We start from the raw sequence: 71,165 nt of genomic DNA, 5'->3' as shown, positions 1-71,165 counted from the left end.
AGTTTCAAGCTTGATGTATTTATTGCGTGCAAGGAATATGGTACCAAAACACTAAATGTTTGACCACTTTAATACACTATACATGAATTTGTCCAAATGCTTGTGACTTCTTCAAATGGGGGGACTATATACATAAAATGCTTTTATTTCTAAATGGTAAAACATACACTGTCTTCAGAAAGTATTCACAGTCCTTTACTTTTTCCACATTTTGTTGTGTTATAGCCTGAAATTAAAATGGATTAAATTGAGATGTTTTGTCACTGGCCTCCACACAATACCCCATAATGTCAAAGTGGAATTATGTAAAAAATAAATAAAAGAGTCAATAAGTATTCAACCCCTTTGTTATGGAAAGCCTAAATATGTTCAGGAGTAAAAATGTGCTTAACAAGTCACGTAATAAGTTGCATGGACTCTGTGTGCAAAAATAGTGTTTAACATGATATTTTAATGACCTGATCTCTGTACCCCACACATTCAATTATCTGTAAGGTCGGTCTGTCGAGCAGTGAATTTCAAACACAGATTCAACCACAAAGACCAGGGAGGTTGTCTAATGCCTCATAAAGAAGGACACTTGTCAGCAGATGGGTAAAAAAAGAAGAAGCATTCTGAATATCCCTTTGAGCATGGTGAAGTTATTAATTACACTTTGGATACTGGCATCATTCATAACTTAGTTGCCGGAGAGGAAGAAACCCGCTCAGAGATTTCACCATGAGCCCAATCATGACTTTAAAACAGTTACAGAGTTAAATGGCTGTGATAGGAGAAAACTGAGGATAGATCAAGAAGAAATAGCAAAAGAAAAATGGGCAAATGTTGCACAATCCAGGTGTGGAAAGCTCTTAGAGACTTAGAGACCCAGAAAGACTCACAGCTGTAATCTCTGCCAAATGTGCTTCTTCAATGTCACAACGTCTACAGAAGGTGGCGCCTCTCCCCGTTCGGGCGGCGCTCGGCGGTCGTCGTCGCCGGCCTACTAGCTGCCACCAATCTCCTTTTCATTTTCATTTGGTGATGTCTGTTTTATGTAAGCACCTGTTTTGAGTTAGTTCGTTAGTGGGGGTATTTAGTCTGTCTGTTTAGGTTTGGGATTGTGCGGGATTATTTGTGTCTACTATTGTAAGGTTGGGGATTGGGTTTTTCTCTGCCGTTCATTTATTTTGGCATACGGGTTTCCTGGGCTGTGTTCCGACTCGGTTTGGGGGTTCTTGCCTATTGCTGGATTTATTGTTCCCTGCCTTGTATTCGGCATTTTGGACTGGTGTCTATTAAACGTGTTTTCACGTGCCTTGGTCTCCTGCGCCTGACTTCACCCCTCCTGCATGTATGGAGTTCCTTGACATACAAAGTATTGACTCAGGGGTGTAAGTACTTATCTAAATGAGATATTTCTGTATTTTATTTTCAATAAATTAGCAAAAATTACAAAAAATATGTTTTCAGTTTGTCATAATGGGGTATTGTGTGTAGATGGGTGAGTCATGTTTTTTTTTTAAATACATTTTGAATTCAGGCTGTAACACAATAATAATAATAATTATAATAATAAGTCAAGGGGAATGAGAACTTTATGAAAGTATCCTAAAATAAAGGGGAAATTCTGTACTGTCACCTTATACGAAACATTCTATCTCAAATCTAAAATACTGGAGTAAAGCGTCAAATATATATTTTTGGTTTCACTGTCCAAATGCACATGGAGGAGAGTGTATGACCAATAAATTATTCTGATTATTCAGATACCCTTACTTCTGCAACATTAGCTCACACTTGCTGTATGAGTCTGGTGTTTAGGTTTCTGCTCTCTGTGGTTTTGCTGTGAACAAGCTCCACATCTGCTTCTCTATTCAAACAATCCTCGGACTCAGTCACACACCTTACTGTGAAGTCAGACTAACAGTATGTAGCTGTCTGACAAATGGCATTGTTCATCCCTGATATGGCTGGTCATCTGTTCTTGGTCATCCTCCTTTTTGGTGAGTTATTTCTACATTTCTACAGTTTCATCATCTGTTTGTGCTACAGGATATTCCTCTTCTTCTCTCCCCTCTTTTAGTCTTACTTTTTACTATTTTACTTTAGGAACTCTTGATATTTCTGAATCTCATGGCTATGATTAGTGTCTTGTATCTTATTCCATTCGTCATCATATTTATTTCTCTCTATCATTATTTTACATTTTGTTCAGATAAGAATGACCATTGCTTGATCACCATTAATGCATTACAGTAGGTTATGCTACTTTACCAACTTGTGTGAAGTGTTCAGGTATCTCATGTAGAATTTATTTTTTAGAATGTCAGACGATAACCTATTTTATAATTTCTAGATACCTTCCAATCCATCAAAGCCCAAGGTCAGTATCATTATTCTGAGTTTTTAGTTACCCAGTAAAAATATAATAATAATCATGGTATTTATTCTTATCATTCAAACATAACATTAGCTGATAACGTATCCACCTGACACTATGAATTCAAAAGGAATTACGGATAAATTTTTAATACAATACAGTGTTGAAGGTTGGCAGTTTAAATCCATATACAGTGAACCTACAGAAGTATGTTCACTGTATATGTCCAAATTCAGGGTAAAAACAAATGTCTATAGCTGTAAACACTGCAAACACTCTACTGCTCAATTGGTCCTCTAGAAATACGTTATTATTGTCTTTTGGAAAGAGCCGTTGCATGAAGCAATATATTATATCACCTTTATTTCTCATACTATCGCTGGGAATTATTCTCAAAGATCTAGGGTTTGAAAAAACAAAGTGTGATTGTTTTATGTTTAACGGCTGACAGTACATTTCCCAAACCAGTAACAAAATACTCAGTTCCTCTGTCCTCTCAGATCTTCCTCAGCCCCGTCTGGAATATTTTTATGCATGTTGTAATAAGCCATTACTTAAAACAATATATATTTCACATATTATCATTATATGAAGGAATGGGCCTTATTATCAAAATCCTTTAGTCTCAATAAGCATGAAGATAATTGTTTTTAAACATTAAATGTTGATAGATTTACTTGATTTATAATAGACATGCATATTTAAATCCAATTGAATGGTTGTCAGTAAATCTTCTCAAAACAAATAAAACATTTTAAATACTCCTCTCTTCTGATCTTACAGGCCCTCCTCTTCCCAGGTTGACAGTGAGTCCTGCTTTCATCAGAGAGAGCGACTCAGTTCAGCTGAGCTGTGAGACTTCTCCATCCGTCTCCGTGTCTCAGTGTTATCTCTTCACTGAGAAAAGAGACTTTAAACCATCCTGTCGGCAGACACTCACAGGGACTGAGCTCCTCTCGTGGTCAGATCAACGTTCACCTGCTGTGGTCAATGTGAGATGTTTCTACTATGCTATTGGTAGTTTTTCCCCATCCTCTGACAGCGACCCTGGCTCAGTCACTGTCCAAGGTAAGCAGGTTATTTACATAATTGTAAACATGACCCTCCTTTTGAATCTTAACATGTTCTGAGATACATTCGGCAACAATGCACTAACCTGCAACAATATTATTCTGATTTCAACGACTTACTGTTTCACAAAAGGATTTACTGTCTTTTTAAAATCTAGAATTAATTTGAAGTGATGAGTCATGTTCTTGAAATGCTCAGGTCTGTTACACATGAGGATTTTATGAACATAGTAATCCGTTGAATATTAGATTTACATACTATTTCTCTCTGAACTAACAGTCCCTCCCAGGTTGACAGTGAGTCCTGAAGTCATCAGGGATACAGACACAGTTCAGCTGAGATGTCACACTTCTCAATCTACCTCTGTGTCTCAGTGTTACTTCTACATAGAGGAAAGACAACATCTCCAACAAACCACATCCTGTCAACAGTCACTCACAGGGACCAAGCTGCTTGAATGGGCAGGTCGTGGTCCAACCACCAAGGTCAACATGAGATGTATCTACTATGCTGTAGAGATGTCTATCTACTCTCCTTACAGTGACCCTGTCTCAGTCACTCTCCTGGGTAAGCGGGGTAGTTTATGTATTATTATACCCCAGTGTTTTTCTATTCTGGTCCAAGATTAACACACCGGATTATTGTATATTATTTATATAATATACATTTTAAATACTGACTGAAGCAATAAGAGATGAAGTTATGCACTTTTAGATTTTAGGGTTTATTTCATGCAATGTATTTTAGCAAACTGTTGAAAGTGGTTTACTTTCTGATTCTGATATTACAGACGTCCCTCAGCCCAAGCTGACAGTGAGTTCTACAGTCATCAGAGAGAGAGACTCAGTTCAGCTGAGCTGTCAGACTCCTCCATCTGTCTCTGTGTCTCGGTGTTACTTCTACACAGAGGGGAGAGATCCTAAACCCTCACCCTGTACGAGGTCACTCACAGGGGCTGAGCTGCTCTCGTGGGCAGGTGAACGTTTATCTGCTGAGATCAAACTGAGATGTCATTACACAGTAGAGACTCACTATCCATCGACGCACAGTCATCCTGCGCCTATCACTATTCTTGGTAAAATAGTATTATTTTTATGAATACACTGATCTGATTGGCTCACTGGAATCAGATTGGAATATGTAATGTCATGTTAACATATACAAACGATTTGTTTCTTATTCTTTTAGTTATCTAGTACAGAAAGAAGTTTGTTTTCTCATGAACCTACAGTATGGACAGTTATTGATGTGTTCTCCTCACAGGTGAACTGCAGAAACCAGACATTAGTGTCAATGACGAATCTTCTCATGACATCACCATTATTTGTGTACTTCCTGAGTCTGTCAGTGATGGTCATAGCTGTAACCTGTACACTGGAGACCAGACTCAGGCCTACAAAGAGGCTTGGGTCAGGACATTTAACACAGCATTATCCAAACTATTCTGTACCTTCAATGTTACCAAGAATGATCTGTTCAGGCATCTGCAGTTGGAGAGAGATGTGAGCTGTGACTATAGAGTGAACACAGGATCACACTCTCTGTCTCCCCGCAGTGATAAATACATTATTATAGGTAAGATACTTCCATAAAAATACAGAAATATGTATTATATGTACATTTTTTAAGTGCAGACTTGTTAGTATGGGCAAAAACGGTCTTTTCAACAAAAAATAGTTTTTCTTCTGATGACATTAAATCAATGTGGAAAATGTATTGGATTTGCCAAAATAATTTTGGGAATGTTGGTCTTTTTTTCACCCAACTTGAACCTAAATCTAATGACATGGCTGAAATGTTGTTGATTTCACTTTGAATTCACATTATCTGACAACTCAATCAAATGTAAATCAACACTAGGTGTGGAACTGACGTCTGTGCCCATTGGACAAATACTTAATTTATAGCTAACTTATTTTGAACAAATCAATTAATTTTAATTAATGTTTTTAAATCACAGTCCAAGTTAATTCAAAATAGTTAAACAAATCACAAGTCCATGTTATGTTTATGACCATCATGATTTGAACTTGCATTGTGAAAGACTGTAGGCTCTACAGTATATTTTTATATGCAGAATAGTGTGCCTTGTACTTCATTAAGTCGTTGTCCTCTCCCAACAGGTCAGAAACCAAATATTACAGTCAGTCTGAAAGAGAACTTCATCATCACCTGTTTAATTCCTGGCTCTGTCAGTTATGACACCACCTGTAACCTGTATGTTGGAGAGCAGAGTAAGCATCTTATAAAAGCACACATCTGGAAGACGAAACACACAGATTCCAAATGCTGGTTCTGTCAATTCTCTGTGGAGGAGAATGATCTTTTTAGAAGTCTACAGTCAGTGAGGAGTAGGGAGGTGAGCTGTGATTACAGAGTGAGCTCAGGACCAAACTCTCTCTCTCCACGCAGTGATGGGTACAACTTTACAGGTGAGTCATTATCTATACATTAAGAATCTATCAGTGCTGCAGGTCTTCATGATCTGACTACCCTTTGATTTGTTTAATATGACTATATTAATTCTGACCCTCCCTCCACCACTAACTCAATCACTCACTCACTTTCGCTCGCTCCTTGGAGCATAGCACTTTGACATATGGATCTCCACACAGCCTTATTCTGGGCCAGATCCCAGGCTGATCTGGTGTTGAGTCCCAGGTTGTGTAGTTTAAATTCTTTGTTGAACTGGTTCAGTGTTTAGATCATATCTATGCGCTGTTATACTTCTGCTGTTAGATAACATGGTGACTTCATTCTAGGAAACTGTCAACAACAATCAACACCTTATCTGTCCTGAAAGACTTTATCACATTATGAATTGGTCTTATCATCTCTATAATGAGGAGAAATATAATCTACCAGGACTAGAAGCAATCTGTCCGTAGTGATTTTTATAGTCTTACTTTGCCCACTTTGAAAAGACAAGTCATAAAGGAATTTAAAAAGGCCAACAACAACATGATAATCATTAATACGATCTTTAATAAAATGCTAATTTCATTAATATGTGTTTTCTCAGTGGGTATGACTCCAGGTCCTAGATCTACTTTGCCTCCCAGCACAACAGTGAGTCCTACAGAAGGTGTGTTGGGCCACTAAATTTCCATCTCTGCAAATACAAATTGTACAGTCAATGGTTTAGAATATGGGCCTGTAAAATTAAGAGACCAACATTATGTAATACCTTATTCTTGTGTAATCATATTGCTTCCCACTGGTTTCAACTGTTACTTCTACTTTGACCCCAGACACCACAGTGACAGGAACTTCCAGTAAGTAGATCCACTAATTTTAACCTACATGTATATTTTTGTTCACATTAATTCACTAAAGCTCCATCCAACTTATGAATTGACCCATTCATTGCTGCTTGTAATTTCAGTCCAGATTTGTGTACTTTCAGTCCATCTGATATGTAGGTAATGTGTCGTGTACTTCTCTCTTTCTGCTATTTGAATGACCTTAGATCTTAAATTAATTTACGTGTGTTCTTGTGTAATCTCTTCTCACCAGGTTTGACCTCTCCTTTGACCTCCAGTACAGCAGTGAATCCTACATCAGGTGTGTTAGTCATCTTTCTGTAGTTAGCAGATAGGACCTAAACAAATAGACTAGATTTATTTTACCCAGGTTTTTACTCTCAATTTCCCCTTATTAAAAAAAATAGGTTTATATCTCGTTAATTAAATAAACCTATTTAAATATCTTCATTTTTGTATAATCAGATCCAATGACTTTGCTATGCACCAGGTTCAACTACTAGTTCTACTTTGACAACTGACACCCCAAAGTGGCCACATGATTTTAGTTTAGTGGCGTAATAAGTTGTGTTGTGTGTTAACTGTTATTAAACAGTCTCTCTCTTGCGTGTGCCCAGGAGGTCAAAGCTCCACAGAAAGCGTTCTGGTTAAGCATCCATCTCTAGCTGACTTTCTTTTCTCAGACAAATGAGACATTTACAGGAAGGAAGTGAAGTTTACAATTAAAAATATTCTATATTATTCTCAGAAGATAAAATGTCGTCCCCCAACTCCCTTACCATGTAGGTCCATTGCTTGTTCAAGAGGTGTTGATATCTGATAGAGTTTTGGTTAATACATCCCATGCCTCAATAGTATTTGCCAGAGCTTTGTTTATCATGGCCACTGATCGCTCTATACGACCAATATCTTGAAAATGTAATAACCATGTTTGAGGCAAGAGGATTGTAGGGGTAATCCACTAAGAATAAACTTTTTTGCTGCCACATAAATGATTATTTTCTGAACCAGTTGCAGTACAAATGAAGAGTTATCATTCAACAAAAATAAAGGTGGATCTTCACAGGGAAACACATGTTTGTAAGGAAATCTGAAACATGTGACCAGAACTGGGACACCACAGGACATTCCCAAAACATTAGTGTTCCAACAGTATTCATATGACATCTGTCACATATTGGAGTAGGAATCAGCTTCATCTTAAAATGTCTAAATGTGGTTGCATAACTTCAATGTATAAGCTTATAATGTGTAAGCTGGTGTGCTGGGTTTTTAGAGGTAAAAAATACATTTTCCCAAACGGTATCCCAGTTCAGGTCGTGCCCCAGCCCTGCATTTCACGGTTCCATACTAGAGTGACACCCAATGTAGAGCATTTAACAGACAGCAGGCAATCATAAGTGGCAGAGACTATTCTAGAAGTTAATGAAGGGAATATCCATGTAAGCATTATGTGGGATGTTAACGGGGCATCCCATGGTACACCATAAGCTTTTAAGGGTCTGGGTTTTAATAATAATATGCCAAATTATGAAATTGTGAACATTTCATCTTTCTACTGACTGAGTTGTGTTGTTCTCTATCAGAAATAATAAATACCTTTCTTCTTGTGTAATCAGATACTTAATTCACTTGTATTACTTTCCAGCAGTTTCGACTGTTACTTCTACTTTGACCCCTGACATCACAGTGAGACCAACTAGTAAGTATCCCTTACTTTGCAATTGCATTGTTAGTTCACTCTAATTCACTAAAGCTCCAACAGGTTTACTCATAGACTTATTCATGGCTGTTTGTACGCTAAATTGTTCTACCTGTGTTAAATATGAATGGTGCCGGAGGGGATGGCTGCCGTTTTATGGGTTCCTAACCAATTGTGCTATTCTGGATGTTTTTTTGCGTTGTTTGTAATTTGTTTTGTACATAATGTTTCTGCCACCGTCTCTTATGACCGAAAAGAGCTTCTGGACATCAGAACAGCGATTCCTCGCTGGGCGAAGATTTTTTCTTTAATGAATTGAAGGAGAAAGATTTACGTCTCTTCACAGACCAGGCCCAAAGCCCCGTCATTCGCATGAAGAGGAGACGCCGATACAGGGGCCGCAGATCCTGATGCCTGGTGAGAATTCGTCTGCAAGTGGATAATCCTGCTTTACCATCCGTATCTTATGTTTCACCGAGTCATGGCTGAACGAGGACATGGATCATATACAGTTGGCTGGGTTTTCCCTGCATCGGCAAGACAGAACAATAAACCTCCAGTAAGAAGAAGGGTGGTGGTCTGTGTCTATTTGTCAATAACAACTGGTGCACAATCTCTAATATTAAGGAAGTCTAGAGGTTTTGCTCGCCTGAGGTAGAATATCTCATGATAAGCTGTAGACCACACTATTTACCAAGAGAGTTTATCTATATTTTTTGCAGCTGTCTATTTACCACCACAAACCGATGCAGGCACTAAGACCTCACTCAACGAGCTGTATAAGGCCATAAGCAAACAAGGGAATGCTCATCCAGAAGCGGCGTTCCTAGTGGCTGGGGACTTTAATGCAGGAAAACTTAAATCCATTTTACCTCATTTCTACCAGGATGTGAAATGTGCAACCAGAGAAAATAATCTCTAGACCACCTTCACTCCACAAACAGAGATGTGTACAAATCACTCCCTCGCCCTCCATTTGGCAAATCTGACCATAATTCTATCCTCCTGATTCCTGCTAACAAGCAAAAACTCAAGCAGGACTTACCAGTGACTCGCTCATTACGGATGTGGTCAGATGACACGCTTGCTAAGCTACAGGACTGTTTTGATAGCACAGACTGGAATATGTTTTGGGATTCATCCGATGGCATTGAGGAGTATACCACATCAATCACCGACGTCATCTGTACGTACATATGCCAACCAGAATCCATGGATTACAGGCAACATCCTGTAATAGAGCTGCCGCTTTCAAGTAGAGGGACACTTATCCAGATGCTTATAAGAAATCCTGCTATGCCCTCAGACGAACGATCAGACACGCAAAGCATTAATACAGGGCTAAGATTGAATCCTACTACACTGGCTCTGATGCTCGTCGGATGTGGCAAGGCTTGCAAACTATTATGGATTACAAAGGGAAACCCAACCGTGAGCTGCCCAGTGACGAAAGCCTACCAAACGAGCTAAATGCCTTCTATGCTTGCATCAAGGCAAGCAACGCTAAACCATGCATGAGATCACCAGCTGTTTCGTACGACTGTGAGATCACGCTCTTCTTAGCCGATGTGAGTAAGACCTTTAAACAGGTCAACATTCACAAGGCCGCAGGGCCAGACAGATTACCAGGACACATACTGAGAGCATGCACTGACCAACTGGCAAGTGTCTTCACGGACATTTTCAATCTCTCCCTGACTGAGTCTGTAATACCGACATGTTTCAAGCAGACCCCCATAGTCCCTGTGCCCAAGAACGCCAAGGCAACCTGCCTAAATGACTACTGGCTCGTAGCACTCACATCTGTAGCCATGAAGCGCTTTCAAAGGTTGGTCATGGCTCACATCAACACCATAATCCCAGAAACTCTAGAACCCACTACAATTCACATACCGCCCCAGCAGATCCACAAATGATGCAATCGCTATTGGTCTCCACACTGCCTTTTCCCAACAGAACAAAAGGAACACCTACATGAGAATGCTGTTTGTTGACTAAAGCTCAGCGTTCAACACCATAGTTCCCCTTAAAGCTCATCTCTAAGCTAAGTACCCAGGGCCTAAAATCCTCCCTCTTCAACTGGATCCTGGAATTCCTGACGGGCCGCCCCCAGGTTGTAAGGGTAGGCAACAACAAAATCTGCCTCATTGATCCTCAACACAGGGGCCCATCAGAGGTGCGTGTTAAGTCTCCTTGTGTACTACCTGTTCACCCATGACTGCGTGATCATGCACGTCTCCAACACCATCATTCAATTTGCCGACGACACAATGGTGGTAGGCCTGATCACCGACAATGATGAGACAGCCCATAGAGAGGAGGTCAGATACCTGGCAGTGTGATGCCAGGACAACAAGCGCTCCCTCAGCACGCCCCCCATTCACATAGACGGGGCTGTAGTGGAGCGGGTTTGAGAGCTTCAACTTCCTTGATGTCCGCATCACTAACAAACTAACATGGTCCAAACACACCAAGACAGTCGTGAAGAAGGCATGACAATGCCTATCCCCTCTCAGGAGACTGAAAAGATTTGGCATGGGTCATCAGATCCTCAAAAGTTATACAGCTGCACCATCGAGAGCATCCTGACTGATTGCATCACCACTTGGTATGGCAACTGCTCGGCATCCGACTTCAGAGGGTACTGTGTACGGCCCAGTACATCATTGGGGACAAGCTTCCTGCCATCCAGGACATCTATACCAGGTGGGGTCAGAGGAAGGCCCTAAAAATTGTCAAAGACTCCAGCCACCCAAGTCATAAACTGTTCTCTCTGCTACTGCATGGCAAGTGGTACAGGATTGCCAAGTTTAGGTTCAAAAGGCTCCTTAACAGCTTCTACCCCCGAGCCATAAGACTGCTAAACAGTTAATGAAATGACTAACCAGACTATTTGCATTGACCTACTTTTTATTCTGCTGCTGCTCGCTGTTTATTCCCTATGTATAGTCACTTTTCATCTTCCTACATATACATATTACCTGAATGACCTCCTATATATAGCCTCGTTATTGTTATTTTATTGTGTTACTTTTTAAAATTTTATTTGTTTACTTACTTACTTAATAAAACGGCATTGTTGAAAGTAAGTGTTTCATGGTAAGGTTGTATTGTAACACCTGTTGTATTCGGCGCATGTGACAAAACCATTTTATTTTATTTTATTTGAAACAAATTTACATTTCTCTTCTCATCTCTTCTCACCAGGTTTGACCTCTCCTTTGGCCCCCAGCACAGCAGTGAATCCTACATCAGGTGTGTTGGTAATCTTTAGTTAGTAAAATAATTGACTTATATTATCTTACCCAGGTATTTCTATTCTTTTTTTCATCACAAATGTGCCTAATTACTAGAAAAGAGGTTGATATTGGATTGATTAAATCATCCCATTAAGATACCTTATTGTATAACCAGATCCAATGACTTTGCTTTGCACCAGATTTGACTGTTAGTCCTACCTTGACAACTGACACCCCAAAGAGTCCAACTGAAAGTGAGTATGACCACACAATTTTTGTTTATTGGTGTTGACTAAGTTGTGATGTGTGTTAACTGTTAACAAACCGTCTCTATCTTGTATGTGAACAGGAGGTCAAAGCTCCACAGAAAGCGTTGTGAATTCAAACAGTCCAAAAATAGTTTTGGGTAAGTATCCTTATTTAGTAATCCCACAGCAAAAATACACTTGTCTTTTCCTTCTAGAACTGACTTTGCTGATAACTACTTTGTTGAGGGAAAATGTACTTGTTGTGATTGTGATATGTTGTTGCCTCACCAAGCTATCTTAAGAGGAATGCACTAATGTAAGTCACTCTGGATAAGAGCCTCTGCTAAATGACTAGTCGTGGAAATTTCCATCAGTGACACCTGAAGTCAATATTAAATGAATCATTCTTTATTATCAACAAGCTGGAGAGGTTCCAACAAACTTAATGTACCATAGTAAACATCGGTCGGGAGCTCCGCCGGAGAAGTCCCATTAGTTCTCTTATATAGTGCTTAAATAGACAAGTTATATTTGCAAGATTTAGCTTATTCTTTATTTATAATTAATTCATCATTAACGTTTGGTTCATGCATGTGACCAACCAATACCTCACGAGGCTTCTTCTCTTCAAGCTGAGACTTTGAAACTGATACACAGCCTTTCGGTTTTCAAAACAATGTTCTTGGCATACTGCCAAATTGCTTATACTGATAGTGAGGATTCCTCCCAGTCACGATCAATCAGTCATTTACATGAACCCAGTCGAATTGGTTATTAGAAAAGCACAAACAACATTTTCCTTCACAGACTCAAATGTAAAACGCTTAGCTGACTAGCTGTCTTTTCTCACATATATGAAAACGGAAACGTTTACCAAGACTAATAATAATGTGGTATTCTAACACCTGTCTACCATTGAAGTATTTACATTTGGATTAAGAGATAATGACCTCTCCTGATGTCATCATGTCACCAAACAGCGGTGCAATTATGGCAGGCAGCAGTGGGTATGGCTTCTGGAGTGGGCGTGTTCCTGATGGGATTGACAGCTGTCTATCTCTGCAGGAGGACCAGTGAGTACTTCTGATTCTGCATAACAAATCATTTGCAAACATTTTCTTTCTCATATTAATGTAAGTGCCTTTGACATGGGTTAATCTTTCAACTCCTTTTGGTGATATTGTGTAGTGTAGGCTATATTCAACATCATTCATGTAGCCTAATTTGTTTTTCAGAGAAAACCAATTCTCAGAGGTAAGAATTCCCCTTGTGAATATGATGCAGATTGTATCAACCTTTAGTTCTGTATTGTCCATGATGAGATGTTCTTACCACAACCTTCTTATACTTTTATGTTGTACAGACCTACAGCCAGACAGGATGATCAGAGACAATGTATGTTCCAAACAAAATACATCAAACACTGCACACACTACTAACACAACTACACACATGCATGTACAAACACATATTCTAATTTAATTTTTATTTATTTTCTGTTGTAGGTGATTTGGTGATGGGAGCTATGAGCAGTGCAGGCATGTTGGATTCAAGGGATGCTGGGATCTATTCTCTCATCACTTATGTACCGTCCACGTTTTTTCCCTCAGGTGAGTTTGTAACAGAATGTCTTCTATACCCGTCTTCCTGACCTGGGATGTGAATTTGGGACCCTCAGCACAATAACACTTAATCACTCAATGCCAACCATACTGACCTACATTTTTCAGTCAGAGCATCTTGAAAGCGTGAGAACAGAGCTGTAAGCCTCCAGGGTGGTTTGAGTTCAGGAGGAGAAGTGTGAAGTGACATCAAGCCCTGTTATTTTAACTTCATCTGACCCCCCCCCCCCCCCCCCCCCACACACACACACACACACAGACACACAACCTCTTACTTTGTCTCTCTCTGTGAGATACAGGTCCTGTGCAGGTATCTACAAATGAAGATGTAAGTACAGTAAAAATAATAGCCTTGGATATAGATACATACTTGTTTTCAGACAGACAGACAGACAGTCTGAGGGATAATAAGGACCTGTCTCTCTCTCTTTCCTCCAGGCTGATTCAGAGAATGCAGGGGTCTACAGCCTGATCACTTCGGTACCATCCACATCTGTACCACCAGGTTTGTCTATTTAACTCTATCCCATAGATTCATATTGGTAGGGCTTTTTATAGGACTCAAAGTTGTTTAGGCTTAGATTTTGGTCTGAGGTAGTCATATCAGTAAGCATGTATGTATATAAGATAATGTGTTACAGCATGAGAATAGAGCTGTACAGGATGGTTTGAGTCAGGAGTAGAAGTGTGAAGGGACATTAAGCACAGCAAAGTGACACGCAGAACCACACCCACACTGACACGTGTGCACACACACACACACACAACCACTCACTCAGGCTCCTTCTGTGTTGTACAGGTCCTTTTGAAGAAAATGGAAAGTCATCTGAAAACGACAATGTAAGTTTAGAATCACCCACTGTGTTTGGTGATTGTGAACGGCTCTCAGTTTCAGATTGATGTTACATCCTTTTAAATGACATTACATTTACAGTACTGTAGAATTAAAGGACTGAAGTTAAACTGTCTGTTTCTTTTCTCTAGTCTGATACGTACCACGTATACAGCTCAATCCCCGACAGACCAGCAACCTCAGCCCAGCCAGATGGGTTGTACAGTCTTCTGCAGACACACTGAAACTACACCACTGGCTCTCTGTATGTCTCACAGAAATACTCCTTCTTTCAGGATGTCCTTTAATTATCACACATCATGTTACTTTAAATAAGTATCTAATACATCTACTGCAGTGCCGTTTCTATTTATAAGCGACATACAGTAAGCAGCCGCTAGAGGCCCCTCCCCCCTCCAAAAAAACGTAGGATAGTAGAATACACAACGTGCAGTTTAGAAATGTGATTCTGCATCAGCAGTTTTCCTCTTGTTATGTCAGTCACTGACAGTCACTCAATTATCCCATGTCAGCTAAGATTTTATAGATTGCTAGGCAAGTTAGTCTCACCAGCTATCTAAGCCTTGTAGTAATGTCCAAATTACTGCCCAGGGGCCCTGACCTCCAGGGGGCCCCCAATGATTTTGTTAGTCACTCTCACTCAGATATCAAATGAACATGGCATAAGTCATGCCAAAATGTGTAGAATTGCAGGAAATTTGCTTTAAAACAGAATTTTATTATTTCAACGACAATGGCACAACGAGTTGAATTGCAGGAAATGTGCTTAATTACGTGCAAAGTTTTCTCCGCCCCATGGCAAAATGAGTAGAATTGCAAGACATTATCTTTAAAGCTCCAAATGTTTCTCTCGAGCGGGACCACTAAAACGTTTTGTCAGCGAGGTGGGCAAGTCTCGCTTAGGGCCCCCAAAATGCTTGGAACTGCCGTAATTTACTGTATCACACATGGACACCTGGCTTGTGTTACATGCCTATCCATAATATCTGTTAATGTGTTAGTATTTTTATTTGGGGATTTTGGAGGGGTCCGGGGCATACTCCCCTTTAAACATTTTTAAGTAAATTCCCAAGTAAATATATACTGTATTTATATCTATTCTGTCATCTGTGTGATGTCTCCCTCCATAACGGTTTGATACAGTTTACTAAATAAAATATATTTGTGATCAAAATCGATAGATACAGACAATTTAAAATCAATAAATATATAACATATTCACACATAATGCAAAAAGCAGGTAAATAGGAAATGAAGATAAATTAATTTAAATTAAGTTATTAAGATCCAAAGTGGTATTGCTAAGACATTTTTCTTGGTGAAATTCATCTTGCATTGAAATTTGCTTATAATATAAGCCAGATGCACCCAAAAAATCTGGGGAAAATGTCTAATGTTATTTTAACAATTTTGCGCAAAAGTTAGCAAACCCCAAAAACCTGATCTTGTAGCAAAAGTATTGATATTGATATTGCCCACATACTTTGTTACAAGCTGCAAAATATAACATTTCGGTTTGAAAAATGTTTACATTGTTGGCAACATCAGATCATCAAAACTGAAAAATATAGATTTCCTAAATGCTATTCAAATCTCCCAATTTCTCCATGTTTACTTGTTAACTTGTTATTTCCCAAGTTCCCAGTTGAATTTCAACTTACTCAGCACCTCAGTCACTCCATCAATGTGCAGTGTTATGGACACATTCTAGCCTTGAAGTCTAATGACTGCGGAGTGGTTTAGATGTAAATGGTGTGAGAACACAACTTCATTACATTTGTTTCCAGTTAACATGAGCTTATATTCTGTTTCGATGCACACTTGAGCCCAGCGGTCAGGATGGTCGATTATGCTATGGGGGATGGCTTTGTTTGTTGAAAAGGGGTGGCTCCCCCCTCACCTCCCATACACACTGTACATAGATCTTTCTATTGTGTTACTGACTATACGTTTGTTTATGTGTAACTCTGTGTTTTTGTTTTTGTCGCACTGCTTTGCTTTATCTTGGCCAGGTCGCAGTTGTAAATGAGAACTTGTTCTCAACTGGCCCACCTGGTTAAATAAATGTGAAATAAAATAAAATAAAAAATAAATCCCTCTTCTATAAGACCTGGCAAATTCAAATTCTATGTTTTTTTCTCTGTTTGAAATGCTCTCTTCTGTAAAACAAAAAAGTAAGCAGAATAAATTGACTTTTACCATTCCCTCATCTTTGTTAGTATTTTACATGATTTGATTTTGATCTTGATTATTCTAGATAATGCAACAACTATGTACTGTTGTCTATGTCACCTTTTTCTGCCCATTGGTGAAGATCAAGGTGCTATTTTCCTTAAACGTTTCTTTCAGTCCATATACAGTGCATTCAGAAAGTATTCAGACACCTTGACTTTTTCCACATTTTGTTACGTCAAAGCCTTACTCTAAAATGGATTAAATAGTCCCCCGCCCCCATTAAGCTACACACAATGCCCCATAATGACAAAGCAAAAACAGATTTTTAGACAGGTTTATAAACATAAACACTGAAAATGATATTTAAATAAGCATTCAGACCCATTACTCAGTACTTTGCTGAAGCACCTTTGGCTGCAATTACAGCCTCAAGTCTTCTTGGGAATGATGCTACAAGCTTGGCACACCTGTATTTGTGGAGTTTCTCCCATTCTTCTCTGCAGACCCTCTCAAGCTCTGTCAGGTTGGATGTGGAGCGTTGCTGCACAGCTATTTTCAGGTCTCTCCAGAGATGTTTGATCGGGTTCAAGTCCGGGTTCTGGCAGGGCCACTCAAGGACATTCAGAGACTTGTCCCAAAGCCACTCCTGCGTTGTCTTCGCTGTTTGCTTAGGGTTGTTATCCTATTGGAAGGTAAGCCTTCGCCCCAGTCTGAGGTCCTGAGTGCTCTGTAGCAGGTTTTCATCAAGAATCTCTCTGTACTTTGCTCTGTTCATCTTTCCCTCGATTCTGACTAGTCTCCCAGTCCCTGCTGCTGGAAACATCCCCACAGTATGATGTTGCCACCACCATGCTTCAACATAGGGATTGTGCAAGGTTTCCTCCAGACGTGATGCTTGGCATTCAGGCCAAAGACTTCAATCTTGGTTTCATCAGACCAGAGAATATTGTTTCACATGGTCTGAGAGTCCTTAAGGTGCCGTTTGGCAAACTCTAAGCGGGCTATCATGTGCCTTTTACTGAGGTGTGGCTTCCATCTGGCCACTCTACCATAAAAGCATGATTGGTGGAGTGCTGCAGAGATGGTTGTCATTCTGTATGCTTCTCCCATCTCCACAGAGGAACTCTGGTGCTCTGTCAGAGTGACCATCGGGTCCTTGGTCACCTCCAGGACCAAGGCCCTTCTCCACTGATTTTCCCAGAGACAGATAATGCTTAGTCCTGGACTAAAAATATTATTCAAAGGACATTTTAAAGATGATCTGTATTGTGGTTGGTTCTACTGTGAGGGAGGCAAAGTGGCCTACATTCTCCTGCAGCAGTCACAGAGTCTACAGATCACATACCAACCAGTACATGTATGCTGTCACGTATCCACACCTGCAAACAGGTGCACGAGTGCACACATGCACACGCACACACACACACACACACACACACACACACACACACACACACACACACACACACACACACACACACACACACACCACAGTAGGGTGGAAAGTTAGACGAGACTCTTACCGCATCCTGTCCTTCTGAAACTTCAGCCTATCATATTTCAGAGACTAGTTGTGCTGAGGAGATTGACAGAAGTACTGTTGAACCAAACCTCAGATACATCTAACTGAAACGGTGCATCTACTTTACCAGACATTTTTTGCAAGATATAAAAAAACGAAACTAAATTCCCCCTCCAAAAACACCAATATGAGAAATGTATTCATGCTTCTGACCATTACAACAAGCATGTCATGAGTAATGAAACCCCACTTGTCATGCTATATTTCCATGGAAATGTTCAGTATCGTTGTTTACTGCTTATGTATCTGCACCTCTATTATCTTATTAAGCTAATAACTACAGTAGATAGGAAAGATATTGCCTCTAATGCACAATGTGGAGAGTCATATGGAGCCACAGCAAGACTGTTTCTTATTTCTTGCTTTTGGATGTTGGCAATATATACTGCAGTTGTACATGAAACCGGCTTTATATTGTGCAGTATAGTTAAAAATAAAGCCTGAATAAAATATAGTTATTTCCTCTGACAGATAAGCAAATGGTTTGGGCTCATGTTAGGAGCAGGAGACATTTACCTCTAATCACACCAGTTGATGGACTTTCTATGTGGTTTTCCTGTGAGCAGGCTCCTCGTCTTCCTCTCTATTAAAAGCATTCTCTCAGTCACAGACACGGTACTTATTATGTAGTTTGTGATCGTCTGTTTCTCTGAAACATTGCGTTATTCACCCCTGATCTGGCTCGTCATCGGTTTTGATCATCCTCCTTTGCTGTGAGTTATTCCTCTGATCCAACTCTTGCACTACAATATATACACTGTATACAGCTATATCGTTGGTATTGAGGGTCTAATTTGATCAATTTCATCATATTTCATGTGAATATTGTACACTCAGTATACAAAACATTAAGAACACATGGTCTTTCACCAATTGTATTGGATTTAGGTTTTCTATAATTGATTCAACGTAATCACATTGCATTTTTTTGGTTGAAATGATGTGGAAACAAAGTTGATTTAACCAGTTTTTGCCCAGTGGGTAGTTACTAACATGATGTTACTTGTGCACTTTGACTGATGCCAATCGATAAAAATGTTTGAACGTTTGTTCTCATGAATAATACCCCACCATGTTTTTAGTTTCCTTTTCTTAGTCTCAAGTTCGGTCTCGATACCCCATGTTGAGTGTCTCGGTCTGGGATCTATTTTCACTCAGTCTTGACTTGGTCTTGGACAATGATGAGTGAATTTCTTTCTTAAACCAGCTGAGTCTTTGGAGGTGGCAAAATGTTTTCTTTTGCAGTGACCTTTGCTGTTTTGGACCTGTAAACAGATCGTTTGCATTCAATAATGTTTGCTTTTTGCCTGAATATGCTGGACTGCCTTCGAATTCTGAAATATTGCCTACTCTAAAAAAATTATGAAAACTAAAGTAGGCCTACTTGCAGTGGCAGTCTACACACTTCAATGCAAAAGATCAACTGTCTGTTCAATTGACAAATTCTACTGTAGACCTGTGTTATCAACCATGCTCCCTTTCGGATGCATAGAGCAAAAACAAATGATGTAATATCCTGTAATAGATCTAATAGGCCCAATGAAATGAGATGTGCATGGTAATTTGTCGTATGGTTACTTCGTGAATGTGAACTCTTCATGGCCAGAAAAGGTGAGGAATTGATTATGCAATGGTTATGATATATGTATATATTATGTTTAGAAATTAATATTCTGCCCTACCAAGCAAAAAGGCAGTAACTACTCACAGCGTGGAACTGAGAAAAATGGCTTCCAAGTTTTTTAATTGTCCAGCCAAATGAATTCTGAGGAGATCATTTGAGATGTGGTGATCTGTTGCCTTACTATTAGTTAATATTTTATTCACGTTGACCCTGACCTCTGACATGACCTTTGACCCTTAAACAGCAGTTACTGCCTTCTTCCTTGGTATGATATGTTGCAAATGGCAGGGTAATACCAAAGCAAAGAGCAGTGTCTGCCATTTTCATTTGTTAGTTTACTATTCTTCTCATGTATGTTATTAATAAAAGAGGAGTGTAATTACTGACAGTGAAGCGGAGTTCAAACTGCATTCTTCGTGTGTCTTCCACTAAGATACCAGTTGCATTTACATGGAGATGTAGGTTCTGCGTCAGTCACATTACATACTGTGTTTTACAACTAGCCCATGTCTTGTTATAAGAATACATGTGAACAGCAGCACTGCAATTGTTTGAATTATATTCAATGATTACCTATCTTAAATAAATGATAAATGATGCATTGGAACATGGTAGAAGAATGACATAGGGTAATACTAATTATAAAAAATGACCATGAGATTGCAAAGTTAATGATTTGTTTTAGGCACCAAATCGTCCCACCTACGTAACAGCCAGTGGAATCCTGTGGCGCGTTATTCAAATACCTTAGAAATGCTATTACTTCAATTTCTCAAACATATGACTATTTTACAGCATTTTAAAGACAAGACTCTCGTTAATCTAACCACACTGTCCGATATCAAAAAGGCTTTACAACGAAAGCAAAACATTAGATTATGTCAGCAGAGTACCCAGCCAGAAATAATCAGACACCCATTTTTCAAGCTAGCATATAATGTCACAAAAACCCAGAAGACAGCTAAATGCAGCACTAACCTTTGATGATCTTCATCAGATGACAATCTTAGGACATTATGTTATACAATACATGCATGTTGTGTTCAATCAAGTTCATATTTATATCAAAAAACAGCTTTTTACATTAGCATGTGACGTTCAGAACTAGCATTCCCACCGCAAACTTCCGGTGAATTTACTAAATTACTCACGATAAACGTTCACAAAAAACATAACAATTATTTTAAGAATTATAGATACAGAACTCCTCTATGCACTCGATATGTCCGATTTTAAAATAGCTTTTTGGTGAAAGCACATTTTGCAATATTCTAAGTAGATAGCCCGGCATCACAGGGCTAGCTATTTAGACACCCAGCAAGTTTAGCCTTCACCAAACTCAGATTTACTATTAGAAAAGTTTGATTACCTTTGGTGTTCTTCGTCAGAATGCACTCCCAGGACTTCTACTTCAATAACAAATGTTGGTTTGGTCCCAAATAATCCATAGTTATGTTCAAACAGCGGCGTTTTGTTTGTGCGTTCAAGACACTATCCAAATGGTAAATAAGGATTACGAGCATGGCACATTTCGTGACAAAAAAAATCTAAATATTCCATTACCGTAATCCGAAGCATGTCAACCACTGTTTAAAATCAATTTTTATGCCATTTTTCTTGTAAAAAAGCGATAATATTCCGACCGGGAATCTGCGTTTAGGTAAATAGACGAAAGAAAATAAAGCACGGGATCGACTCGTGCACGCGCCTAAGCCCATTATCCTCTTATCGGCCACTTGCCAAAAGCACAAATGTGTTTCAGCCTGGGGCTGGAATGACATCATTCAGCTTTTTCCCGGCCTCTGAGAGCCTATGGGAGCCGTAGGAAGTGTCACGTTACAGCAAAGATCCTCAGTCTTCAATAAACAGAGACAAGAAGAACAAGATCTTGTCAGAGAGGGCACTTCCTGGTCAGAATCTTCTCAGGTTTTTGCCTGCCATATGAGTTCTGTTATACTCACAGACACCATTCCAACAGTTTTCGAAACTTTACGGTGTTTTCTATCCAAAGCCAATAACTATATGCATATTCTAGTTTCTGGGCAGTAGTAATAACCAGATTAAATCAGGTACGTTTTTTATCCAGCCGTGCAAATACTGCCCCCTACCCTAGAGAGGTTAAACTTCCAGGGAATAAAGAACCAGGAGCACCAGCGGACAGCAATGCTCTGGTTTGGGTACCTTTGAATATCAAACTGAAGACCCAATTAGTTCTTGCACCCCCATGTGGACAAACTGAAGTGGTACAACATGTTGCATTGCACCATTGTGGGCACTGACCCATAACAGACTAGTTTTGAATAATTTCCCATAGCTTCATAGTTATGGGAAATGTTTGTTTTGAGATGGTTAGTTATAACTGCAAAGAAAGAATGCTACCACAAACCAGCAGCATCAAAAATTCCATGGTGGAGAGAACAGTGAAAAACCAGTATCAGGGCCGTCCCTCAGGAGACTGGTACCAAGATGTCATGTCCAGTGTGTTCCAAGCTCAGATGGATCTCAACCATCTGCACACTCACTGTACCAGATTATCCCAATGAATCGTGCCATGGTCATCAACCTATGGTGGATGAACAACAAAGTCCTGACTGTATAGAAAACAACTTAACCATCAACATTTTCCAGGAACCGGGAAGTCACTGTACTGGTGATGTAATTAATCTGGCAGAAGAGGGTACTGATTAAGCAGGTGCAAGAAATAAGAACTTAACAGATTTATATATATATATATATCTTGCATCAGTGAATCATTAAACATCTTTACAAACCCCTAGCCACCATCAACACTTATCTACATCTACAGGAAAAGTGGAGATTACATTTTACAGCAGTTAGGTCTACACTTAAATGCCACAAACAAGTAGTACAAAAACAGCTTTATTTAAAAACATATAAAGTGGATAAAAGGAGTGCAGTCATTCTGCTGCTGCCCCCATTGCCTCGTTTCCCTGGGGTTTTAGCTTCAGGAGCAGCAGTGTCCCCTTCATCACCCTCTGCAGGCTTCTGGAAAGCTTTGGCCTTTACACCCTTCTTGGCTGCCCCTTCACCCTTGGTAGTCTTCTGTGCTTTGGGTTGATCCTCAGCTGTCCCCTCTTCCCCACTGTCCTCTTCGACTTGGGCTTCTTAGCAGGGGGCACCTTGGAAGCAGATGCTTTTGCGGATTTCCTGAGTTTTGCATCCTGAAAGATGAAAATGACAGGTTTGCAATGCAATCCCCCATTTAAAATTTGAGATTCAATTTTACCATGATAAAGCCCAAATAGGGAACAGTACCCATGACAAAAGTGTAAAAAGAGTCCCTATACACCAAAACCACTTGAACAATGCCAATAGTCAGAACATTACTGAAACCACACTTGCCTCTGAAGGTTTCTCCTTCTGCTTTTTGGCTGTAGCTTTTTTTTCTCAGCTTCTAGAGACAAGAGTTAGTGATGTGTGTGTATGTATGCAATCATGGACACCATGAGGAGAAGTGAGATACCCATACAGGTCATTGAATGAGCAATGTTAAATGTCCTCCATTGCAATGGGAGTAGCTCAGATTTAATTACTTGGGTTAACAAAGCCTAGTTGCCACAAGTAGCCTATTGAAGTAACTATCCAGTGGAGATCTCACTTAAAAAAAAAGTTTATATTGTGTTAATTCGTACCCAAATAATGTTGTGGATTCATCCTGTATAGTGATGTTACGTTTGATGCCTGAGCTCTGAGGCATGCGTTGAAATCGCAGTGTGCTGATGCTTGCATCACTTTATCAGAAGCACATGATCATTGACGTCCAAAGCTTCGTATCGTCGAACAACCACCTGATTGGTAGAAGACAAAAAGGCTACACTGCACACACTATGGGGTTTGGGACATAATCTATAATAATTTGGCTGCTCTATATTCTTTAGACCAGCAGGTGCCACTAGTGTGCACTTGATCAAAGCCTTGAGAATTTGACCTAATTCAGACAATTAGCTGGAAAATCTCAACGCTCATGGAAGCTTTGTTTCCCCATCACTAATCCTATACTAGTATTTGTAGTCAAAGCATAATTTGAAATAAAACAACACAAAAAAAAACATCTGAACTTGTAACAAAAACAGACAGTTTCGATAATGCTTGCCATTTCCTCATTAAACATTATATCATGTTGGGTCATTGGCTGAGGTGGCCAATCAGCAGTATACTTGATTTAATATTTTTTATAACAGGTATATGCCCACACCATTCTGTTGTTGGGGTACGTCCAGGGCCGGCTTAACAAAGGGGCTTCCCGGGGCTGAAGCCCCTGGGCCCAGAAGGCTGAAAAAAGTCACAAATATATACATACATTAAACAGTACATATTAGATATGTAGTATATATTTTTACTGCAACCGCAAACCACAGGAGGATTCTGGAGCCCGCTATCAATGAGTGTAGACAGCTTCCTGCTGCCACTATGCTAATCACCAGATAGAAGGAGGAGAGGTATGGTCCCCATGTGGGTAAATGGGGGGCCCTGCCTTGATTGGGTAACTGCATAATAAACTGCATAATAACTAAATGTGACTGGTCAATTATGTGAGTCAGGGGCTGGGCCCAAGAGGCAAAAAACAAATAACTTTTTTTATATCCAACCAAGGGAGCCTGTTGTCAATGTTCAAAATACACCAGAGAACATATTTAGCCACTGAGGATCAATAGTTAGGCAACAGTGAGATACTTATTTTTGGAAAGGTGGATTTTTAAAAGAAGAAGCTCGAACTGTTTGGGCGCAGACCTGGATAGTATGACAGATCTCTGCAGTAGATTGCAACTCCGCCCCCTTTGGCAGTTCAATCTCGACGGAAAATCTTGTAGTTGGGGATGGAAATTTCAGAATTTTTGGTGGCCTTCCTAAGCCAGAATTCAGACACGGCTCGGGCTTCAGAATAGATTCAGGGCATAATGTACAGACAAGGGTATTGTAGGATGTGGGGACAGTGGGGGTAAACCTAGGAATGTGTAACGATGGGAGAGCTTGCATCTCTGGAGACACCAGCTAAGTCAGATGAGGTCACCCTATGTGTGGGGTGTGTGACAAAAGAGCTTTCTAAGGCATGTTGAGCTGGACTAGGGGCTCTACAGTGACATAAAACAATAACTAACCGACACAGCAGAAGACAAGGCATATTGACATTAGAGAGAGGCATGTGTAGCCGAGTGATCATAGGATCCAAGGAGCAGCAATATGTGAGTCCGGGAGCCGTTCGGTAGTCGCTACTATGCTAGGCAAGTGGGAGGCATGGCATTCAGAAAGCTAGCGTGCCGGGGCTAGCAGATGGGTCTTCGGTGACAACGCAACGGAAAGCCTGTTGAAACCACATCGGACGATTACGTCGGCAGACCAGTCGTGATGGATCGGCGGGGCTCCCTGTCGGCAATAAAGGGTCCAGGCAAATTGGCAAAAGAGGTATTGTAGCCCACGAATTAGTGTGTATACCTCTTCGGCTAGCTGGTAGATGGGCCTGGCTCGAGGCTAGCTCAAGGCTAACTGGTGCATTAGCCAGCGGTAGCCACACGATTGCAGCAAGCTAGCTGCGATGATCCGGTGTAATGGCCCAGAGCTTGCGGCAGGAATCCGGTGATGTGGTGGAGAAAAGCAGTCCGATATTGCGCTGTGCAGACTGGCAGGTATTGACCGAGCTATAACTGGCTGGTGACCGAGCTAAAGGTGAAGACGGTTAGCCGTGGCTAACAGTGACTACTAGCTAGTTAGCTGGTTAGCTTCTGATGAAGGTTCCAGTTATAACGTATAGAAATAGCAGATTCGTACCACATTGGGTGGGGCGGGTTGCAGGAAAGTATATTTAGATCGTGGGTGGAAAGTGAGATTAAAATATATTCAAAAAAACGATGAGACCAATTGTTTACATGGGAAAGACAAACACACGTCCGACTGCTACGCCATCTTGGATTCTTGGAATACTTCAATCTCACCAGGTCCAAAGATGGATATTTCTCTGTTATGTAGCCGTGAATGGCCTGCGATTAGACCCGCTTTCGAGAATCCAAATCCTTCAGCGCTTCATTAACCATCACCATCGTACGTGGATGAAGAGGGTGTTTCCGTGCCACAGCAGGTGCTTTGCTGGATTCTAACAATGAAATTGACAAATGTATCAACCGTAATCTAACCAAATAGCCATAAAATTAGGCTACTCAAATTGGCTTAAACCGCACATGGTTTTACAAACCTGATTTATCTTTTCCCGACACTTTTTCATATTTATGGGCACGTCAGAAGATGAAGTTACTTCTTCGGCGGCTGCTGCTTTTTTTTAGGAGGCATGATCAAACGGTTAATCTCAAAGTTAGGCTATATAAAAATGTTAGTATAAAAACAGCAACTGCATTCTCAGCCTACACACGTTCAATGTTATGCACTTCAAGCAATACCGCCGCAACGCACAAAGTTTACATGAACAGGCACTGACATTTAGGTACCATGACATTTAGGTACCAGTTAGAGCATTCAAGGTAAACTGATCAGTCCGAGTAGTGTGAACTCGCTTCTTCTTCTCTCCTCCGTTCCTTCCTTCCTTCCATCCTTTCCTTTACTGCGTTTATCAGTTTAGCTTCACTGCTCTGGCATATTATTAAACATGACTCACCAAACATAAATTAAATATGGAAGTAGAAGATAAATATTTTTCTCATACAGACAAGTTAGTTTGGTTTTAAAAATCGAATTGTCGGCAATAATGATACAAAATAACATCTGTTAAAGACAGATAGCTTGAGAACTTAAAAATAATGACCGATAAATGATTCTGAATGTTCAGCCTCTTTGTCCTCTGCAACATGACATTAGCCCACAGTTGTCATATGAGACATGTGGTTTTCCTGTGAACAAGCTCCACATCTGCTTTTCTATTGAAACATTTATTCTTTGTCCCAGTCACAGCCACCATCTTCTGTGAAGTCAGACTAACAGTATGTATGTAGCTGTCTAAATAATGACCTTGTTCATCCCTGATATGGCTGGTCGTCTGTTTTTGCTCATCCTCCTTTTCGGTGAGTTATTTTTCCGTTCCAAGTTCCATCATCTGTTTGTGCTACAGGATATTCCATTCTTCTTTCCCCTCTTTTAGTCTTTTACTTTAGAAACTCTTAATATTTCAACATGTTATGGTTATAATAAGTGTGTCTTATTCCATTGATCATCCTATTAATTTATATTTCTCTGTCATTATTGTACATTTTGTTCAGATAAGAATGACCACTGCTTGATAACATGGCTGTGAATGCATTCCAGGCTATTCTGCTTCGCCAGCTTGTGTAAAGTGTTCCCATCTCATGTTTTCTTATTTTTCATAATGGCTAAAAGAGCATGATAATGACCCATTTTGTTATGTCTAGATACCTTCCAGTACCTCAAAGCCAAAGGTCAGTAGCATTATTATGAATTTAAAGCTGCATTATGGAACATTTTGGGCTACCAGACAAAACAACGGGTTACCAAAATATTCAAGTAGTGATTGAAATATTTTCAATAAAAACGTTATTTTGATGAATTCATCGGAGTCAACATTGGTCAGCATCCCCATGGAATGCTTTCGACACTTTGTAAAATCCATGCCCCGACTGTTTGGTATACTCCGTGTAGTCCCGACACAAATCTAGGGTTGGTACCCAAGCCAGCTGGTGGATCATTCTAAATGTTCCGTTGCCAGGATGACTGTCAATGTTCTTATCCCTTGCTTTCTAGCTAGGCAACTTCGGCTAACACAGTCACGTCAAACAGTGCAGCCAGAATAACAGCAAAGAAGCTGTATTTGCATTTGTTTAAGCTGTTTTCTACAGATTTTTTGGGGGGGATACATCCATAACAATGAGCTAATGACTCGATGCGAGATTTCGCCTGGCATAGAAAATGTGCTCTCTCTCCAGGACACTATTCAGAGGAGCTAGCCAACTACAGTACACAGTTAACATAATCACTTTAAACTGAAGCTGGAATGACAGTAAACTAGCTGCATTTTGTGTTTTTCTATTGGCATTTCTTTGAATATATCCATAAAAATGATACTGATTCATGATTTTGACTGGCTTAGAAAACCTGCCAGACTGTCTCATCCCGACACATTCGTTCATTACTATGTGACAGCTGGAGATGATCGAATTTCAATATTGAAACAATGTTGCAAATATCAGAGACAGACAGCAAGGTTAATGCAAATCTCCGCTGTTGAAAACCAAATGCTAGTCTACAATAAATGGGATATAATATCTAAATGCTTTTTACAGTGGAGATCAAGTTTATAAATTGCCTGGCTGTGCTGATGAGATAGTGGACTGAGCAGTCAAATGGAATAGTGAATAGACCATTTTCTGTGTTTGCAAACGTTGCACGCATCGCCCTCGTGCGGCAACGTTTACAAACACAAAAAATAGTCTATTCACTATTCCATTTGACTGCTCAATCCACTGTGGTGACAGCACAAAAAAAGCCTCTATTTACATGTTGCATATGAGTCCATTTCACACTACTTTTGGATTATAATTGGAGTTTAAGGCTCGTATGAATGTCCTGCTTAATATAATGTTTGTCATCATTGCAAATCAACTGCATTATACTTAAAAATAACTTCAACTTCAACCAGTAAAATGGCTCTTTGGCTATCATTTGCTACAGCCTATGGCTATGTCAGTGAGTGTTTAGCATTCTAGCTAACAACTTGCTGCATCCAAAGATCACAACCAAATATAATCTTAGTGACTGTTCAAGCAAGAATCAAAACATCATTGTTAGCGTAGGAGAGCCCCCCCAAAGTTATTTTGTTTAGAAGAAATAAAAACGTAAATCTAGGCTATGTTGAATGGGAGCAGATGGCGTGGCTTTCTTACTGCAGCCAAGAGTCACGCGCATCTGTACGTGATGTCAGTGTGTCGTGCACTGGAATGTATGGAATGCCATTTGGGTCTTCGCATTTCAAAAAAGATACACGAGAAATAACACTGTTTGATGTGTCAAATAACACTATTTGAAGCGTAAAATAAGCTTGTTGACCAATCAGGACCTGGATATGACTGTACGTCACAATCATTTAACACGTTCGTTACCTTTTTACGTAGTTATTACAGATTGATTACACTATCACTTGTATTTCATATGTCACAGCGATTCACCGATATGTATGATGCTAGTAAAGTTTTTGGTCTTGCGCACCTGCCGCTTCAGTACAAGCGCAGACACACCTCCCCACGCTCTGGGACAGTTCTGGTCAGAACAAAATCCATCACTTCCGTTGTTTGGCTGTGCCCATATAGCAACGTTCCACAATGAGCATATGTCCTGGTGGAAGGATGAAAATAAAACACATTTACTCAGAACAATAATACGTCTTTAATGAAAGACATGTTCTTAATCTTTTGTTTAAATGTTGGCAACCGTTTTACAAAAGCAAAATGCCCATCGAAGCCGAGGATTATTGTGTGATAACTCCCTCCTAAGGGCTGTTCCTGCCACGGGTTCTCATTGTTTATTGTTAAATAGACAACAGTGTCTTAATTGTTTTCTCTTTCAAACTCATATAATATTAAGTGGTACATTATATGTATGAGTAGTTAAACATTGAAAATGAATTTATAATTCAATTAAAAAATACACTCCATCATCCCTCTGTCACAGATCTTCCTCAGCCCAGTCTGACAGTGATTCCTGCAGTCATCAAAGAGAGAGACTCAGTTCAGCTGAACTGTCAGACTCCTCCATCTGTCTCTGAGTGTTACTTCAAAATGGAAGGGCAAGTGGAATTCACCCTACCATCACCCTGTCAACAGGAACTCACAGGAACACTACTGGTGAGGTGGACAGGTCAGAGTTCACCAGCTGAGGTCAAAATACAATGTCAGTACAGTGCTACAGGTTCACAGTTTAGATCCATGTTCAGTGAGCCTTCAACAGTCACAATTCAGGGTAAGAAGACTATTTGAATGGTTGTAAACAATGTACTGTTGTGCCATCATTACCATGTTCCTCTTGTGATATGTTATCATACTGTGTGTTGTTATAAGCTATTACATGAAGCAATCAAGGAATGTATTATATCTCCTTAACTTCCCATACTGTCGCTGCATGAGGTAATGGACTCAAGATCCTTAAGTGTGAAGTAACAAGGAGGGACTAGGCTATCAGTACATTTCTCAAAACCACAAAATGCTAAATGCTATATTCCCCTATTCTCAGACATTCCTCAGCTGACAGTGAGTTCTACAGTCATCAGAGAGACAGAATCAGTTCAGCTGAGTTGTGAGACTCCTCCATCTCGCCATGTGTCTAACTGTTACTTCTACATAGAGGTGGGGAAGAATTTTCCAGGGTCATTGTGTACGCAGACAATAACAGGAACTGAGCTGCTGAAGAGGGCAGGTCCAACATTTCCAGCTGTGGTCAAAGTGAAATGTTACTATGCTGTAGGGAGGTCTCACACATCTCCTTTAAGTAACCCTGTCTCAGTCACTGTTCAGGGTAAGTAGGTGGTTTATAAAATGATACACTTCACTGTTATACCGTATTAATTATGCTCGTTCTGAAAATGAGATCTTCTGTCGTATTTCCTAAACGTCTTCATTTCACATAATGATAGGATTTACTGTACTTTGTACAAACATAAATGCTGACATAGTTGAACATTTTATTAATGGATCTACCATACTGTTAGTATGTATGGATTAGCTGTAATGTTTTTAAATGCAACTTTCAAAGAGACACACCTCCTCCCAGGCTGGCCGTTCTACAGTCATCAGAGAGAGAGACTCAGTTCAGCTGAGCTGTCAGACTCCTCCATCTGTCTCTGTGTCTCACTGTTACTTCTACACAGAGGGGAGAGATCCTAAACACTCACCCTGTACACGTTCACTCACGGGGACTGAGCTGCTCTCGTGGGCAGGTCAAAGTTCATCTGCTGAGATCAAACTGAGATATCTTTACACAGTAGAAACTTACTATCCATCGATGCACAGTGGTTCTGTCTCTCTTACTATTCTTGGTAAGAAATGTTATATTCAGATTCTCTTGAATGATTCTGTTTAAATCACAATCTCATCCAATGTCATTTCAAAATAGTTGTTGTGAAGACAAATATTTGAAATGTATATGTCAGAAGTAGAGTTCTAAGATCCCACGGCAAACAACCACAGAGACAGGCCAAAGTACAATCAAAGGTTCTTTATAAACTCATCTTTACACAGAAATACACAGTATCACTACGGTCCTATAAGAAACGTATAAATAGGCTGGGATTTAGGGCTGTAGGCTAACTAGAAGCAACGGGCCAAACTAAACCTTCCGAGCAGGGTTTTTTCGTTCGGTTCTACCCGAGCAGGATTAGTTCGGCTCTACCCAAACAGGGTTCGGCTCTTCCTCCCGAGCAGGGATCATTAGTTGATGGCTGGTCTGGTAGTCGATTGCTGGTTTGGTGTTCAATGGCAGGTCACCTTCTGTCCCTCGCTCTGCACCGGCCTGGCTGTGTGGTAGAGTTGGGTGTAGCCTCTCAGCTGCGTCAGGCGTGTCCCCCGTGTCTGTAGTCGTGGGGGACAGAAAATATACAATTAGAGGATGTACTGGCCAACAATTGGTGTCACACTCACACGTTCGCAACAAGCACTTTCCTTTAGTAGTGCAATAGAGAGCATTGTGATTTGTGTCTTTCCAACAGCAAGCGACCAGCGGAGACGAGAAGCTTGTCGGTTGAGAGGTCCCTGGTTCAGTTCCTTTTAACTCTAGTTCTGAGGCGTGTTTAGCGATTGGTTTGGGGAGGCAGGAGGTGATAGAGAATCATCTCAATGTCACTTTAGTCCATGTTAATCTGTGGAATCACAGCACACCATACAAGCAAGCAAAATAGTCCATGCGATTCAATTTGATTTCACACGTGAGCATGTAAGGAATTAAGTGAAAGGAAATCGTTGTAAACACACAGCACACATGATTAAATGGAACTCATAAATATAAATGATATCAAATAAGATATTCTGATACGTAATATAAAAAGAATTGCAGGCTCTAGTTTAGTAAGAGTCAGTGTCACTTGTGACATATACATTACATTCAAATATAGTGATGTAAAAAGGAGTCTCTGTTCTTTCCTAACAGATCCAAAACCAGACATTACAGTCCAATTTGATGAGGACTTCACCATCATCTGTTTGATTCCTGGATCCGTCAGTCCTGACAGCACCTGTAACCTGTATGTTGGAGAGGAGAGTCAGCCATCCTTCACAGCAAAGACCAAGAAGAGACAATCCACCTCAGCACCCAGACAGGAGTTCTGTCAATTCACTCCAAATCATAGTGATCTGATCAGTGGTCTACAGTCAGTGAGGAGTAAGGAGGTGAGCTGTGATTACAGAGTGAGCTCTGGACCAAACTCTCTCTCTCCACGCAGTGATGGGTACAGCTTTACAGGTGAGTCATTATCTAAACAAATCTATCAGGGCTGCAGGTCTTCATGATCTGACTCACTTTGATTTTAGCATCTTCTTGGTATGACTATATTCATTCTGACCAACAAACTAAATATCACATTTCAATCCCAAATGATTTCAGATCTGGTGGGAGTTCACATCAGTGATCCAACAACTGTACAGACACCTTCTATAGCAGGTAGGCCACACATTTGTGCTTTTATAGTGGGGCTGCTGTTATTTTAAAGAAAAGCATGTTTCCGCAATAAGAATAGTTGTGTTCATGTGTAAATTAAGCTGTTCTATAGATATGACACCAGCCTGAATACCAATGTCTGGGATCTTCAGCACAAGTAATAGAATGTCTGTGTTCATCTAGTGGAGTGTTTAGATCGTATCTATGCGCTGTTATACTTCTGCTGTTAGATAACATGGTGACTTCATTCTAGGAAGCTGTCAACAACAATCAACACCTTATCTGTCCTGAAAGACTTTATCACCTTATGAATTGGTCTTATCATCTCTATAATGAGTAGAAATATAATCTACCAGGGCTAGAAGCAAACTGTCCGTAGTGATTTTTATAGTCCTACTTTGCCCACTTTGAATAGACAAGTTATGAAGGTATTTCAAAAGGCCAACAACACCATGATGATCATTAAAACGATCATGAATAAAATGCTAATTTCATTAATATGTGTTTTCTCAGTGGGTTTGACTCCAGGTCCTAGATCTACTTTGCCTCCCAGCAAGACAGTGAGTCCTACAGAAGGTGTGTTGGGCCTCTAAATTACCATCTCTGCAAATAGTAATTATACAGTCAAGAATTTAGATTACGGGCCTGTAAAATTAAGTGACCCAAATGTGAATGTAATACCTTATTCTTGTGTAATCATATTGCTTCCCACTAGTTTCAACTGTTACTTCTACCTTTACCCCAGACACCACAGTGACACCAACTACCAGTAAGTAGATCCACCAATTTTAACTTAGTTTCAAATACAATATCTTTGTTCACATTCATTCACTAAAGCTCTGACCGGTTAACTAATAGATGTATTCATAGCTGCTTGTAATTTCAGTCCAGATTTTTAACCACTTTTAATCCATCTGATTTGTAGGTAACGTGTAGTGTACTTCTCTCTTTCTGCTTATTGAAAGACCTTAGATATTACATTAATTTACGTTTGTTCTTGTGTAATATGAGTAATCTCTTCTCACCATGTTTGACCTCCCCTTTGACCCCCAGCACGGCAGTGAATCCTTTATCAATTCTCTTAGTCATCTTTATCTAGTTAGCAAATAGAAGTAAAATAAATAGAGTAGCTTATCTTCTCCATGTTGAGTTTTTTCCCATCACAAATTTGCCTCATTACAAAAAGAGGTTGATATTTGATTGATTAAAATCAACCCATTTAGATGTATTTTTGTATAATCAGATCCAATGATTTGCTTTGCATCAGGGTCGACTGTTTGCTGTACTTTTACCACTGACACCCCAGCGAGTCCAACTGAAAGTAAGTATAGCCAATAGATTTAATTTAGTTTGCTAAGTATTTTTGTCTATTAAAGCATAAACCAGTTTTGCAAATATAGTCAAATGTAAATTCAGTCAAAGGTTAAGGATGAATCAAACAATTAATTTGTCTCTTTATAGAAATATTTGCATAACTCTGTTATTAAACTGTCCTTCTCTCTTGCATGTGCCCAGGAGTTCAAAGCTCCACAGAAAGTGATGTGGAATCAAACAGTCAAGAAAGCATTCTGGGTAAGTATCCTTTTCTAGCTGTCTTTTGTCACACATATGAAAACAGAGCTGTTCACATTTTTTCAGAAGAACAATAATGTGGTCCAAAAGCTAATGACCTCTCCCGTTGTCATCATGTCACCAAATAGTGGGGCAATTATGGCAGGCAGCAGTGGCTTCTGGAGTGGGCGTGCTCCTGGTAGGATTGACAGCTGTCTGTCTCTGCAGGAGGACCAGTGAGTACATTTGATTCTGCCTAACAAATCATTTGCAAATTTACCGTGCTGACATTAATGTAAGTGCCTTTGGCATGGGTTAATTTGTCAACTCATTTTGATCAAATTGTATAGCCTGTTTGGGATAGGGGGCAGTATTTTCACGGCCGGATGAAAAAAACGTACCCGATATAAACTGGTTACTACTCTTGCCCAGAAACGAGAATATGCATGTTAGTAGTAGATTTGGATAGAAAACACTCTGAAGTTTCTAAAACTGTTTGAATGGTGTCTGTGAGTATAACAGAACTCATATGGCAGGCAAAAACCTGAGAAGATTCCAAGCAGGAAGTGGCCTGTCTGTGAAATTGTAGTTCTTCTTTTGGTTCTCTATCGAAACTACAGTATCTGAGCTGTTACGAAGCACTTTCTAAGGCTTCCATTGGCTTTCTAAAGCCTTCAGAAAGCGGATTGAGGTGTCTCCTGTCACTGGTTAGAGTATGGTAGCACAGTTTGTCAGTGGTCTGCCTGGTGACAAAGAGATTATGCTGTTTTTTATTTTCCTCTTTGAATGAATACACTATTGTCCGGTTGGAATATTATCGCTATTTTACGAGAAAAATACCATAAAATGTATTTTAAACAGCGTTTGACATGCTTCTAATTACGGAAAAGGAACATTTTGAATATTTTTGTCTCGAAATGCGCTCGCGCGTTACTCTTTGGATAGTGACCTGAACGCACGAACAAAACGGAGGTATTTGGACATAACTATGGATTATTTGGAACAAAAACAAAATTTGTTGTGGAAGTAGCAGTCCTGGGAGTGCATTCTGACGAAGATCAGCAAAGGTAATACAATTTTTCTAATAGTAATTCTGAGTTTAGTGAGCCCCGAACTTGGCGGGTGTCAAAGTAGCTAGCCGTGATGGCTGAGCTATGTACTCAGAATATTGCAAAATGTGCTTTCGCTGAAAAGCTATTTTAAAATCTGACATAGCGATTGCATAAAGGAGTTCTGTATCTATAATTCTTAAAATAATTGTTATGTATTTTGTCAACGTTTATGATGAGTAATTTAGTAAATTCACCGGAAGTTTTGGGTGGGAATGCATGTTCTGAACATCACATGCTAATGTAAAAAGCTGTTTTTGGATATAAATATGAACTTGATTGAACAAAACATGCATGTATTGTATAACATAATGTCCTAGGAGTGTCATCTGATGAAGATCATCAAAGGTTAGTGCTTCATTTAGCTGTGTTTTGGGTTTATGTGACATATATGCTTGCTTTGAAAATGGCTGTGTGATTATTTTTGGCTGTGTACTCTCCTAACATAATCTAATGTTTTGCTTTCACTGTAAAGCCTTTTTGAAATCGGATGATGTGGTTAGATTAACGAGAGTCTTGTCCTTAAAATGGTGTAAAATAGTCGTATGTTTGAAAAATTGAAATTATAACATTTTTGAGGTTTTTGTATTTTGCGCAACGCACTACCATTGGATATTGGCGAGGCGTTGGCGAGGCGTCTGTCCTCAACAGGATAGGTTAGACTATATTCAATATAATTCATTTAGCCTCATTTGTTTTTCAGAGAAAACCAATTCTCAGAGGTAAGAATTCCCTTGTGAATATGATGCAGATTGTATCAACCTTTAGTTCTGTTTTGTCCATGATGAGATGTTCTTACCACAACCTTCTTATACTTTTATGTTGTACAGACCTACAGCCAGACAGGATGATCACAGACAATGTATGTTCCAAAACTAAATACATCAAACATACACACACACGACTTACAGAACTATATACATGCATGTACAAACACTGTAATTCCATTTTTATTGTGTTTCTGTTCTAGATGAATTGGTGTCTATGGGAGCGGTGAGCAGAGGAATCATGGTGAGTATTCTACATTTACAGTGGTATCTGTACACATATACCACCTGACAGAGGAGGCTGGTGGGATGAGTTATAGGAGGACGGAATCATTGTAATGACTGGAATGGAATTAATGGGACGGAGTCAAACAAATCAAACACATTGAAACTACGTGTTTGACTCCGTTCCATTCATTCATTTCAACGATTACAATGAGCCTGTCCTCCTATAACTCCTCTCACCAGCATCCTCTGCCCTCTGACTGTCTGATCTGAGGATCAAGACCTTAATGTTTCATTAGTAGTGCTTCAACATATGAATGTTCAATGTATCAAACCAACAGCTATATTTATTTACAGATTAATATGGTAATTTGTATTTATTACCAAATAAGATGTTTTTACCCAAAACAGTTTCTTAATACATTCATTATTGTTAAACCCTGTAAATGTGTTCCTAAGTAGGTACAGAGTTTAGTCGTACAAATAAAATTTTTAAATCAAATAACCTACATCTTGCTTTGGACATGTGTAGACCTCAGAATGACACAAAACCGACAAACACTTCCTGTGATACAAAGGAGGGTGCAGTTCATGTCACGAGTTAGATTAGAATAGACAGACAGTTTGATAGACTGGAGGATAAAAAGTCTCTCTCTTCTCTCCCTCTCTCTCTACTACAGGTGGATTCAGGAGATGCTGGAATCGATTCTCAGATCACTTCTGTACTGTCCACGTTCACGCCCTCAGGTTTGTCCCTCAGATCTCGGGACCATCTGCAAGTGCACAGCTACTGTACATGCTTAAACTTTGGGCCTAACCTTATCAACCTTATCAAAACACATATATGACACTTAAAACAGAAATGAATGTGTCAGAGCATCTGTGGAGCATGAGAATAGAGCTGTAGATCTGCAGGGTGGTTTGAGTCATGAGGAGAAGTGTGAAATGACATCAAGCCTTGTTACTTGCACTTCTTCTATTTGGATGTTACCAACGCAACAGAGCAAACTCGACTAAGTAACTCACATGCAATGTAGACATGTAATATACACACGATCCACCCTCAAACACACACTCATACATACATACACAACCTCTTAATCATGGAATTGTCTCTCTCTGTGATGTGCAGGTAACGTTGATGTGGATACACAGGCATTTGCAAATAAACATGTAAGTACAGCACAAATAATTGCATGGAGTATTCTTATATCGGTTGTACTATTCATTGTATTATATTGTTATATTATTATTATTATTTATAGCATTGTTTTCACAGACAGACGGACTCGAGGATACAAGTATCTCTCTTTCTCTCACTGTGATTTGACTTTCAGTTTAAGATTGGTCTTACATCCTCATAAAATACCCCTTATGAATTACATTAACTGTACTGTAGATTCGAAGCCCTAAAGTGAATCTGTTTCTTTCCTCTAGTCTGACACTTACCATGTATACAGCTCAATCCCCGACAGACCAGCAACCTCAGCCCAGCCGGATGGGTTGTACAGTCTTCTGCAGACACACTGACACTACACCTCTGGCTTTCTGTAGCTATGTCTCACACAAATACATTCTATCTCACACGACATCCATTGTTTATCACACATCCAGTTACTGTAAATAAGTTGCTTAACAGGTAATATATCTACTGTATTACACATGGACAACTGGTTTCTGTTACATGTCTATCCATAATATCTGTTACTGTGTTAATATATATATATATTTTTTTAGGGGTCCAGGGGGCATAGTCCCCTTTGAGCATTTTTCTTATTTCTTTCCCCTAGTTAATGCTAAATCTACTGTATTTATGTATTTTACGTTGACTGTGTGATACCTCCTTCCATAGCGGTTGGATACAATTAATTTCCTGTTGGGCAAAACATAATCCAAAACACAACCAAAACAAACTGCAAATGCATCCAACAAGTTTGTTGAGTCACAAGCTTGATGTATTTATTGGGTGCAAAGAATCAAGGACCAAAATACAAAATGTTTGACTACCTTAATACACTATAAATGAGTTTGTCCAAATACTTGTGACTTTTTCAAATGTGGGGACTATATAGATAAAGTGCATTTATATCAAAACGGTAAAACATACAATGCCTTCAGAAAGTCTTCACACCCCTTGACGATTTCCACATTTTGTTGTGTTACAGCCTGAATTTAAAATGTATGAAATTGAGATTTTTTTTGTAACTGGCCTACACACAATACCCCATATCGGGGTGGCAGGTAATCCAGTGGTTAGACCGTTGGACTAGTAATCGAAAGGTTGCAAGATCGAATTCCCGAGCTGACAAGGTAAAAATCTGCCGTTCTGTCCCTGAACAAGGCAGTTAACCCACTGTTCCTAGGCCGTCATTGAAAATAAGAATTTGTTCTTAACTGACTTGCCTAGTTAAATAAAGGTAAGGTCAAAGTGGAATTATGTAAAAAAAAAAAGAAGAAAAAAAGTGTCATTGAGTATTTAACCCCTTTGTTTTGGAAATCCAAAATAAGTTCAGAAGTAAAATTCTGCTTAACAAGTCGCATAATATGTTGCATGGACTCACTCTGTGCAATAATAGTGTTTAACATGATTTTTTTAATGGCCTCATCTCTGTACCCCACACATACAATTATCTGTAAAGTCCATCAGTCACGTAGTGAATTTCAAACACAGATTCAACCAAAAAAACAGGGAGGTTGTCTAATGCCTCACAAATAAGGACACTTATTGTTTAAAAAAAGCAGACATTGAATATCCCTTTGAGTAAGGTGAAGTTATTAATGGATGGTTTATCAATATACCCAGTCACAACAAAGATACCGGCATCATTCCTAACTTAGTTGCCGAAGAGGAAGAAACCTGCTCAGAGTTTTCACCATGAGGCCAATGGTGACCTTAAAGCAGTTACAGAGTTTAATGACGCTCAGCAGCACCTTCTCCACGCTGCTCTTCGTCGTCCTTCTCGCCTTCCTGTGGAGGAACTGGGAGGTCATCTCGCAGTACCTGGATCTCCTCCTGATGTCCCCGAGTCGACCTACACGGGTGGGGCTCTCTTAATGAGTGACGAAGGGAGGTGATGGTGGGGCGGGGCTCCCTGAACAATGAGGGACAGAGGCAGGGACTGGTGTGTGGGGGGGGGACTAACTAACAAACCCGTACACTGCCTCTGATGCATGTGGTGGAGCCAGGCAAGTACAAAGGGTGGGCTTAGCGGAAAGGAGGAGGATGATGAGGTGCCAGGAGATCTGCACACTTACTTATCTCTCTCTCAGAACTGTGAAATTGTTTACACGTGGAAGATGTTTTCTTGATTTAGAATTGATTCAAGTGGTATTGAATTTGTTTCTTCTTCTTATTGCAGTCATTAATGCAAATGCTTGAGGGCTTTCTCTTGTGGCAGGATTGGGAAGGTAAACAGCTGGCATGTTGATGATCCACGTGACTTCACCCTTTTTTTGATCTCCTTTTCTCTACGTCCAAAATCTCTCTTCCTTTTCTCTCTTTAACCCTAAAATCTCTCCTTTCTCCCTTTTCTTACTCCCAATATGTTCTCTTCCATGTTTGTCTTCCTCTGCCCCTCTTCTCAATCCCCCCAGTCGTTGCCCATTTCACCAAATCGCTCTTCTTTCTGGGAGGATTAATGTGACTAGCTACAGTGCACTGTTGTGGACAAAATCTAATTCATCACTGGATCAAGCAAGTGATGGGTTCTTGACTTGTTTCTATTGGACGAGCTAAATGCGACGTTGGGCTTGATTGGATCAGAACTGAGTCGGAATATGCTCAGCTTGACGCCTTGCACTCTTGGCCTGGCCTGTTGGATCTGCCCCTGCTGAGACTATAAACTAATCTATAAACTGAATGAACATACTTGAAGAGCTGTGAAACTGCTCAGACTTTCAGTGCTTCCGTACTGTTTCTATTAGTGAAAATGAAATGTAAACTTTTTATTTTTTTAAACAAATAAACATGCGGTTTTAAAAATGAAGGATTGAGTCAACAAACCCAGTTTCTATTTCAACCTCGTGTTTTTGATGTGTTGCAAATGTTGCCTATATTGACAAGCTAGTCGAGCTCTAACAATGTCCTCAAAGATGGAAAGCAGGCGAGACCGTTCCAGCCAATGAGGGCAGATAAGTGTGACTGGGTCATAGATAGGCCTCATCTGTGACAGCTTCAATGGCGTTGTCTATACTCTCAAATTTAAAGTATTCAATTTTCTTTAATGGCAGATTTCTCCTGACTCGTAGGTATTCCCACCCAGTTGACTATGTTAAAATAGTGAAAGCCCTCCATGGCAATGTCTATGCTAAAATGGGTTATCCATAAGTATCACAACAGGCACAACTCCAATATGAAGTCGTTTTTTCAGTTGCAGAAATGCCACGAGTCCACAATCTAACAATTACAAAACTTGGATTCGATCAAATAACCCCCATGTAGCAAATTGGCAAATATTTGTTGATCAAATAAAACTCATTGACCTCCATATGAATTGCAGGGAATAAAGAACCAGGAGCACCAGCGGACAGCAATGCTCTGGTTTGGGTACCTTTGAATATCAAACTGAAGACCCAATTAGTTCTTCCTCTCCGTTGTGGACAAACTGAAGTGGTACAACATTTTTTATTGCACCATTGTGGGCACTGACCCATAACAGACTAGTTTTGAGTAATTTCCCATAGCTTCATAATTAACAGCGAAAAAACAGTATCAAGGCCGTCCCTCAGGAGACTCGTACCAAGATGTCATGTCCTGTGTGCCGAATTGTTCCAGACTCAGATTGGTCTCAACCATCTGCCCACTCACTGTACCAGATTATCCTAATGAATCGTGCCATGGTCATCAACCTATGATGGATGAACAACAAAGTCCTGACTGTATAGCAATACTCTGGTTTGGGTACCTTTGAATATTAAACTGAAGACCCCTGACGTTAGCCATCAATATTTTTCACTGTACTAGTGATACAATTAATCTGGCAGAAGAGGGTACTGATTTAAGCAGGTGTAAGAAATAATAACTTAACAGGTTTTTATAAATATCTTGCATCAGTGAATCATTAAACATCTTAACAAACCCCTAGCCACCATCAACACTTATCTACAGGAAAAGTGGAGATTTTACTGCAGCTAGGTCTACACTTAAATGACACAAACAAGAACTACAAAAAACAGCTTTATTTAAAAACATACAAAGTGGTTAAAAGGAGTCCAGTCATTCTGCTGCTGCCCTCTTGCCTCGTTTCACTGTGATTTTAGCTTCAGGAGCAGCAGTGTCCCCTTCATCACCCTCTGCAGGCTTCTGGAAAGCTTTGGCCTTTGCACCCTTCTTGGCTGCCCCTTCACCCTTGGTAGTCTTCTGTGCTTTGGGTTGATCCTCAGCTGTCCCCTCTTCCCCATTGTCCTGTTCGACTTGGGCTTCTTAGCAGGGGGCACCTTTGGAAGAGGATGCTTTTGCGGCCTTCCTGAGTTTTGCATCCTGAAAGATGAAAATGACAGGTTTGCAATACAATCACCCATTTAGAGATTCCATTTAACCATGATAAAGCCCAAATAGGGAACAGTACCCATGACAAAAGTGTAAAAAGAGTCCCTATACACCAAAACCACTTGAACAATGCCAATAGTCAGAACATTACTGAAACCACACTTGCCTCTGAAGGTTTCTCCTTCTGCTTTTTGGCTGTAGCCTTTTTCTTCTCAGCTTCTAGAGACAAGAGTTAGTGATGTGTGTGTATGCATGCAATCATGGACACCATGAGAAGTGAGATACCCATACAAGTCATTGAATGAGCAATGTTAAATGTCCTCCATTGCAATGGGTGTAGCTCAATAACAACGATCCCATACAATTGGGCGGATTATAGGGTGATGTCTTAATCCTAGGAGTGATGAGCACAATTAATTCAGTGGATTCAGTTTACCGGCTTCCTTGTCCTTAGTCTTCTTGGCTCCAACCTTGGCAGCCTTCTCCACATTGGGATCAGTGTTCTCAGTGGCCTTTGGCTTGGGCTCCTTCACCCTAACCCTGACTGCAAGATGTCAAGGGAGAGTAAACACACATTGAGCTACATTATATTAAACAGCAAACCCATGTTAAATATGTTTGTCATATAATGTTGACTTATATAATAAACACAAAACTTTATATTCAGAACTGGTACCATAAAGTTTCGTTTCGTCGAACAACCACCTGATTTGTAGAAGACTAAAAGGCTACACTGCACACACTCTATGGGGTTTGGGACATAATCTATAATAATTTGGCTGCTCTATATTATTTAGACCAGCAGGTGCCACTAGTGTGCTCTTGATCAAAGCCTTGAGAATTTAACCTATTTCAGACAATTAGCTGGAAAATCTCAACGCTCCAGGAAGCTTTGTTTCCCCATCACTAATCCTATACTACTATTTGTTGCCAAAGCATAACTTGAAAAAACTAAACAAAAAAATACTTAAACTTGTAACACAAAACAGACAGTTTCGATAATGCTTGCCATTTCCTCATTCAACATTATATCATGTTGGCTCATTGGCTGAGCTGGCCAATCAGCAGTATACTTGATTTAATATTTTTTGTAACAGGTATATGCCCACACCATTCTGTTGTTGGGGTACGCCCAGGGCCGGAATAACAAAGGGGCTTCTCGGGCTGAAGCCCCTGGGCCCAGGAGGCAGAAAAAAAGTCACAAATATATACATACATTATACAGTACATATTAGATATGTAATATATATTTTCACTGCAACAGCAAACCACAGGAGGATTCAGGATTCCACTCTCAATGAGTGTAGACAGCTTCCTGCTGCCACTCTGCTAATCATCAGATGGGGGGGAGGAGAGGTTTGGGTAAATGGGGGGCCCTGCCTTGATTGGGTAACTGAAAAAATGAATTGCAATATAACTAAATGTGACTGGTCAATTATGTGAGTCAGGGGCTGGGCCCAAGAGGAAAAAACATTTTTTTAACTTATTTTATAACCAACCAAGGGAACCTGTTCTAAATGTTCAAAATAAACCAGAGAACATATTTAGCCATAGAGGATCAATAGTTTCTCAAAAATAACTGGATTAAATGTTATCACAAGCGCATGCAGGTAACTGCCAATATAAAGAAAACGCCAACAAAGTGTCTTAAAAAGGGTGTTTGGCCTTAACCAGCTGCAAGAACAGCTTCAATGCTCCTTGGCATAAATTCTACAAATTGACCTAAACAGTGGCAGTAAAACACACCCCACACACACACTATAAACTTTGTCCCTCATTTACTCAATTTTTTCCTTGATTTCGGCAGTTTCTGGTTGCCTACTGTCGGGAAGGCTGCAATTTGGGCAGCATGATCAGCTTGTTGTGTTGTGGCCATAGACATAATACATCGATTTTTGGAACCTCTTACCCTGGCAATTTGAGTGGTAACTCATGGGTACACTAGCAATGGCTGCCAGTCCTGATTTGAATGGGAACTGCCATCCATATGTATATAGTTGGTTGCAGCTGTCTGTTTGCACATTTCAAAATAAAAATCGCGGGAAAAAACATAGTTTGTAAAGCAAATGCCTACTGCTGAAAATAGAAGACTGTCTGTAGAACCAATATAATTCTCAACTCCCATTTTTTTGTGACCAGCAGCACTGTTTTTCAAAGTAGCTCATCTTGAGATAGGCTATTGCCAAGAGGAGCGCATTGGCCCTCACCGTGAGTAGTAGCCTATGGCTTCGTCATTACGTGAGTCAGTGTGCCGCTAGAAATTGTATGTAATTGCCCAATGTAGTAATATATAAATAAAAAACACAATTCAAACAGGAAAGCTGCTTTAACATACTCAATTAGAATTGTTTGGAAGGAAAACCATTTCACTCATGTTGTAAATTATAGGTCATATTTCATAGAAATCTGGAAACACTGGGCATTTACTTTAAGAAGATTTAGACATGCATGTGTAGCGTGGTTCGTTCTGCGTTGTGTATTTTTATTTAGGACACTGCCACAACTGGAATTCTGTTGGTAGAATCATTTTTATTCGACCTGCACACGAAGAGACAACACACAATATGTTAGCCCTCGGTGCAGTCACAGCTCTCGGGCACCTTGCTAGCTGAAGGTCCGGCAAAAGAGAACGATAAAAGGGTACGTAAGTACGGATAACCGCGATGGACCAAACCAAAATATACCAACTTTTACAATTAGGTGTATTTACAATATAGATATCAAAAAAAAAATGTACACCGAAAAATAACATTAACTATGCTGCTGTAATTAAATAAAGAAAACACATTGAATTATTATTATTGTTATTAACTTATTAACATCCCCTCTTGACCTGGCCTACTTGAACTGTCCTTGTGCGCAACTTGGTGCATAATCTAGGGGAACAACATCACTCTACTACACATGGGTCACTTACCCGAAACCTCCCCTGTGCGCCGTTTGCTATCGAGTTGGTGTTCTTACCAATACCCCGCCCTCGGTTCCTTTTTTCAGGGTCTTGCGTGTCATGTACTTCAACCTCATCAGGTCCACAGATGGATATTTCTCTGTTATGTAGCCGCGAATGGCCTGCGATGAGACCATTCGAGAGTCCAACTCCTTCAGCGCTTCTTTAACCATCACCATCGTAGGTGGATGAAGAGAAGTTTTCCGTGCCACAGCAGGTGCTTGTTGGATTCTAACAATGAAATTGACAAATGTATCAACCGTAATCTAACCAAATAGCCGTTACTTCTTCGGCGGCTGCTGCTTTTTTTTAGGAGGCATGATCAAACGGTTAATCTCAAAGTTAGGCTATATAAAAACGTTAGTTTAAAAACAGCAACTGCATTCTCAGCCTACACACGTTCAATGTTATGCACTTCAAGCAAAGCACGCGGTTTATCTGAACGGGCGCTGACATTTAGGTTCCAGTCAGAGCATTCAAGGTAAACTGATCAGTCCGAGTAGTGTGAACTCGCTTCTTCTCTCCTCCGTTCCTTCCTTCCATCCTTTCCTTTCCTTTACTGCGCTTATCAGTTTGCCTTCACTGCTCTGGCATATTATTAAACATGACTCACCAAACATAAATTAAATATGACAAGCCTACTACATTTTAGAGATCATAAAACTCTCAACTACAAATGCAGGGTTTTTGTAGTTAAACTTTGTGCAGCTGTAAAAAAGGTAAAACAAAAAGTAGAAGATAAATATTTTTCTCAGACAGACAAGTTAGTTTGGTTTTAAAAATCGAATTGCCGGCAATAATGATACAAAATACCATCTGTTAAAGACAGTTAGCTTTAGATCATAAAAATAATGACCGATAAATGATTCTGAATGTTCAGCCTCCTTGTCCTCTGCAACATGACATTAGCCCACAGTTGTCATATGAGACATGTGGTTTTCCTGTGAACAAGCTCCACATCTGCTTTTCTATTGAAACATTTATTCTTTGTCCCAGTCACTGCCACCATCTTCTGTGAAGTCAGACTAACAGTATGTATGTAGCTGTCTAAATAATGACCTTGTTCATCCCTGATATGGCTGGTCGTCTGTTTTTGCTCATCCTCCTTTTCGGTGAGTTATTTTTCCGTTCCAAGTTCCATCATCTGTTTGTGCTACAGGATATTCCATTCTTCTTTCCCCTCTTTTAGTCTTTTACTTTAGGAACTCTTAATATTTCAACATGTTATGGTTATAATAAGTGTGTCTTATTCCATTGATCATCCTATTAATTTATATTTCTCTGTCATTATTTTACATTTTGTTCAGATAAGAATGACCACTGCTTGATAGCCTGGAATGCATTCACAGCCATGTTATTCTGCTTCGCCAGCTTGTGTAAAGTGTTCCCCTCTCATGTTTTCTTATTTTTCATAATGGCTAAAAGAGCATGATAATGACCCATTTTGTTATGTCTAGATACCTTCCAGTACATCAAAGCCAAAGGTCAGTATCATTATTATGAATTTAAAGCTGCATTATGGAACATTTTAGGATACCAGACAAAACAACGGGTTACCAAAATATTGAAATAGTGATTGAAATATTTTCAATAAAAACGTTATTTTGATGAATTCATCGGAGTCAACATGGGTCAGCATCCCCATGGAATGCTCTCGATACATTGTAAAATCCATGCCCCGACTGTTTGGTATACTCCGTGTAGTCCCGACACAAATCTAGGGTTGGTACCCAAGCCAGCTGGTGGATCATTCTAAATGTTCCGTTGCCATGATGGCTGTCAATGTTCTTATCCCTTGCTTGCTAGCTAGGCAACTTCGGCTAACACAGTCACGTCAAACAGTGCAGCCAGAATTACAGCAAAGAAGCTGCATTTGCATTTGTTTAAGCTGTTTTCTATAGATTTTTTTGGGGATACATCCATAAAAATGAGCTAATGACTCGATGCGAGATTTCGCCTGGCATAGAAAATGTGCTCTCTCTCCAGGACACTATTCAGAGGAGCTAGCCAACTACAGTACACAGTTAACATAATCACTTTAAACTGAAGCTGGAATGACAGTAAACTAGCTGCATTTTGTGTTTTTCTATTGGCATTTCTTTGAATATATCCATAAAAATGATACTGATTCATGATTTTGACTGGCTGAGAAAAGCTGCCAAACTGTCTCATCCCGACACATTCGTTCATTACTATGTGACAGCTGGAGATGATCGGATTTCAATATTGAAACAATGTTGCAAATGTCGGAGACAGACAGCAAGGTTAATACAAATCTCCGCTGTTGAAAACCAAATGCTAGTCTACAATAAATGGGATATAATATCTAAATGCTTTTTACAGTGGAGATCAAGTTTATAAATTGCCTGGCTGGGCTGATGAGATAGTGGACTGAGCAGTCAAATTGAATAGTGAATAGACAATTTTTTTGTGTTTGCAAATGTTGCACGCATCGCTCTCGTGCGGCAACGTTTACAAACACAAAAAATAGTCTATTCACTATTCCATTTGACTGCTCAATCCACTGTGATGACAGAACAAAAAAAGCCTCTATTTACATGTTGCATATGAGTGCATTTCATGCTACTTTGGATTATCATTGGAGTTTAAGGCTCGTATGAATGTCCTGCTTATTATAATGTTTCTTTCATCATTGCAAATCAACTGCATTATACTTAAAATAACTTAAACTTCAACCAGTAAAATGTCTCTTTTGCTATGGCTTTGTCAGTGAGTGTTTAGCATTCTAGCTAACAACTTGCTGTATCCAAAATAGTTATTTTACAAAGATCACAACCAAATATAATCTCAGTGACAATTCAAGCAAGAATCAAAACATCATTGTCAGCGTAGGTGAGCCCCCAAAAGGTTATTTTGTTTAGAAGTAATAAAAACATAAATGTAGGCTATGTTGAATGGGAGTAGATGGCATGGCTTTCTTACTGCAGCCAAGAGTCACGCGCATCTGTACGTGATGTCATTGTGTCGTGCACTGGAAAGTATGGAACGCCATTTGGGTCTTCTCATTTCAAAAAAGATACACGTGAAATAACACTGTTTGATGTGTCAAATAACACTATTTGAAGCGTAAAATAAGCTTGTTGACCAATCAGGACCTGGATATGACTGTACGTCACAATCATTTAACACGTTCGTTACCTTTTTACGTAGTTATTACAGATTGATTACACTATCACTTGTATTTCATATGTCACAGCGATTCACCGATATGTATGATGCTAGTAAAGTCTTTGGTCTTGCGCACCTGCCGCTGCAGCACAAGCGCAGACACACCTCCCCAAACTCTGGGACAGTTCTGGTCAGAAAATCCATCACTTCCGTTGTTTGGCTGTGCCCATATAGCAACGTTCCACAATGAGCATATGTCCTGGTGGAAGGATGAAAATAAAACTCATTTACTCAGAACAATAATATATATGTCTTTAATGAAAGACATGTCCTTCATCTTTTGTTTAAATGTTGGCAACCGTTTTACAAAAGCAAAATGCCCATCGAAGCCGAGGATTATTGTGTGATAACTCCCTCCTAAGGGCTGTTCCTGCCATGGGTTCTCATTGTTTATTGTTAAATAGACAACAGTGTCTTAATTGTTTTCTCTTTCAAACTCATATAATATTAAGTGGTACATTATCTGTATGAGTAGTTAAACATTGAAAATGAATTTATAATTCAATTAAAAAATACACTCCATCATCCCTCTAATGTCACAGATCTTCCTCGGCCCAGTCTAACAGTGATTCCTGCAGTCATCAAAGAGAGAGACTCAGTTCAGCTGAACTGTCAGACTCCTTCATCTGTCTCTGAGTGTTACTTCAAAATGGAAGGGCAAGTGGAATTCACCCTACCATCACCCTGTCAACAGACTCTCACAGGAACACTACTGGTGAGGTGGACAGGTCAGAGTTCACCAGCTGAGGTCAAAATACAATGTCAGTACAGTGCTACAGGTTCACAGTTTAGATCCATGTTCAGTGAGCCTTCAACAGTCACAATTCAGGGTAAGAAGACTATTTGAATGGTTGTAAACAATATACTGTTGTGCCATCATTACCATGTTCCTCTTGTGATATGTTATCATACTGTTTGTTGTCATAAACTATTACATGAAGCATTCAAGCAATATATTATATCTCCTTAATTTCCCATACTGTCGCTGCATGAGGTAATGGACTCAAGATCCTTAAGTCTGAAATAACAAGGAGGGATTAGGCTATCAGTAAATTTCTGAAAACTACTAAATGCTAAATTCCCCTTTTCTCACAGACCTTCCTCAGCTGACAGTGAGTTCTACAGTCATCAGAGAGACAGAATCAGTTCAGCTGAGTTGTGAGACTCCTCCATCTCTCCCTGTGTCTCACTGTTACTTCTACATAGAGGGGAGGAAGAATCTTCCAGACTCATTGTGTACGCAGACAATAACAGGAACTCAGCTGCTGAAGAGGGCAGATCAAACATTTCCAGTTGTGGTCAAAGTGAAGTGTTACTATGCTGTATGGAAGTCTCACACATCTCCGTTTAGTAACTCTGTCTCAGTCACTGTTCAGGGTAAGTAGGTGGTTTAAACAATGATACACTTCACTGTTATACTGTATTAATTATGCTCGTTCTGAAAATGAGAAGAAAAAAAAATAGAAAATTAGATGTATTTCCTAAACGTCTTCATTTGACATAATGATAGGATTTACTGTACTTTGTACAAACATAAATGCTGACATAGTTGAACATTTGATTAAAGGATTTTCCATACTGTTAGTATGTATGGATTACCTGTAATGTTTTTTAAATGCAACTTTCAAAGAGACACTATTCTCCTGATCTCACAGACCCACCTCCTCCCAGGCTGACAGTCAGTTCTACAGTCATCAGTGAGAGAGACTCAGTTCAGCTGAGCTGTGACTCTCCTCCATCTGTCTCTGTGTCTCAGTGTTACTTCTACACAGAGGGGAGAGATCCTAAACCCTCACCCTGTACGAAGTCACTCACGGGGACTGAGCTGCTCTCGTCGGCAGGTCAAAGTTCATCTGCTGAGATCAAACTGAGATGTTTTTACACAGTAGAAACTCACTTTCCATCGATGCACAGTGGTTCTGTCTCTCTATCTATTCTTGGTAAGAAATTAATATTCAGATTGTCTTGAATGATTCTGTTAAAATCACAATTTCACCCAATGTCATTTCAAAATAGTTGTTGTGAAGACAATAAATCCATATAATATTTGAAATGTATATGTCAAAAGTAGAGTTCTAAGATCCCTCAGGAAACAACCACAGAGACAGGCCAAAGTACAATCAAAGGTTCTTTATAAACTCATCTTTACACAGTAATACACAGTATCACTACGGCCCTATTAGAAACGTATAAATAGGCTGGGATTTAGGGCTGTAGACTAACTAGAAGCAATGGGCCAAACTAACATAGAAGTTGATTCGCGATCGGTGGCCAATGTTCATTTGAGTCCTTCCGAGCAGGGTTTGTTCGTTCGGTTCTACCCGAGCAGGATTAGATTGGCTCAACCCGAGCAGGGATCGTTAGTCGATGGCTGGTCTGGTAGTCGATTGCTGGTTTGGTGTTCAACGGCAGGTCACCTTCTGTCCCTCGCTCCTCACCGGCCTGGCTGCGTGGTAAAGTTGGGTGTAGCGACTCAGCTGCGTCAGGCGTGTCCCCCGTGTCTGTAGTCGTGGGGGACAGAAAACATACAATTAGAGGATGTACTGGCCAACAATTGGGGACTGACTGTCACACTCACACGTTTGAAACAAGCACTTTCCTAGTAGTGCTGTAGAGCTTTGTGATTTGTGTCTTTCCTACAGCAGGGGACCAGAAGAGAGGTGCAGGGAGTCGGTCGAAAGGTCCCTGGTTCAGCTCCTTTTAACTCTAGTTCTGGGGCGTGCTTAGCAATTCGTTTGAGGAGGGAGGAGGTGATTGAGAATTGGCATCAGCTGTCTCAATGTCCCTTTAGTCCATGCTAATCTGTGGAATCACAGCACACCACACAAAAATAGTCCATACCGATTCAATTTGATTTCACACGTAAGAATGTAAGGAATTAGGTGAAAGGCAGTCATTGTAAACACACAGCACACATGATTAAATGGCACTCATAAATATAAATGATATCAAATAAGACATGCTGATATGTAATATAAAGAGAATGGCAGGCTCTAGTTTAGTAAGTCAGTGTCACTTGTGACATATAAACTCAGAAAAAAAAGAAATGTCCCTTTTTCAGGACCCTGTCTTTCAAAGATAATACGTAAAAATCCAAATAACTTGCAGATCTTCATTGTAAAGGGTTTAAACACTGTTTCCCATTCTTGTTCAATGAACCATAAACAATTAATGAACATGCACCTGTGAAACGATCGTTAAGACACTAACAGCTTATGGTTCATTGAACAATGCTCGTTCATTGAACAAGCATGGGAAACAGTGTTTAAACCCTTTACAATGAAGATCTGCAAGTTATTTGGATTTTTACGTATTATCTTTGAAAAACAGGGTCCTGAAAAAGGGCAAAACAATATTTTGCTGAGTTTATATGTCACAAGTGAAGCAATTAAGGTCACAGTTAGGACACTAAAGAAACTTAAGACACTAAAGAGACCTTTCTACTGACTATGTGTCACGCCCTGGCCATAGAGAGGGTTTTTATTCTCTATTTTTGTTAGGCCACGGTGTGACTAGGGTGGGCATTCTATGTCTTTTTTCAATGTTTTTGTATTTCTTTGTTTTGGCCTGGTATGGCTCTCAATCGGGGACAGCTGTACATCGTTGTCGCTGATTGGGAGCCATACTTAGGTAGCCCTTTTTCCCACCTGTCCTTGTGGGTAGTTAACTTTGTTTGTGGCACTTTGCCCTGTAAGCTTCACGGTAGTTTTGTAATGTTAATTGGTTTTGCTGGCGTTATTTCAATAAAGAGGAAAATGTAGGCTCACCACGCTGCACCTTGGTCTACTTCATCCGACGGTCGTGACAGAACTACCCACCTTCAACGGACCAAGCAGCGTGGTAAGGAGGAGCAGAGGGTTCAGGACTCCTGGACTTGGGAAGAGATACTGGACGGAAAGGGACCCTGGAGACAGGCTGGAGAATACCGCCGCCCGCCAGAGGAGATAGAGGCAGCGAATGCAGAACGGCTTTTCTGGGAGGATCGGCTGGCACGGCAAGAGGAGGAGAGGCAGCCCCAAGATTGTTTTGGGGGGGAGGCACACGGGACGGTCGGCGGAGCCAAGGATGGAACCAGAGCCAGTCGGGGTGAAGTTGGAGGTGAGCGAAGGGAGCGAAGCAGAGACAGTGAAGGAGTTGATGGGGAGATTGGAGGAGAGAGCTATGAGAGAGCTGCTGTGTTGGTGCATGAGGCACGACATTTGCCCTACGGAGCATGTCCTCGAATTGATGTCACCTGAGTCAGCTCTCCATACTCATCCTGAGGTGCGTGCTAGCCATCTGGTGAAGACTGTGCCAGCCCCACGCACCAGGCCTCCTGTGTGCCTCCCCAGCCCTGCACGTCTTGTGTTAGCTTTGCGCTCCAGACCTCCAGTGCGCCTCCACAACCCGGTGAGTCCTGCGCCCTCTCCACGCACGGTTTCCCCAGTTCGCCTGGGGAACCCAGTGCGGCTTCAGCCAACTCCCCGTGCTTACCGTGGCGAGCATTTGACTGGTCAGGCACCGTGCTATGGGGTGATGCGCACGGTGTCGAGGCCGAGCATCCACAGGCCAGTGTGCTCGGTGCCAGCGTCCCACATTTGCCGGGGGGAAGCGGGCACCCAGCCAGTAGGGGTGGTGCCAGTCCTGCACTCGTGACCGCCAGTGCGCCTCCACGGCCCAGTGTATCCGGTGCCTGCTCCCAGAGCCAGGCCTCCTGCATGTCTCTCCAGCCGGGTGAGTCCTGTGCCTGCTCCCAGAGCCAGGCCTCCTGCATGTCTCTCCAGCCGGGTGAGTCCTGTGCCTGCTCCTAGAGCCAGGCCTCCTGCAAGTCTCCCCAGCCTGGTGAGTCCTGTGCCTGCTCCCAGAGCCAGGCCTCCTGCATGTCTCCCCAGCCTGGTGCGTCCTGCGCCAGAGCCGTCTGCCTGACCGGAGCTGCCAGAGCCGTCCGCCTGTCCTGTGCCGCCAGAGCCGCCCGCCTGTCCGGCGCAGCCAGAGTTGCCCGCCTGTCCGGCACAAGTTAGGCAATTAAGGTCACAGTTATGAAAACGTAGGACACTAAAGAGGTCTTTCTACTCACTCTGAAAAACAGCAAAAGAAACATGCCCAGGGTGCCTGCTCATCTGTGTGAACGTGCCTTAAACATGCAGCAAGGAGGCATGAGGACTGCAGATGTGGCCAGGGCAATAAATTGCAATGTCCGTACTGTGAGACGCCTAAGCCAGCGCTACAGAGAGACAGGACGCACAGCTGATCCGGGATCGGTACATCCAAACATCACACCTGCGGGACAGGTACAGGATGGCAACAACAACTGCCAGGGTTACACCAGGAACGCACAATCCCTCCATCAGTGCTCAAACTGTCCGTAATAGGCTGAGAGAGGCTGGACTGAGGGCTTGTAGGCCTGTTGTAAGGCAGGTCCTCACCAGACATCACTGGCAAAAATGTCGCCTATGGGCACAAACCCACCGTCGCTGGACCAGACAGGACTGGCAAAAAGTGCTCTTCACTGACGAGTTGCGGTTTGGTCTTACCTGGGGTGATGGTCAGATTCGCGTTTATCGTGAAGGGACGAGCGTTACACCGAGGCCTGTACTCTGGAGCGGGATCGCTTTGGAGGTGGAGGGTCCGTCATGGTCTGGGGCGGTGTGTCACAGCATCATCGGACTGAGCTTGTTGTCATTTCAGGCAATCTCAATGCTGTGCGTTACAGGGAAGACATCCTCCTCCCTCATGTGGTACCCTTCCTGCAGGCTCATCCTGACATGACCCTCCAGCATGACAATGCCACCAGCCATACTGATGGTTCTGTGCATGATTTCCTGCAAGACAGGAATGTCAGTGTTCTGCCATGGCCAGCGAATAGCAAGGATCTCAATCCCATTGAGCACGTCTGGGACCTGTTGGATCGGAGGGTGAGGGCTAGGGCCATTCCCCCCAGAAATGTCCGGGAACTTGCAGGTGCCTTGGTGTAAGACTGGGGTGACATCTCGCAGCAAGAACTGGCAAATCTGGTGCATTCAATGAGTAGGAGATGCACTGCAGTACTTAATGCAGCTGGTGGCCACACCAGATACTGACTGTTACTTTTGATTTTGACCCCCCCCTTTGTTCAGGGACACATTATTCCATTTCTGTTAGTCACATGTCTATGGAAGTTGTTCAGTTTATGTCTCAGTTGTTGAATCTTGTCATGTTCATACAAATATTTACACATTGCTGAAAATATATGCAGTTGACAGTGAGAGGACGTTTCTTTTTTTGCTGAGTTTACATTACATTCAAATAGAGTGATGTAAAAAGGAGTCTCTGTTCTTTCCTAACAGATCCAAAACCAGACATTACAGTCCATTTTGATGGGTACTTCACCATCATCTGTTTGATTCCTGGATCCGTCAGTCCTGACACCACCTGTAACCTGTATGTTGGAGAGGAGAGTCAGCCATCCTTCACAGAAAAGATCTGGAAAGAAAAAAGCAAAGCTTCCAAACAGTGGTTCTGTAGATTCACTGTAACTGAGAGGGATGTTATCAGAACTCTACAGTATGTGAGACGTATGGAGGTGAGCTGTGACTACAGAGTGAGCTCAGGACCAAACTCTCTCTCTCCACGCAGTGATGGGTACAGCTTTACAGGTGAGTCATTATCTAAACAAATCTATCAGGGCTGCAGGTCTTCATGATCTGACTCACTTTGATTTTAGCATCTTCTTAGTATGACTATATTCATTCTGACCAACAAACTAAATACCACATTTCAATCAGAAATTCAGATTTCACGTCTGTGATCCAACAACTATACAGACACCTTCTATAGCAGGTTGGCTACACATTTGTGCTTTTATAGTGGCGCAGCTGTTATTTTTAAGCAAAGCAAGTTTCAGCAATAAGAATAGTTGTGTTAATGTGTAAATGAAGCTGTTCTGTTAGATAATTAAGCTGTTCTATAGATATGACACCAGCCTCAACACCAATGCCTGGGATCATCAGCACAAGTAATAGAATGTCTGTGTTCATCTAGTGGAGTGTTTAGATCGTATCTATGTGCTGTTATACTTCTGCTGTTAGATAACATGGTGACTTCATTCTAGGAAGCTGTCAACAACAATCAGCACCTTATCTGTCCTGAAAGACTTTATCACCTTATGAATTGGTCTTATCATCTCTATAATGAGGAGAAATATAATCTACCAGGGCTAGAAGCAATCTGTCCGTAGTGATTTTTATAGTCCTACTTTGCCCACTTTGAATAGACAAGTTATGAAGGTATTTCAAAAGGCCAACAACACCATGATGATCATTAATACGATCATGAATAAAATGCTAATTTCATTAATATGTGTTTTCTCAGTGGGTATGACTCCAGGTCCTAGATCTACTTTGCCTCCCAGCAAGACAGTGAGTCCTACAGAAGGTGTGTTGGGCCTCTAAATGACCATCTCTGCAAATAGTAATTACACAGTCAAGAGTTTAGATTACGGGCCTGTAAAATTAAGTGTCCCAAATGTGAATGTAAAACCTTATTCTTGTGTAATCATATTGCTTCCCACTAGTTTCAACTGTTACTTCTACCTTTACCCCAGAAACCACAGTGACACCAACTACCAGTAAGTAGATCCACCAATTTTAACTTTTTTGAAAATACAATATCTTTGTTCACATTCATTCACTAAAGCTCTGACCGGTTAACTAAAAGATGTATTCATAGCTGCTTGTAATTTCAGTCCAGATTTTTAACCACTTTTAGTCCATCTGATTTGTAGGTAATGTGTAGAGTACTTCTCTCTTTCTGCTTATTGAAAGACCTTAGATATTACATTAATTTACGTTTGTTCTTGTGTAATATGAGTAATCTCTTCTCACCAGGTTTGACCTCCCCTTAAACCCCTAGCACGACAGTGAATCCTTCATCAGGTCTCTTAGTCATCTTTATCTAGTTAGCATATAGAATAAAACAAATAGAGTAGCTTATCTTCTCCATGTTGAGTTTTTTCCCATCACAAATTTGCCTCATTACAAAAAGAGGTTGATATTTGATTGATTAAAATCAACCCATTTAGATGTATTTTTGTATAATCAGATCCAATGATTTGCTTTGCATCAGGGTCGACTGTTTGCTGTACTTTGACCACTGACACCCCAGCGAGTCCAACTGAAAGTAAGTATAGCCAATAGATTTAATTTAGCTTGCTTAATGTTTGTGTCTACTAAAGCATAAACCAGTTTTGCAAATATAGCCAAATGTAAATTCAGTCTAGGCTTTAGGATTAATCAAACAATTGGTCTCTTCTTAGAAATATTTGCATAACTCTGTAATTAAACTGTCCTTCTCTCTTGCATGTGCCCAGGAGGTCAAAGCTCAACAGAAAGTGATGTGGAATCAAACAGTAAAGAAAGCATTCTGTGTAAGTATCCTTTTCTAGCTGTCTTTTATCACACATATGAAAACAGAGCTGTGCACATTTTCTTAGAAGAACAATAATGTGGTCCAAGAGCTAATGACCTCTCCCGTTGTCATCATGTCACCAAATAGTGGGGCAATTATGGCAGGCAGCAGTGGCTTCTGGAGTGGGCGTGTTCCTGGTAGGATTGACAGCTGTCTGTCTCTGCAGGAGGACCAGTGAGTACATTAGATTCTGCATAACAAATCATTTGCAAATGTACCGTGCTGACATTAATGTAAGTTCCTTTGGCATGGGTTAATTTATCAACTCATTTTGATCATATTGTATAGATTAGACTATATTCAATATAATTCATTTAGCCTCATTTGTTTTTCAGAGAAAACCAATTCTCAGAGGTAAGAATTCCCTTGTGAATATGATGCAGATTGTATCAACCTTTAGTTCTGTATTGTCCATGATGAGATGTTCTTACCACAACCTTCTTATACTTTTATGTTGTACAGACCTACATCCAGACAGGATGATCACAGACAATGTATGTTCCAAACAAAATACATCAAACATACACAGGGATACGACTTACAGAACTATATACAGACATGTACAAACACTGTAAATCTAATTTTTACTGTGTTTCTGTTGTAGATGATTTGGTGTCTATGGGAGCGGTGAGCAGCGGAGTCATGGTGAGTATTCTACATTACAGTGGTATCTGTACACATATACCCCTCTGACAGAGGAGGCTGGTGGGATGAGTTATAGGAGGATGGGCTCAGTGTAATGATTGGAATGGAATTAATAGGACGGAGGCAAACAAATCAAACACATTAAAACTAGGTGTTTGACTCCATTCCATTCATTCCATTTCAACGATTACAATGAGCCTGTCCTCCTACAACTCCTCTCACCAGCATCCTCTGCCCTCTGACTGTCTGATCTGAGGATCAAGACCTTAATGTTTCATTAGTAGTGCTTCAACATACGAATGTTCAAAGTATCAAACCAACAGCTATATTTATTTACAGATTTATATGGTCATTTATATTTATTACCAAATAATAAATGATTTCTTAATACATGAATTCATGTTAAACCTTGTAAATGTGTTCCTAAGTAGGTACAGAGTTTAGTCGTATGACTATTTTTGATCAAATAACCTACATCTTGCATTGGATATGTGTAGACCTCAGAATGACACAAAACCCACAAACACTTCCTGTGATACAAAGGAGGGTGCAGTTCATGTCACGAGTTAGAGATTAGAATAGACAGACAGTTTGTTAGACTGGAGGATAAAAAGTCTCTCTCTTCTCTCTCTTCTTCTCCCTCACTCTCTACTACAGGTGGATTCAGGAGATGCCAGAATCGATTCTCAGGTCACTTCTGTACTGTCCACGTTCATGCCCTCAGGTTTGTCCCTCAGATCTCGGGACCATCTGGAAGTGCACAGCTACTGTACATGCTTAAACGTTGGGCCTAACCTTATCAACCATATCAAAACACATATATGACACTTAAAACAGAAATTAATTTGTCAGAGCATCTGTGGAGCTTGAGAATAGAGCTGTAGATCTGCAGGGTGGTTTGAGTCATGAGGAGAAGTGTGAAATGACATCAAGCCCTGTTACTTGCACTTTTTCTATTTGGATGTTACCAACGCAATAGGGCAAACTCAACTAAGTAACACACATGCAATGTAGACATGTAAAATACACATGATCCCCCCTCAAACACACACACACTCATACATACATACATACACAACCTCTTACTCATGGAATTGTCTCTCTCTGTGATGTGCAGGTAACGTTGATGTGGATACACAGGCATTTGCAAATAAACATGTAAGTACAGCACAAATAATTGCATGGAGTATTCTTATATCGGTTGTACTATTCATTGTATTATATTGTTATATTATTATTATTATTTATAGCATTGTTTTCACAGACAGACGGACTCGAGGATACAAGTATCTCTCTTTCTCTCACTGTGATTTGACTTTCAGTTTAAGATTGGTCTTACATCCTCATAAAATACCCCTTATGAATTACATTAACTGTACTGTAGATTCAAAGCCCTAAAGTGAATTTGTTTCTTTCCTCTAGTCTGACACTTACCATGTATACAGCTCAATCCCCGACAGACCAGCAACCTCAGCCCAGCCGGATGGGTTGTACAGTCTTCTGTAGACACACTGAAACTACACCACTGGCTCTCTGTAGCTATGTCTCACACAAATACATTCTTTCTCACATGATATCCTTTGTTTATCACACATCCAGTTACTGTAAATAAGTTGCTTAACAGGTAATATATCTACTGTATTACACATAGACAACTGGTTTCTGCTACATGTCTATCCATAATATCTGTTACTGTGTTCATATTTTTATTTTGGGGTTTTTGGAGGGGTCCGGGGCATACTCTCCTTTGAGCATTTTTCTTATTTCTTTTCCCTAGTAAATGCTGAATCTACTGTATTTATGTATTTTATGTTGACTGTTTGATACCTCCTTCCATATTCAAATTAATTGTTGGATACAATTAATTTCCTATTGGGCAAAACATAATCCAAAACACAACCAAAACAAACTGCAAATGCATACAAACTCAACTTTGTTAAGTCACAAACTTGATGCATTTATCGGGTGCAAAGAATATAGGACCAAAATACATAATGTTTGACTACTTTAATACACTATAAATGAATTTGTCCAAATAACTTCTTGAATTGGGGGGACTATATACATAAAGTACTTTTATATCTTAATGGTAAAACATACAATACCTTCAGAAAGTATTCCCACCCCTTGACCTTTTCCAATTTTTGTTATGTTAGAGCCTGAATTTAAAATATATGAAATTTAGATATTTTTTTTTGTCACTGGCCTACACACAATAGCGCATAACGTCAAAGTGGAATTATGTAAAAAGAAAAAAAAAAGTGTCAATAAGTATTCAATTCCTTTGTTATGGAAATCCAAAATAAGTCGAATAATACGTTGCATGGACTCACTCTGTTTGCAATAATAGTGTTTAACATGATTTTTAATGACTACCTCATCTCTGTACCCCACACATACAATTATCTGTAAAGTCGGTCAGTCGTGAAGTGAATTTTAAACACAGATTCAACAACAAAAAAACGGAGGTTGTCTAATGCCTCACAAAGAAGGAAACTTATTGGTAAAAAGAAAGCAGACATTGAATATCCCTTTGAGCAAGATGAAGTTATTAATTACACATTGGATGGTGTATTAATATACACAGTCACAACAAAGACACTGGCATCATCCCTAAATTAGTTGCCGGAGAGGAAAAAAAACCCACTCAGAGATTTCACCATGAGGCCAAATCATTAGGGGACTGGGGAGTTTTTCAGGATGGAAAAGAAATGTAATGGAGCTAAACACAGGCAAAGTCCTAGAGGAAAACCTGGTCGAGTCTGCTTTCCACCAGACACTGGGAAATGAATTCACCTTTCAGCAGGATAATAACCTAAAACACAAGGCCAAATCTACACTGGAGTTGCTTACCAAGAAGACAGTGAATGTTCCTGAGTGGCAGAGTTACAGTTTTGACTTGAATCTACTTGAAAATCTATGGCAAGACCTGAAAATGGTTGTCTAGCCATGACCAACAACCAATTGGACAGAGCTTGAAGAAATTTGAAAAGAATGATTGGCAAATGTTGCACAATCCACGCGTGGAAAGCTCTTAGAGACGTAGAGACGCAGAAAGACTCACAGCTGTAATCGCTGCCAAAGGTCCTTCTACAAAGTATTGACTCAGTGGTGTAAATACTTATCTAAATGAAATATTTCTGTATTTCATTTTTTATAAATTAGCAAAAAATTACAAAAAACATGTTTTCACTTTGTCATAATGGCATATTGTGTGTAGATTGGTGAGATTGTTTATTTATTTAATACATTTTGAATTCAGGCTGAATTAAATCTAAAATACTGATTTATGCAGCCAAATATATTTTTTGGGCTTCACTGTCCAAATTCATATGAAGGAGAGAGTATGACCAATAAATTACTCTGTTATTCAGATACCCTTACTTCTGCAACATTAGCTCACACTTGCTGTATGAGACTGTTGTTTACGTTTCTGCTCTCTGTGGTTTTGCTGTGAACAAGCTCCACATCTACGTCTCTATTCAAACAATCCTCTGACTCAGTCACACACCTTACTGTGAAGTCAGACTAACAGTATGTAGCTGTCTGACAAATGGCATTGTTCATCCCTGATATGGCTGGTCATCTGTTCTTGGTCGTCCTCCTTTTTGGTGAGTTATTTCTACATTTCTACAGTTTCATCATCTGTTTGTGCTACAGGATATTCCTCTTCTTCTATCCCCTCTTTTAGTCTTTTACTTTTTACTATTTTACTTTAGGAACTCTTGATAGATCTGAATCTCATGGCTATGATGAGTGTCTTGTATCTTATTCCTTTAATCATCTTATTTATTTCTCTCTATCATTATTTTACATTCTGTTCAGATAAGAATGACCATTGCTTGATCCCCATTAATACATTACAGTAGGTTATGCTACTTTACCAACTTGTGTGAAGTGTTCAGGTATCTCATGTAGAATTTATTTTTTAGAATGTCAGGCGATAACCTATTTTATAATTTCTAGATAGCTTGAAATCCATCAAAGCACAAGGTCAGTATCATAATTATGAGTTTTTAGTTACCCTGGAAAAATATAATATAATTTATTCTTATCATTCAAACATAACATTAGCTGATAACAAATCCATATGACACTATGAATTCAAAAGGAATTATGGATAAATGGTTAATACAATACAGTGTCGAAGGTTGGCAGTTTAAATCCGTATACAGTGAAAAATCTTCTGTCCAAATTCAGGGTTAAACAAATGTCTATAGCTGTAAACACTGCAAACACCGTACTGCTCAGTTGGTCCTCTAGAAATACGTTATTATTGTCTTTTGGAAAGAGCTGTTGCATGAAGCAATATATTATATCTCCATTATTTCCCATACTATCGCTGGGAATTATTCTCAAAGATCTTGGATCTGAAAACACAATGTGTGATTGTTTTATGTTTAACGGCTGACAGTACATTTCCCAAACCAGTAATAAAATACTCAGTTCCTCTGTCCTCTCAGATCTTCCTCAGCCCAGTCTGGAATATTTTTTATTTATGTTGTAATAAGCCATTACTTAAAATATATATTACACATACTATTATTATATGAAGGAATGGACCTTATTATCAAAATCCTTTAGTCTCAATAAACATGAAGATAAATGTTTTTAGAAATCCATCGACGCAGAGTCACCCTGCGCCTATCACTATTCTTGGTAAAATAGTATTATTATTATGAATACACTGATCTGATTGGCTAACTGTAATCAGATTGGAATATGTAATGTCATGCTAACATATACAAACGATTTATTTCTTACTCTTTGAGTTTTCAAATACAGAATGAGGTGTGTATTCTCATTAACCTACAGTATGGACAGTTATTGATGTGTTCTCCTCACAGGTGAACTGCAGAAACCAGACATTAGTGTCAATGACGAATCTTCTCATGACATCACTATTATTTGTGTACTTCCTGATTCTGTCAGTGATGGTCGTAGCTGTAACTTGTATACTGGAGACCAGCCTCAGGCCTACAAAGAGGCTTGGGTCAGGAGATTTAACACAGCATTATCCAAACTATTCTGTACCTTCAGTGTTACTAAGAATGATCTGTTCAGGCATCTGCAGTTGGAGAGAGATGTGAGCTGTGACTAAAGAGTGAACACAGGATCACACTCTCTGTCACGGTTGTCTATAGGATCGGAAACGTTGCAATACATAAATAACTGAATAAACAAAACAACAAACCGTGACGCAGAGAGAAATAAACACTACTCAAAAAATAACAACCCACAAACACAAGTGGAAAAAAACCCTACTTAAATATGATCTCCAATTAGAGACAACGAGGACCGGCTGCCTCTAATTGGAGATCATCCCAAAAACCCCAACATAGAAATAGAAACTTAGAATAACCACATAGAAATAGATAACATAGAAAACCACCCAAAAACACCCCTTGTCACACCCTGACCTACTCTACTATAGAAAATGACATCTTACAAGGGTCAGGACGTGACACTCTCTCTCTCCCCGCAGTGATAAATACATTATTACAGGTAAGATACTTACATAAAAAAATACAGAATTATTTATTATATGTACATTTTTTAAGTGTAAAATGGTACAGGCAAAAACTGGTTGAATCAATGTTATTTTCACGCCATTTCAACAAAAAATTACAACGTTTTCCTTCTGATGACATTAAATCAATGTGGAAAATGTATTGGATTTGCTGAAATAATTTGGGGAATGTTTGTCTTTTTTTCACCCTACTTGAACCTCAATCCAATGACATGGCTGAAATGTTGTTGATTTCTCTTTGAATTCACATTAGCTGACAACTCAATCAAATGTAAATCAACACTAGGTGTGGAACTGACGTCTGTGCCCATTGGACAAATGCTTAATTTATTGTTAATTTGTTTTGAACAGATCAATTATCTTTAACTAATGTTTTTAAATCATAGGCCAAGTTCATTCGAAATAGTTAAATAAATCAAAAGTGCATGTCATGTTTATGACCATCATGATTAAAACTTGCATTGTGAAAGACTGTAGGCTCTACAGTATATTTTTATATGCTGAATAGTGTGCCTTGTACTTCATTAAGTCGTTGTCCTCTCCCAACAGGTCAGAAACCAAATATTACAGTCAGTTTGAGAGAGAACCTCATCATCACCTGTTTAATTCCTGGCTCTGTCAGTTATGACACCACCTGTAACCTGTATGTTGGAGAGCAGAGTAAGCGTATTTTTAGAGCACACATCAGGAAGACGAAACACACAGATTCCAAATGCTGGTTCTGTCAATTCGCTGTGGCTGAGAGTGATCTGATCAGACGTCTTCAGTCAGTGAGGAGTAAGGAGGTGAGCTGTGACTACGGAGTGAGCTCAGGACCAAACTCTCTCTCTCAACGCAGTGATGCGTACAACTTTACAGGTGAGTCATTATCTATAAAATAATAATTTATCAGTGCTGCAGGTCTTCATGATCTGACTTCCCTTAAAAAAATTGAGTATGACTATAAGCATTCTCACCCTCACTCACTCACTCACTCACTCACTCACTCACTCACTCACTCACTCACTCACTCACTCACTCACTCACTCACTCACTCACTCACTCACTCACTCACTCGCTCCTTTTGAGCATAGCATCTCCACATATGGTTGTCCACACTGTTTTCTTCTGGGCCAGGTCCCAGGCTGATCTGGTGTTGAGTCCCAGGTTGTGTAGGTCGTCCCCCAACTGGTCGGACCACCTGGCTCTCTGTCTTCCTCTTGGGCGTGGCCTGTTGGGGGATGGCTCCTTGAGGATGAGGGCAGGCAGGGAGCTACTGCCAGCAAATAACATTCTGACCCACAAACTATAGACCACATTCCAATCCTAAATGGTTGTAAATCTAGTGGGAGTTCACATCAGTGATCCAACAACTATACAGACACCCTCTAACGCAGGGAGACAAAGGGGTTTAGCTTTGGTAATGTGTAAGTATAACTGTTGGAGTGGCTTACTCTGTAATTCATTGTGTTGATGATGGAGGATGTTGTTTAGAACACTTTACATTAGAAACCTTAAGTAATTTTGTTCATATATATGAAACCAGTATCAACACCAACGCCTGGGACCATTACCACAAGTATTACAATTTCTTTGTTGAACTGGTTAAGTGTATAGATCATGTCTGTGCACCGTTAAGCTTCTGCTGTTAGATAACATGGTGACTTCATTCTAGGAAGCTGTCAACAACAATCAACACCTTATCTGTCCTGAAAGACTTTATCACCTTATGAATTGGTTTTATCATCTCTATAATGAGGAGAAATATAATCTACCAGGGCTAGAAGCAATCTGTCCGTAGTAGATTTTATAGTCCTACTTTGCCCACTTTGAATAGACAAGTCATGAAGGTATTTCAAAAGGCCAACAACACCATGATGATCATTAATAAAATGCTAATTTCATTAATATGTCTCTAAATTACCATCTCAGCAAATACCAATTGTACAGTCAAGGGTTTAGATTACGGGCTGCAGGGCCAGATGGATTACCAGGACACATATTGAGAGCATGCACTGACCAACTGGCAAGTGTCTTCACTGACATTTTCAATCTCTCCCTGAATGAGTCTGTAATACCGACATGTTTCAAACTGACACCATAGTCCCTGTGCCCAAGAACACCAAGGTAACCTGCCTAAATGACTACTGGCCCGTAGCACTCACATTGGTAGCCATGAAGTGCTTTCAAAGGTTGGTCATGGCTCACATCAACACCATCATCCCAGAAACCCTAGAACCCAATATAACTCACATACCGCCCCAACATATCCACAAATGACGCAATCGCTATTGGTCTCCACACTGCCTTTTCCCACCTGGACAAAAGGAACACCTATGTGAGAATGCTGTTTGTTCACTGAAGCTCAGCGTTCAACACCATAGTTCCCCTTAAAGCTCATCACTAAGCTAAGTACCCAGGGCCTAAAATCCTCCCTCTGCAACTGGATCCTGGACTTCCTGACAACAACACATCTGTCTCGCTGATCCTCAACACAGGGGCCCGTCAGAGGTGCGTGTTGAGTCAACTCATGTACTCCCTCTTCACCCACGACTGCGTGGTCATGCATGTCTCTAACACCATCATTAACTTTGCCGACGAAACTATGGTGGTGGACCTGATCACCGACAATGATGAGAAAGCCTGTACGGAGGAGGTCAGAGACCTGGCAGTGTGATGCCAAGACAACAAGCGCTCCCTCAGCATGCCCCAATTCACATCGACGGGGCTGTAGTGGAGCGGGTTCGAGAGCTTCAACTTCCTTGGTGTCCACATCACTGACAAACTATCATCGTCCAAACACACCAAGACAGTCGTGAAGAGAGCACAACAAAGCATATTCTCCCTCAGGAGACTGAAAAGATTTTGATATGGGTCCTCAGATCCTCAAAAAGTTCTTCAGCTGCACCATCGAGAACAGCCTGACTGATATCGTCATCGCTTGGTATGGCAACTGCTCGGCATTCGACCGCAGATGTTAGTGTGTACGGCCCAGTACGTCACAGGAGACAAGCTTCCTGCCATCCAGGACAACTATATCAGGTGGGGTCAGAGGAAGGGCCTAAAAATTGTCAAAGTCTCCAGCCACCTAGTTATAAATTGTTCTCTCTGCTACCGCATGGCAAGCGGTACCGGAGGGCCAAGTCTAGGTCTAAAAGACTCCTTACCCAGGTCTTTGTATTCTTTTTTAATCACATATGTGCCTAATTACTAGAAAAGAGGTTGATATTGGATTGATTAAATCATCCCATTTAGATACCTTATTGTATAACCAGATCCAATGACTTTGCTTTGCACCAGATTTGACTGTTAGTCCTACCTTGACAACTGACACCCCAAAGAGTCCAACTGAGAGTGAGTATGGCCACACGATTTTTGTTTATTGGTGTTGACTAAGTTGTGATGTGTATTAACTGTTAACAAACCGTCTCTATCTTGTATGTGAACAGGAGGTCAAAGCTCCACAGACAGTGTTGTGAATTCAAACAGTCAAAAAATAGTTTTGGGTAAGTGTCCTTATTTAGTAATCCCACAACAAAAATACACTTGTCTTTTCCTGCTAGCTCTGACTTTACTGATAACTACTTTGTTGAGGGAAAATGTACTTGCGATATGTGATATGTTGTTGCCTCACCTAGCTATCTTAAGATGAATGCACTAATGTAAGTCACTCTGGATAAGAACCTCTGCTAAATGACTTGTTGTCGAAATTACCATCAGGGACACCTGAAGTCAATATTAAATGAATCATTCTTTATTATCAACAAGCTGGAGAGGTTCCAACAAACTTAATGTACCATAGTAAACGTCGGTCAGAAGCTCCGCCAGAGATGTCCCATTAGTTGTCTTATATACTGCTTAAACAGACAAGTTTTACTTGCAAGATTTAGTTAATTCATTATTCATAATTCATTCATCATTAACGTTTGGTTCATGCATGTGACCAACCAATACCTCACGAGGCTTCTTCTCTTCAAGCTGAGACCTTTAAACTGAGACACCCTTTTCGGTTTTCAAAACAATGTTCTTGGCGTACTACCAAATTGCTTCTACTGATCATTACTGGGAGGAATCCTCACTATCCATCAGTCACTTGCCTGAACCCAGTCCAATTGGTTATTAGAAAAGCACAAACATAACATTTTCCTCCACAGACTCAAATGTAAAATGTTTAGCTGACTACCTGTCTTTTCTCACATATATACAATAAAGGGGTATTCTAACACCTGTCTACCATTGAAGTATTTACATTTGGATTAAGAGCTAATGACCTCTCCTGATGACATCATGTCACCAAACAGCGGTGCAATTATGGCAGACAGCAGTGGGTATGGCTTCTGGAGTGGGCGTGTTCCTGATGGGATTAACAGTGAGTACTTCTGATTCTGCATAACAGATAATTTGCAAACATTTTCCTTCTCATATTAATGTAAGTGCCTTTGACATGGGTTAATCTTTCAACTCCTTTTGGTGATATTGTGTAGTGTAGGCTATATTCAACATCATTCATTTAGTCTAATTTGTTTTTCAGAGAAAACCAATTCTCAGAGGTAAGAATTCCCTTGTGAATATGATGCAGATTGGATCAACCTTTAGTTCTGTATTGTCCATGATGAGATGTTCTTACCACCACCTTCTTATACTTTTATGTTGTACAGACCTACATCCAGATAGCATGATCACAGCCAATGTATGTTCCAAAACAAAATACATCCAACACTGCACACACTACTAACACAACTAGACACACACGTACAAACACATATCTAATTTTATTTTATTTATTTTCTGTTGTAGGTGATTTGGTGATGGGAGCTATGAGCAGTGCAGGCATGTTGGATTCAAGGGATGCTGGGATCTATTCTCTCATCACTTATGTACTGTCCACGTTTTTGCCCTCAGGTGAGTTTGTAACAGAATGTCTTCTGTCCCCGTCTTCCTGACCTGAGACATGCATTTGTGACCCTCAGCACAATAACACTTGGTCACTCAATGCAAGCCATACTAACTTAAAATGTACTAGTGAGAGCTTCTTGAACCCCCCCCCCCCACACACACACACACACACACAAACACACACAGACACCAAACCTCTCACTTGTGGCTTTGTCTCTCTCTGTGAGTTGCAGGTCCTGTGCAGCAATATGCAAATGATGTCAGTACAGCAAAAATAATAACCCTGGATATACTTACATACTTGTTTTTTTTACAGACAGACAGTCTGAGGGATAATAAGGACCTTTCTCTCTCTCTTTCCTCCAGGCTGATTCAGAGAATGCAGGGGTCTACAGCCTGATCACTTCTGTACCATTCACATCTGTACCACCAGGTTTGTCTATTTAACTCTATCCCATAGATTCATATCATGTAGAGCTTTTTATAGGACTCAAAGTTGTTTAGGCTTGGATTTTGGTCTGAGGTAGTCATATCAGTAACCATGTATGTATATAAGTTATACATAAGATAATGTGTTAGAGCATGAGAATAGAGCTGTACGTCTACAGGATGGTTTGAGTCAGGAGTAGAAGTGTAAAGTGACATTAAGCACAGCAAAGTGACAAGCAGAACCACACCCACACTGACACGTGCATAAACACACACACACACACACACACACACACACACACACACACACACACACACACACACACACACACACACCACACACACACACACACACACACACACACACACACACACACACACACAGGCTCCCTCTGTGTTGTACAGGTCCTTTAAAAGAAAATGAAAAGTCATCTGAAAATGACAATGTAAGATCAGAATCACCCACTGTGTTTGGTGATTGTGAACGACTCTCAGTTTCAGATTGATGTTACATCCTTTTAAATGACATTACATTTACAGTACTGTAGAATTAAAGGACTGAAGTTAAACTGTCTGTTTCTTTTCTCTAGTCTGATACGTACCACGTATACAGCTCAATCCCCGACAGACCAGCAACCTCAGCCCAGCCAGATGGGTTGTACAGTCTTCTGCAGACACACTGAAACTACACCTCTGGCTCTCTGTTTGTCTCACAGAAATACTGTTTCTTTCTTTTTTAAATAAAGGATGTCCTTCATTTATCACACATTGTGTTACTGTAAATAAGTATCTAATACATCTACTGCAGTGCCGTTTCTATCTGTAAGCGACATCCAGTAAGCAGCCGCTAGAGGCCCCTCCAGAGAAAAACGTAGGATAGTAGAATACACATGTGCAGTTTAGAAATGTGGTTCTGCATCAGCAGTTTTCTCTTGTTATGTCAGTCACTGACAGTCACTCAATTATCCCATGTCAGCTAAGATTTTATAGATTGCTTGGGAAGTAAGTCTCGCCAGCTATCTAAGCCATGTAGTAATGTCCAAATTACTGCCCAGGGGCCCTGACCTCCAGGGGGCACCCATTGATTTTGTTAGTCACTCTCACTCAGATATCAAATGAACATGGCTTAAGTCATGGCCAAATGTGTAGAATTGCAGGAAATCATTTATAAAATGTCTCTCAATCCCTTGGAAAAATGTGTAGAACTGCAGGAAATTAGCTTTAAAACTGCAAAGTTCTCTCCGCCCAATGGCAAAATGCGTAGAATTGCAGGACATTAACTTTAAAGCTCCAAATGTTTCTCTCCGCCACCATGAGCGTGGCCACTAAAATGTTTTGTCTGCGAGGTGGGCAAATCTCGCTTAGGGCCCCCAAAATGCTTGGAACTGCCGTAATTTACTGTTTCACACACGGACACCTGGCTTGTGTTGCATGCCTATCCATAATATCTGTTAATGTGTTGGTATTTTAATTTGGGGATTTTGGAGTGGTCCGGGGCATACTCCCCTTAACATTCTTAAGTGTATATATTCTGTATTTATATCTATTCTGTCATCTGTGTGATAATTCCTTCCATTATGGTTTGATACAATTTACTAAATAAAATATATTTGATCAAAATCGATAGATTCAGACAATTTTAAATCAATAAATAGATAACATATTCACACATAATGCAAAAAACAGGTAAATAGGAAATAAAGTTAAATTATTGAAATTAAGTCATTAAGATCCAGAGTGGAATGTCATTTTTCTGGGTGAAATTCATCTTGCGTTGAAAATGCTTATAATCTAAGCCAGATGCACCACAAAGAAATGGGGGAAAAGACTAATGTTAATTTAACAATTTTTGTGGCAAAAGTTGGCAAACCCCAAAAGCCCGATCTTATAACAAAAGTATTGATATTGATATTGCCCACACACTTTGCTACAAGCTACAAAATATAACATTTCGGTTTTAAAAATGTTTACATTGTTGGCAACATCAGATCATCAAAACTGAAAAATATAGATTTCCTAAATACAATTCAAATCTCCCAATTTCTCCATGTTTACTTGTTATTTTCCAAGTTCCCAGTTTAATTTCAACTTACTCAGCACCTCAGTCGCTCCTTCAATGTGCAGTGTTGTAGACACATTCTAACATTTTAGTCCAGTGACTGCGGAGTGGTTAAGATGTAAATGGTGTGAGAACACAACTTCATTACATTTTTTTCCAGTTAACATGAGCTTACATTCTGTTTCGATGCGCAGTTGAGTGGTCAGGATGGTCGATTATTCTATGGGGGATGGCTTTGTTTGTTGAAAAAGGGGTGGCTCCCCCTCACCTTCCATATACACTGTAAACACTGTACATAGATCTTTCTATTGTGTTTTCTGACTGTACGTTTGTTCATGTGTAACTCTGTGTTGTTGTTTTGTCGCACTGCTTATCTTTATCTTGGCCAGGTCGTTGTTGTAAATGAGAACTTATTCTCAACTGGCCTAACTGGTTAAATAAAGGTGAAATAAAATAAAATAATGTATCCCTCTTGTATAAGACCGTTAAGGTACAGTAAATACAAATCCAAAGTTTTGCTCCATTTGAAACGCTCTCTTCTGTAAAACAAAAAAGTACGCAGAATAAATTGACTTCAACCATTCTCTCGTCTTTGTTAGTATTTTACATGATTTGATATTGATCTTGATTATTCTAGATAATGCAAAAAAAATATGTACTGTTGTCTTTGTCACCTTTTTCTGGCCATTGGGGAAAATCAAGATGCTATTTTCCTGAAATGTTTCTTTCAGTCCATATACAGTGAATTTGGAAAGTATTCAGAACCCTTGACTTTTTCCACATTTTGTTACGTTACAGCCTTATTCTAAAATGGATTAAACAGTCCCCCCCATTAATCTACACACAATGCCCCATAATGGCAAAGCAAAAACAGATTTTTAGGCATAGGTTTTTAGAAATAAAACCTGAAAATTTACATTTAAATAAGTATTCAGACCCATTACTCAGTACTTCGCTGAAGCACCTTTGGCAGCGATTACAGCCTCAAGTCTTCTTGGGTATGATGCTACAAGCTTGGCACAACTGTATTTGGGGAGTGTCTCCCATTCTTCTCTGCAGACCCTCTCAAGTTCTGTTAGGCTGGATGGGGAGCGTCGCTACACAGCTATTTTCAGATCTCTCCAGAGATGTTTGATTGGGTTCAAATCCGGGTTCTGGCTGGGCCACTCAAAGACACTCAGAGACTTGTCCCAAAGTCACTCCTGCATTGTCTTGGCTGTGTGCTTAGGGTCGTTATCCTATTGGAAGGTGAATCTTCGCCCCAGTCTGAGGTCCTGAGTGCTCCTGAGCAGGTTTTCGTCAAGGATCTCGCTGTACTTTGCTCCGTTCATCTTTCACTCGATCCTGAGTAGTCTCACTGTCCCTGCCACTGAAAAACATCCCCACAGCATAATGTTGCCACCACCATACTTCACCATAGGGATTGTGCAAGGTTTCCTCCAGACTTGTTGCTTGGCATTCAGGCCAAAGACTTCAATCTTGGTTTCAACAGACCAGAGAATCTTGTTTCTCATGGTCTCAGAGTCCTTAAGGTGCCTTTTGGCAAACTCTAAGTGGGCTGTCATGTG

General features: G+C 40.1%; 4 protein-coding genes and 2 long non-coding RNA genes across 11 annotated transcripts; 5 read left to right on the top strand and 1 right to left on the bottom strand.

The window, feature by feature from the left end:
- Positions 1–1,787: 1,787 nt before the first annotated feature.
- On the top strand, positions 1,788–5,903 carry LOC106565322 (uncharacterized). The gene is made up of 7 exons (XM_082959116.1): positions 1,788–1,985; positions 2,339–2,365; positions 3,146–3,430; positions 3,713–4,000; positions 4,224–4,508; positions 4,697–5,008; positions 5,557–5,903. The coding sequence occupies exons 1-7, from the start codon at positions 1,928–1,930 to the stop codon at positions 5,886–5,888; spliced, it is 1,587 nt and encodes a 528-aa protein (XP_082815242.1). The 5' UTR covers positions 1,788–1,927; the 3' UTR covers positions 5,889–5,903.
- A 7,888-nt stretch (positions 5,904–13,791) lies between these two features.
- On the top strand, positions 13,792–16,563 carry LOC145859526 (uncharacterized). The gene is made up of 4 exons (XR_014379728.1): positions 13,792–13,835; positions 13,946–14,012; positions 14,307–14,347; positions 14,492–16,563. It is a non-coding gene; the product is annotated as an uncharacterized LOC145859526 (long non-coding RNA).
- A 6,247-nt stretch (positions 16,564–22,810) lies between these two features.
- On the top strand, positions 22,811–39,997 carry LOC123725595 (uncharacterized). Of its 3 annotated transcripts, XM_082959115.1 has the most exons (17): positions 22,811–26,769; positions 27,115–27,141; positions 29,387–29,674; positions 29,945–30,226; positions 31,853–32,164; positions 32,306–32,362; positions 32,873–32,935; positions 33,075–33,128; positions 33,627–33,680; positions 33,875–33,931; positions 34,060–34,146; positions 35,723–35,741; positions 35,850–35,881; positions 35,990–36,030; positions 36,692–36,758; positions 37,144–37,184; positions 37,449–39,997. In XM_082959115.1, exons 1-17 carry the CDS (start codon positions 26,712–26,714, stop codon positions 37,539–37,541), a joined length of 1,632 nt encoding a protein of 543 aa, XP_082815241.1. In that variant the 5' UTR covers positions 22,811–26,711; the 3' UTR covers positions 37,542–39,997. The 3 variants fall into 3 exon arrangements, with proteins under 3 accessions (XP_082815241.1, XP_082815240.1, XP_082815239.1); XM_082959114.1 differs by having other exon boundaries at positions 33,105–33,128; positions 37,144–39,997; XM_082959113.1 differs by having other exon boundaries at positions 37,144–39,997.
- A 1,177-nt stretch (positions 39,998–41,174) lies between these two features.
- On the bottom strand, positions 41,175–45,273 carry LOC123725596 (uncharacterized). The gene is made up of 4 exons (XR_006758137.2): positions 44,417–45,273; positions 41,936–42,043; positions 41,666–41,718; positions 41,175–41,490 (listed from the first exon to the last, which is right to left on the bottom strand). It is a non-coding gene; the product is annotated as an uncharacterized LOC123725596 (long non-coding RNA).
- Positions 45,274–45,320: 47 nt separating this feature from the next.
- On the top strand, positions 45,321–66,582 carry LOC123725592 (uncharacterized). 4 transcript variants are annotated; one of them, XR_014379729.1, is made up of 21 exons: positions 45,321–45,558; positions 45,904–45,930; positions 48,178–48,465; positions 48,731–49,012; positions 49,291–49,575; positions 53,941–54,249; positions 54,965–55,027; positions 55,167–55,220; positions 55,718–55,771; positions 55,962–56,018; positions 56,147–56,233; positions 56,395–56,413; positions 56,522–56,553; positions 56,664–56,704; positions 57,362–57,428; positions 57,822–57,862; positions 58,127–60,315; positions 62,784–63,092; positions 65,514–65,567; positions 65,663–65,719; positions 66,426–66,582. XR_014379729.1 is itself a non-coding variant. In XM_045692019.2 (17 exons), the coding sequence occupies exons 1-17, from the start codon at positions 45,501–45,503 to the stop codon at positions 58,208–58,210; spliced, it is 1,848 nt and encodes a 615-aa protein (XP_045547975.2). In that variant the 5' UTR covers positions 45,321–45,500; the 3' UTR covers positions 58,211–60,320. The 4 variants fall into 4 exon arrangements, 3 of the variants coding, with proteins under 3 accessions (XP_045547975.2, XP_082815237.1, XP_082815236.1); XM_045692019.2 differs by lacking the exons at positions 62,784–63,092; positions 65,514–65,567; positions 65,663–65,719; positions 66,426–66,582 and having other exon boundaries at positions 58,127–60,320; XM_082959111.1 differs by lacking the exons at positions 58,127–60,315; positions 62,784–63,092; positions 65,514–65,567; positions 65,663–65,719; positions 66,426–66,582 and having other exon boundaries at positions 55,197–55,220; positions 57,822–58,114.
- LOC123732745 (uncharacterized) lies at positions 66,491–70,180 on the top strand. Its single transcript, XM_082959112.1, has 6 exons — positions 66,491–66,582; positions 66,745–66,763; positions 67,011–67,115; positions 67,343–67,368; positions 67,476–67,542; positions 68,129–70,180. Exons 1-6 carry the CDS (start codon positions 66,493–66,495, stop codon positions 68,131–68,133), a joined length of 312 nt encoding a protein of 103 aa, XP_082815238.1. The 5' UTR covers positions 66,491–66,492; the 3' UTR covers positions 68,134–70,180.
- Positions 70,181–71,165: the final 985 nt, after the last annotated feature.

Source organism: Salmo salar, chromosome 12, assembly GCF_965601325.2.
Source record: "Salmo salar chromosome 12, fSalSal1, whole genome shotgun sequence".
Classification (NCBI taxonomy): Eukaryota; Metazoa; Chordata; class Actinopteri; order Salmoniformes; family Salmonidae; genus Salmo; species Salmo salar.
This window is presented reverse-complemented; position numbering and strand designations above follow the sequence as displayed.

Excerpts from the sequence above, each read along its gene's own strand:
- LOC106565322 (XM_082959116.1), top strand. The coding sequence starts at position 1,928 with ATGGCATTGTTCATCCCTGATATGGCTGGTCATCTGTTCTTGGTCATC. Across the intron at positions 4,509-4,696 it reads TGCGCCTATCACTATTCTTG|GTGAACTGCAGAAACCAGAC; the intron begins GTAAAATAGTAT and ends TTCTCCTCACAG. Across the intron at positions 5,009-5,556 it reads TGATAAATACATTATTATAG|GTCAGAAACCAAATATTACA; the intron begins GTAAGATACTTC and ends CTCTCCCAACAG.
- LOC123725595 (XM_082959113.1), top strand. The coding sequence starts at position 26,712 with ATGACCTTGTTCATCCCTGATATGGCTGGTCGTCTGTTTTTGCTCATC. Across the intron at positions 33,129-33,626 it reads CACAGTGACACCAACTACCA|GGTCGACTGTTTGCTGTACT; the intron begins GTAAGTAGATCC and ends GCTTTGCATCAG. Across the intron at positions 36,759-37,143 it reads GTCCACGTTCACGCCCTCAG|GTAACGTTGATGTGGATACA; the intron begins GTTTGTCCCTCA and ends TGTGATGTGCAG.
- LOC123725592 (XM_082959110.1), top strand. The coding sequence starts at position 45,501 with ATGACCTTGTTCATCCCTGATATGGCTGGTCGTCTGTTTTTGCTCATC. Across the intron at positions 54,250-54,964 it reads TGATGGGTACAGCTTTACAG|TGGGTATGACTCCAGGTCCT; the intron begins GTGAGTCATTAT and ends GTGTTTTCTCAG. Across the intron at positions 55,772-55,961 it reads CCCAGCGAGTCCAACTGAAA|GAGGTCAAAGCTCAACAGAA; the intron begins GTAAGTATAGCC and ends GCATGTGCCCAG.
- LOC123732745 (XM_082959112.1), top strand. The coding sequence starts at position 66,493 with ATGACATCATGTCACCAAACAGCGGTGCAATTATGGCAGACAGCAGTG. Across the intron at positions 67,116-67,342 it reads GTCCACGTTTTTGCCCTCAG|GTCCTGTGCAGCAATATGCA; the intron begins GTGAGTTTGTAA and ends TGTGAGTTGCAG. Across the intron at positions 67,369-67,475 it reads TGCAGCAATATGCAAATGAT|GCTGATTCAGAGAATGCAGG; the intron begins GTCAGTACAGCA and ends TCTTTCCTCCAG.